Source organism: Salvelinus namaycush, chromosome 7 (assembly GCF_016432855.1).
Source record: "Salvelinus namaycush isolate Seneca chromosome 7, SaNama_1.0, whole genome shotgun sequence".
Classification (NCBI taxonomy): domain Eukaryota; kingdom Metazoa; phylum Chordata; class Actinopteri; order Salmoniformes; family Salmonidae; genus Salvelinus; species Salvelinus namaycush.
Window position 1 is genome coordinate 48730456 of NC_052313.1, and position 72089 is coordinate 48802544.

The 72089-nt window shown below is 41.3% G+C and overlaps 2 protein-coding genes across 2 annotated transcripts; both read left to right on the plus strand.

Moving 5' to 3' along the window:
- Window positions 1–7935: 7935 nt before the first annotated feature.
- LOC120051347 (gastrula zinc finger protein XlCGF57.1-like) lies at window positions 7936–16305 on the plus strand. Its single transcript, XM_038998171.1, has 2 exons — window positions 7936–8226; window positions 13125–16305. The coding sequence occupies exons 1-2, from the start codon at window positions 8146–8148 to the stop codon at window positions 14838–14840; spliced, it is 1797 nt and encodes a 598-aa protein (XP_038854099.1). The 5' UTR covers window positions 7936–8145; the 3' UTR covers window positions 14841–16305.
- Window positions 16306–18510: 2205 nt separating this feature from the next.
- Window positions 18511–37081, plus strand: LOC120051346 (zinc finger protein 436-like). The gene is made up of 2 exons (XM_038998170.1): window positions 18511–18835; window positions 33303–37081. Exons 1-2 carry the CDS (start codon window positions 18758–18760, stop codon window positions 35325–35327), a joined length of 2103 nt encoding a protein of 700 aa, XP_038854098.1. The 5' UTR covers window positions 18511–18757; the 3' UTR covers window positions 35328–37081.
- Window positions 37082–72089: the final 35008 nt, after the last annotated feature.

Here is a 72089-nt window from a genome sequence, read left to right on the forward strand (position 1 = left end):
ATGAGGATTGCATCATCAGTGCCACATCGGAGCTAATTTTTTCACCGAGTTCCCAGTTGACTTGAAAGCCCAGAAGTCAAACATCTGAGATTTTCGAGTTCTGATGGGGTTTCAAGAGAACTCGGAAACTCGGATCCTCTGAATTAAAAATTGTGTAAGTTTTTTTGCATAGAACGTCCTACAGGTTGATTTTGATACATTCCAATTCGGAAACTGGAGCTTATCTTTCTATGAGTTTCCATGTCAAAAATATCTGTGTTTCCGAGTTCCGAGTTGTCTTGAACACGGCACAACTTCCGAGTTGTCTTGAACACATCATATACGCTATGCAAGTGACACATCATTTTCCAGGAAGAAGCCTTGTAGGTTTTATTCTATTGTAGGCTTTTTGAATGGTCTTCAGCGCAAAAAATAAAATAAAAGGCATCTGGCAGAAGTAAATTAATTCACAAACACAAATATAATTTTATATATACACTATATATACAAAAGTATGTGGACACTACTTCAAATTTGTGGATTTGGCTATTTCAGCCACACCTGTTGCTGACAGGTGCATAAAATCGAGCATATAGCCATACAATTTCCATAGACAAACTTTGGCAGAATATCCTTTGTGAAGAGCTCAGTAACTTTCAACGTGGCACCGTCATAGGATGCCACCTTTCCAAGAAGTCAGTTTGTAAAATTTCTGCCCTGTTAGCTCCGCCACTGTAAGTGCTCTTATTGTGGTTTGTCGAGATCGGTGTGGAAGAACTTGACTGGCCTGCAGAGAACCCTGACCTCAACCCCATCGAACACCTTTGGGATGAATTGGAACACCGACTGAGAGCCAGGCCTAATCGCCCAACATCAGTGTTCGACCTCACTAATGCTCTTGTGGCTGAGTGGAAGCAAGTCCCCGCAGCAATGTTCCAACATCTAGTGGAAAGCCTTCCCAGAAGAGTGGAGTCTGTTATAGCAGCAAAGGGGGAACCAACTCCATATTAATGCCCATGATTTTGGAATGAGATGTTCGACAAGCAGCTGTCCACATACTTTTGGTGATGTAGTGTACACACCATATACACACTCACACACACTACATTGACACGCCCACACAAAACCCACACACATTCACTACATACATACACACACACACACACACACACATACATGCATACCGACACAACATAAACACACACACACATAAATTCACACAAACACACACACACTTTTACAGTCATTGTTTGCTGCTGCTACTCTGTTCTTTATTCTACTCTTATTATCTATCCTGATGCCTTTAAACTTTACCCTGCCTTCATATACATATCTATCTCAAATATCTCATACCACTGCACACTGATCTGGTACTGGTACTCCCTGTATATAGCTCCACGTTGTACTGGTACTTCCTGTATATAGTGTATATAGCTCCACATTGATCTTGTACTGGTACTTCCTGTATATAGCTCCATTCTTGTGTATTTTATTTAATTCCTCTTATATTACTATTTGTATTTATTTTTTGAATGATTTTTTTTTACTCTGCTTCATTGGGAAGTGCTTGTAAGCAAGCATTTCACAGTAAAGTGGCCTAACCAATCAGAGCGCTGATGTTACACCAGTTGTATTCGGCACATGTGACAAATAAGATTTGATTTGGGTGAATGGAAAGCGAATCAGCTAATTGGGCAAATTTGTTACCACTCAAGACCGTTTTGCGTGGCTCATTAGGCTGCACGATGAGTCGATTGTTGACAACTAGCATTTTAGCTAGTGTTTTTTAGACTGCATATGTCAAGGTGTAGGGCATTCAAGGAGTTGGTATGATGGGAATCATTGATGTCATCAGCTTCTCCCCTTGCTTGAGGAACAATAGAGGAGCAATAGAGAAGAAAAGAGGAAAGGCCCACCCCTCCCATGACATACCTGGACCACCTATTGATATGTGCCTTTTGTTAAGTAAATGAGGTGAAAAGGATAATGGGATGCCACTTTAAGCTGACCCATGGTGCACTGGGCTATGGCCAATCTAATGCTTGAGATAAGCCTTTTTTATATGGAAGCAGGGCTAGCTCGAGCCTTTTGGGGGCCCAAAGCGAGATTTGGTTAGAGGGCCCCCTACCTCATGGCAAAACATTTTAGTGGACCCCCTCTTGATGGTGGAGATTTAAAAAAAAAAAAAGAGTTAATTTCCTGCAATTCCACAATTCAAATGTTGCAATTTTATAAAAATGATTTATTAAACTATACTAATTTTGCCATGGGCAGAGATTTTTTTTGTTTTGCAGGTTTACACCTAATTTCCTGCAATTCTACCCATTTATCCATGGGGTGGAGAGACATTTTTTAAGTTTTAAATTTAATTTCCTACAATTCTACATATTTTGCCATGACTTATGCCATGTTTATATCACATTTGGTCCCACCTGATCTCACCTGTTTTCAATTATTGGGCTTGTTCGACATTGCAGGTGACTGCCGACTGACTGGTCTACAAATCACCTTGCACCATAAATAACTACTCCTTATTAATTGTAGATCAGTCAGCCACCATATACCCACAATGCATCATGGATTTGATGCTGTCGAACATGGCCATTGAGGACATGTATTTCCATTGTTAGAGCGGTCACTCTGCTATCTTGTCAATATAATAGATTATCTATGGTCTAACCAAACAGAGTGCTGATGTTACACCCATCACTGCTGATCCACCCACTGTTTTTGCAACGCCCACTTTCAGACACTCCTAGAAGAGTGAATTTAGAGCAGCCAAATTATTAAAGACGACGTTACACATGCCGTAGCACGAGCGTAGCCGGTTTGTCTTCTACCAAAACCATTGGGCGCGTTCGAGCGGATCACTTTTTTGTCAAGACGTTGACCAACATTGGTTACAGCCTTTCAAAGTGTGTTGTATTATGGGTATCCAAATTGTCCGACTTGTGACTACATGTTGACTGCGTGACCTTTACAACAAATCAAAGTTTATTTGTCACGTGTGCTGAATACAACAGGTGTAGACTTTACAGTGAAATGATTACTTACAGGCTTTAACCAACAGTGCAAAAAAGGTATTAGGTGGACAATAGCCACGTGATCAAAGGTCATGAACTTTTGACTGCAGTCGATTGGACATTCCTGCAGTTGCTCTTCACCAACTGCAACTTGAAGTCATGACCATAGAGATGGAAAGAGGCCTCATCGTTGTATCCGTGCCATTATGGCATCTGTGATAGCATGGGCAGCACCATTGAGGCAATCTCCAGTTTGAAGAAGTTTGGCTAATCCCTCCTGATGACCTGGTTGGACATGACTCCAACAGTTGGAAGTTGATTACATTAAAATGGTGGAAGCCCTCAATGGCGATGCCCATGCCAATATGGCCTTTTGGCCACTAGAGGCCTCTATTATTCTCTATGGTCGGAACCAAAGCATTGTGGGAGACAACCTTCTGTTCTTTTGGAAGCGAAAGGCACTACATGTTCATAAATGGTTGATGTCCCACCTATCATTGGTTATTATCAATGCATGTGTACTATTTATAGCTTAAATACATATTTATCCTTATATCCTTACAATCTAATTACATTCTGTATACATCTGGCTCTTCTTTGGACACTGTAACAAACCTCCAAACGAGCTTCAATGCCATACAACTCTTATTCCGTGGCCTCCAACTGCTCTTAAATGCTAGTAAAACTAAATGCATGCTCTTCAACCGATTGCTGCCCGCACCCGCCTGCTCGACTAGCATCACTACTCTGGACGGTTCTGACTTAGAATATGTGGACAACTACAAATACCTAGGTGTCTGGTTAGACACTAAAGTCTCCTTCCAGACTCACATTAAGCAACTCCAATCCAAAATTAAATCAAGAATTGGCTTCCTATTTCACAACAAAGCCCCCTTCACTCATGCTGCCAAACATACCCTTGAAAAACTGACTATCCTACTGATCCTTGACTCGGCGATGTCATTTACAAAATAGCCTCCAACACTCTACTCAGCAAATTGGATGAAGTCTATCACAGTGCCATCCGTTTTGTCACCAAAGCCCCATATACTACCCACCACTGCGACCTGTATGCTCTCGTTGGCTGACCCTCGCTACATATTAGTCGCCAAATCCACTGGCTCCAGGTCATCTATAAGTCTTTGCTAGGTAAAGCCCCACCTTATCTCAGCTCACTGGTCACCATAGCAACACCCACCCGTAGCACGCGCTCCAGCAGGTATATTTCACTGGTCATCCCCAAAGCCAACATTTTCTTTGGCCGCCTTTCCTTCCAGTTCTTTGCTGCCAATGACTGTGTTGGGGTAGGTTCCTTGTTCCTTGTCAATCATTGGCTTATTGGTGAAATTAGCGATCAGACAATATCTTCTTTAAGTAAATCAATCAAACCTTTATTTATGCAATTCCAGACAGAAGTTGACAAAGGAAACACAGCACGCATGCTTCAGAGTAAGTTCTGCAAAATAAAAAAGGTCAAAGTTGCTTTAATATGCTTGCAGTCAACCCCTAGTGATGCAACTGCCTACATTAACACCTTCTACTCATGAGACCAAGCCCATGCATATACAGTTATACAAACTTGCAGGAGAAAACAATAGTACAGTGTTTTCTAAGGGCTCAGCAGTAATTTCCATTCCCGTGTGGCTTACAGCGGTGTGTCTGACTTGTCTCTTATCTATTTACTCCCCTGCAGGTTTCTGTGTCTATGTATCTCTTTTAGCCTTGAGGTGCTTTCTCACAGACTCCCTGTTCTGACTGCAATAGATCACACATCTTTCAGACCGTTTCTTATAAGAGGCAGAGCCTAGAAAAAAACTGGACACTGTGTAACAAACTGCGGAACAGTATTAAACCCTATAATGCATAATCTGTTTAGTGGGGGAACCAGGGACCCTCTGCACACATCAACAACTGACACCCACGAAGCGTCGTTACCCATCGCTCCACAAAAGCCACGGCCCTTGCAGAGCAAGGGGAAACCCTACTTCAAGTCTCAGAGCAAGTGACGTAACCGATTGAAACGCTATTAGCGCATACCCGCTAACTAGCTAGCCATTTCACATCCGTTACATGGAGACATATATCTCCCTCACTAACTTTAAGCATCAGCTGTTAGAGCAGCTAACCGATCACTGCACCTGTACACAGCCCATCTGTAAATAGCCCACCCAACTCCCTCATCCCCATATTGTTATTTATGTTTGCTCTTTTGCACCTCAGTATCTCTACTTGCACATCATAATTTGCACGTCTATCACTCCAGTGTTAATGCTAAATTTGAATTATTTTGCCACTATGGCATATTTATTGCTTTACCTCCCTAATCTTACTACATTTGCACACACTGTATATAGATTTTTATATTGTGTTATTGACTGTACGTCTGTTTATTTCATGTGTAACTCTGTGTTGTTTTTATCGCACTGCTTTGCTTTATCTTGGCCAGGTCGCAGTTGTAAATGAGAACTTGTTTTCAACTGACCTACCTGGTTAAATAATGGTGAAATAAAATAAAATAGGCCTACATGTGGTGACACAGTAGACTACAACCCCACAGGTTGAAACTCCTGGACAGCAGTTGTGGGTATCCTAATTGTCCATTCCATTTTGTCCTGTCTTGATTTTAGGATATATTGTTTGTTAAAAAAAACTATTTGATTGGGCGCCATTTAAGTTACGCCATTTGATCAAAAACCAGCATGATGTAAAACGTGTCGGACTCATTATATTGTCATACATTTTATCTCAAGCCTACAGAAGGCTACAGAAAAGGCCACATTACTATTTCTACCATATGCTATATCCAGGGGTGAAATAAGAATGTATTTCTTCCCGGTACGGGACCAAGCGTGTTCACCGGCATTTGTTATGGTCCTATTCATAGAATTATATATACATTCCCTATTAATTCAATAGGATCTATGTAGGCCTAGTTTTACAGATTAAAAAAATATATGACCTTTTATTGTTGCATAAACACAACCAGTCAAGAAGTTTTCATCTGATTATCAAACAATCACTTCCAGGGCTCCTTCATAGGCTACCTGCATATTTCCAGCCTCAGAACAGTGGTGAATGGAAAGAGACTTCTGTTACACAAAACACCAAAAAGTGCAATGACAAATTTGGCTATCGTTATTAGGGCATACTTTATGCGTCTACTGGCGCGTTTTGGTGTCCGCCACTCATCTCTACCTTGGCAAAATGTCACAGTTCGTATAACCACATCGCATTTGAGTGTAGGCTACACCACCCGTTTTCAAGTCCATTAGCTCATTTTCATGTCTCTGCCATGCGGTAACCGGTAATGATAAAAAGTAATGTAATGGCCTAAAGTTTTCTTGACATGTTGCTTCAATTATTGTGAATGGCTCATGTTTTACCCTAGCTATATCTGCTACATGTTAGATTTTTTTTTTGACGGAACGTTGGTGGAGCGACGCAGCGATTCATCGCTCCAACAGAACCCTGGAGAGGAGCGCTGCTGCGCTGGGAATGTATAAGCGAAATATTTTGCTCACCTGTCTTTGACAAAGTGCGCACTGCTTATCACAGGGCGGCATCAGCGATCACATATACTGAACAAAAATATAAACGCAACATACAACAATTTCCAAGATGTTACTGCGTTACAGTTCATATAAGGAATTCAGTCAATTGAAATCAATGTATCTATGGATTTCACATGACTGGGAATACAGAAATGTATCTGTTGGTCAGATAACTTTTAAAGAAAATGGGCCTCACAATGGGCCTCAGGATCACGTCACAGTATCTCTGTGCATTCAAATTGCCATCGATGAAATGCAATTGTGTTCGTTGTCTGTAGTTTATGCCTGCACGTACCATAACCCCACTGCAACCATAGGGAAGCAAACCGCTCACCCACATGACGCCATTCACGTGGTCTGCAGTTGTGATGCCAGTTGGAGTACTGCTAAATTCTCTAAAATGACTTTGGAGGCAACTTATGGTAGAGAAATTAACATTCAATTATCTGGCAACAGCTCTGGTGGACATTCCTGCAGTCAGCATGCCAATTGCAGGCTCTCTCAAAACTTGAGACATTTGTGGCATTGTGTTGTGTGACAAAACTGCACATTTTAGAGTTGCCTTTTATACCCAGCAGAAGGTGCACCTGTGTAATGATCATGCTGAATCAGCTTCTTGATATACCACACCTGTCAGGTGGATGGATTATCTTGGCAAAAGAAAAATGCTCACTAACAGGGATGTAAACAAAATTGTGCACAAAATTCAAGAGAAATAAGCTTTTTGTGCACATGGAACATTTCTGGGATCTTTTATTTAAATTCATGAAACCAATACTTTACAAGTTGCGTTTATATTTTTGTTGTGTAAAAAGCACATATGTCACTGGTTGAGATAAATTGTTATTGTTTTGGGGCAGAATGATGTGAGGTTTTGTGTGTTGTTGGAGATGTGTCTTGGTCAGTTCAGCTCAACAAATTCTTCCCTCATCAATCTGCAGGTTGCATGAGTCTCTGGCCCTGAGGGTGGGGGATCTTGAGTAGTAGATCTGTGCCAGCACAGAGGGATAGGTCAATGAGTGACATACTTCAGTAAGGTTGGCTTCTTAGCAATGCTTATCATTGATCAACTTATCAACTGTACCTCACAGAAAATAGATGTTGTGGTGGCAGCTGCAGAGAAGTACTTGGGTGTATGAGATTTGACTTCAGAAGAGTTACAGGGTGTGTTGAGTAGTAGTGTCTGGTCTTTCCAGGCCGTTGGCATGGTGCAGGAGCCGATAGGGTTAAAGTAGTGGAATGGGGTAGTGTTTTTTTAACGAGTGTAGGGTTAGTTGGAATGGTTTACCCCACCCCCATTTTGTATCACAAAGTATAATGGAGTTATACTATAGTCCAGTTGGTGGCGATAATGCAACATATTGGAAGCCAACCGCCGTTAAACCCCACCGAAGAAAAATAAGAAACTGCTTAGCGATTTCGACGCATGCCTCGGAGCTCGATATCAAACGCAACATCACTAATCAAATGTAGCGAAAAGCTTAAATTGCTAGCAGCAAAATAAGACAAACCTGTTGTGTATAGAATAGCACAAAATACTTCGTTGGTTTTACCCGCAACCCTTCTGGTGCGATACAAAACACACAGAGAAAATGGCGGAACTTCAGAAGGAGGCAGGACTGCTTGAAACCATTCGGGAGAACCGAGATGAAGAGGAGCCGGCTAATTCAAAGGTATCATAATGGCTCTGAGACTCCGATTTTCACTTTGAAAGAACAGAGTTGCTGGATCACTTTTTTTTCTGGATCTTTAGCCCGGTAATGGCTAGAAGGAATCCAACTTTTGTAAAATGAACGTCAGATTTGACTTTTCGTAGTAGGTTAGGATAATTAACGTAACAGATTAGGGTTAGCTAAAATGCCAAAAATCATACTTTTGATGTTCATTTGACTAGTCCCTTTAGTCCGGAAAATTACAGATCCGAAGCTTCTGCGCATGTTGTATCACTTTCTACGCAGGTGTATATTTTCTATGCACAGTTAACAGGCTACTCAGGCGAATGGTGCTCGTTTAATAAAGTTAGATCAAAACTGAACGTCTGCAAGATTACATAATGATCACAGTATTCTACAGAACCGAATATAATAGGATAGAACAAAGTTACTGGTCTTACATTAACCACTCTAACCACTAGGCAGGGTAGCCTAGTGGTTAGAGCGTTGGGCTAGTAACCGAAAGGTTGCAAGTTCAAATCCCCGAGCGGACAAGGTACAAATCTGTCGTTCTGCTCCTGAACAAGGCAGTTAACCCACTGTTCCTAGGCCGTCATTGAAAATAAGAGTTTGTTCTTAACTGACTTGCCTAGTTAAATAAAAAAATAAAAAAAAAGATTAAATGTAAGTCGCTCTGGATAAGAGCGTCTGCTAAATGACTTAAATGTAAAATTAACATTACACTAAGCTATTATTTGGTTCTGTTATGTAGAATTCCTGATTTATAATGTGATCTTGCAGACATTGATTGAGCTTTGATCTAACTTTTATTAAAGGAGTACCATTCGCTTGAGTAGCCTGTTCTCTATGGGTGAAGGAGAATAATACACATGCGCAGACTAGCGGATATAGTGATTTGGAGGCCCCAGTCAGAGGCCAGTCTAAAGAAATGCGTATTGTATTCCCCTAGAGTCTAAGGTTCCAGGGCTGGATTTCTACTAAGCTAACATATGGAATTGTTTTACGATGGTCATACCAAGGATAATTTAGCTATTTGATTTAGAATTTTAGGACCCCAGTAGGTATAAAAAAAAAAGTATTTGACAAAACATTGATTTTGGCCTTACTGCTACTAGACCATAGAAATGCATTGAATAACAGATTCATACATGTAAAAACAGATATTAAAAAATGTAATCAAAAGGAAGTATGTTTTGGTGTCTGTCCTATATCTGAGAGATATAAGAAAACTCAGGAAAAAAAGTAAAATTCCATTAGAATTGCCTGTATACCTTTTTACATGGAAATGCCCTATTCTTTTCCATTCAACTTTTGGCCCGGTACTGGGTTAAATTCAGACGAGTCCTGTGACAACGTTGGGACGCTACAGAAGCTTTCGTGAAAATACCGATTTTTCAGGATATCTCTTGGTCTGACAAACTCCGCTGTATCTCGGCCTCCTTCCACCGCAGATGCGGAAGGCTGACATCGGCAGATTTGGTGGATTGAGATGCAGCCCATGTTAAAAATAGGTATCTTTAGCTTATGCCCAGCTCATGAGGCCCCTTGATGACATGAGGCCTGGGGAAATTGCCTCTTCTGCCTGATGGTAAGTCTGCCAGTGTGTACAGAATGTTATCTGCACATGTGCAGAAGCTTCTGCAAGCTCCGGATCTGTTCCTTTTCAGACTAAAGATCCCGAAAAAGTCTGATCCGCAGCCACAGCCTTAAAAGTATGCCAAACAAAAGCCATTGATTGCAAAGTTAAACAAACCATACAACTCCATGCACATCACAAGGATTACTTTCAACAATTTCCACAGAAAATTTGACAAAAACACATTTACTCAAAGACAGTGCAGATCTAAAATATCTTCTCCGAATTAAGATCAAAAAATTTCTGCAGAAAGAATTGGTTGTTGGCTATGATATTACGCCTGGAGTTTCATTTATTTTATTTTGTTTATTGAATTACAGTAAGTAATTAACATCCGGTAACATAATGATGGTAACAGAATGACATCATGGGTCCCTGATCTGTACTATACAGAAATCCATAATTATGAATGTCATTTTCTTCATGTTGATGTATCCTGAATAGACACAAAGGTAGAAAAATGTAATATCTTCCTTTGTATGTTTGGGTATTATGCCTATTCTACAGACTGGCTATTATTCTAATGAGGTCGCCAAACAAGACCACATTTCGTTTGTCCGGACCTAACCTAATATGTACCAATCACAGATGTCTGTTTCACAAGTTTGGACATCACTGTACAGCACAGTAGAGTACACTTCAGTATATCATAAACATACAGTACAGTGTCGGTCGTTCCTCAGTGGGTGAGAGGGCTGGTTACAGTAAATGGAAAGAGGGGGCTTATGGGTAGGTGTCAGTAAGAGCCAGGAGAGGTGACATTAACTGGAGAGAGAGAGAAGAGACTGGGAAAGAGAGGGCGGGTTTGTCCAGACGGTTTTCACACTTGCACCATATGACAGAAAGTGAATGAAAAACAGTATTCTGGTGGAAGGCAGGACAGTAGCAGGTGACCTAACTGTGGTTTGTGACTACTATAAATTCCCATTGCAGCCAGTTAAGTTGCAGTCATTCTGTTATAATTTTGGGGTCATTCTGTGCCTTAATTTAAAACAAATATAGGCTCTTAGCTTTCATTTGACACCAAATTCAATGTGCTCCTGTGAAATTAACATGCTAGTGCACATGGGGCTTCAATATTATATAGCAATCAATATGCTATATCATGGGGATCTCTAGGCCTAATGACAAACAAATCATCATTATCATGTTGGTACTGCTAGGTATTTCAAATTAGAACTACCTTAGGTAAATTTTTCTGAAGATAACTTATCTAGGAATTGTAGTTACCAAACAATACTCCTTACTATTTAAAGAGAATTTCCCCTCTCTGATGCAAAAACTCAAGACAAACATACAATTTTGGAGAACTCTCCCAATTTCTCTGCTCGGAAGAATTAATGCCATTTAAAATGGTCTTCCTCCCACAACTGCTCTACCTATACCAGAACATCCCAGTATTCATACCTAAATCCTTTCATAAACAACTGGACTCAATTATCAATCCTTTCATCTGGGATTATAAAACACACAGGATAGGTAAAAAACACCTCTGCAAATCCAAAATGGAAGGAGGATTGTCTCTCCCAAATTTTATATTTTATTACTGGGCCGCTAACCTCCGCGCTGTTACGTTTTTGCTGGATGACGCACGTCCGTCACCCAGCTGGCTTAGTATGGAGCGGGAGGAGTGTCACCCCTTCTCTATTGGTGCTGTGATTTTTGTCGCCTGTCAATCTGGAGAGGTCACTTTATCGTAACAATCCTATTATACATAGCACAGTCCGAATCTGGAAGCAAATTAAAACCCACTTTGAGCTTAGACCAATGTCATTCATGCTCCCTGTTGCCAGGAACCCCTCCTTTGCCCCCTCTAACCTTGATAACACCTTTGAGCAATGGGGAGAGTTGGGGATAAGTACCATAGGGGATTTATATATAGAAGGGACCTTTGCTTCCTTTGAGTTGCTGAGGGAAACTTATAATCTTCCCAGAAGTAACTTTTTCAGATACCTACAAATCAGAGACTATGTTAGAAAACACCTCCCAACATTTGGGAACGCTAAGCCTTCCATGTTTGACGGATGCATAAAAACATCCCCCACCTCAGACAAACTGATATCTCGTTTATATGATGCTTTTCAATCGGTTAGCACACCTTCTACAGATGCCATTAAGGCAAAATGGGAGGAAGAACTAGGGACTGACATTTCGGTGGCAGACTGGGAAGATAGCTTGGAGTATATCCACACCTGCTCCATTAACTCCAGACATCGTCTCATACAATTCAAGGTATTACACAGATTACACTATTCCAAAACCAAACTGCATAGGATATTTCCTGATACATCCCCTATGTGTGATAAATGTCAGGCTGCACAGGGTACACTACTCCACTGCTTTGCCCTATGCTCTAGCTTGTATGGTTACTGGTGTGGAATTTTTAGGATCCTCTCTGAAGTTCTGGAGACTTCAATTGACCCAGACCCGCTTCTGATAATCCTGGGAGTGTCTGATTCCCTAAACGGATTAACCAACCCTCAAAAACAACTCATCTCTTACAGTCTCATTTCGGCAAAAAAAATAATCTTGTTGTTTTGGAAAAAGAAGGAAGCGCCCACTACCAAATTATGGCTCAGCGAATTGGCAAACACTGTACACTTAGAAAGGATTAGATATATTCTGAACAATAAATTATCAACATTTGATCAAATCTGGCAGCCTTTCCTCTCTTACTTGGACCAGTCGGCGCTGTGAATTTGTACTTTTTAACGCACTCTCAATAGTAATATTTTAATCCACCTTTGGGCAGCATGTGCTGGCACCGCCACCCGAGCAGTCGGGAGGGGAATAAGGGGAAGGGATAAAGGGGGGGAAGAAGTGGGGGAGGGATAAAGGGGGGGAATAAGTGGGGGGTGACACCTACCCTCTTTCTTTCTACCTGTCCTTGTTCTGTATGTCTTGTTTTGTAATATTTGTTTTGTACCCAGAACTCTGGGTCTTTTTGTTTCTGTCTGCTCTTTTATGTTTAGATAAAAATTGTATACCTGCCTTTTATATCTATACACCATTCCTGTGTGTGTTCAATAAAAAATATTTGAACGAAATTAGAACTACCTTCTACTGTAAAAATGTATAGACTTAATTTATTTGTTTAGCTATTTAATTTTTGTTTAGCTATTTATTGTATATGCTATCTATTCTAATTTAGATTTTAATCATAATGAAACGTAGGCTATATTATCTATTACAAAATTATGTTGTTTTAGAGAACAGAGATGATAGGCCTACTAGTAATTATGCTATTTAAATGTATTTCCAGGCAGAGGACATGGACACCTCAGAAGACCTGCAAGATGACAACCTGATCGAGCGGGAACACTTCCACAGTTCTAATAATGAGCAGCAAGATGGACATTTGGTAGTTAGGAGTAATGTAATATTAGAACGAACAAAATTCAACCAAAGACGACAAGAAGCAGGAGAGACAGCTGATGATTTTATTTCTGCACTTCATTGTTTGTCACAACATTGCGGTTATGGAGCTCTGCTCAGTGAGAAAATAAGAAACAGGCTTGTCATGGGCTTACATGACAAAAAACTTGCCGAGCAATTACAAATGGACCCAGAAATAACACTGGATGAAGCTGTCACACGCATTCGTCAAAAGCAACAGGACCTGCCAGAGAATAACTTCAAAGCTACCAGTAATGCGGCAAATGTAGAGAGTGTGCTTTCACATAGCAAACATCAATGCCCAGCCAATACCCAGTGCCAATCAGAGAAGAATCAAAACTCAGAAAGACCACAACAACCCCAAACAACGCAGGAGAAAGGAGAGGAGCCCCAAGATACTGATGACTTCATTGAGGGTTTCAGACCTGGAGGAGAGAAGTCTCACTACTGCGCCTACTGCGGTCAGAACTTTCAAAAAGTAAGGGATCTTATAAGACACCATCGAACACATACAGGAGTGAAAGAAATGTTCTGCCCTGATTGTGGGAAAGGCTTTACCCGCTCTGATAATCTGAAAAGGCATCAGAGGACACATAAGAAAGGGGGTGATTGTCTTTACTGTGATAAAAGCTTTTCTGAACCGGGAGAACTAAAAATACACATGGAAGTACATAGTCAAGAAAGGCCATACCTTTGCCCTGACTGTGGGAAGCAATTCAAACAGTTATGGGTGTTGAAAAATCACCAGCGAAAACATACAGAGAAGATCTCACCACAGGAAAGGCATCACTACTGCTCCGACTGTGGAAAGAGCTTTACACGAAGGCATAGTCTTAGAAGACATCAGCAAGAAACGCATACAGATGAAAAGCCGTACCACTGCTCTAATTGCAACAAAAGTTTTGCGGGACGTGAGAGACTTAAGAAACATCAACTAACACACAAGGAAAAGAAACATAAACATTACCGCTGTTCAAGGTGTGATAAAAGATTTCCTGACATGGCAAAACTAAGATCACACCTTCCAGTACATTCTGTAGACCTGGCACTCCACTGCTCGGACTGTGGAAAGTGTTTCTTAAACAAGACAAAGTTTGAAAGACACCTAAGAATACACACTGCAAGTGGAAAAAAGCCATTCCTCTGCACTGACTGCGGGGATGGTTTTACAACTTTACGTCGGTTGGAAGAGCACCAGCGAATACACACCGGAGAGAAACCGTACCACTGCACTGAATGCGGGAAGCGTTTTGCACGTGAATGGACATTAAAGAGTCACAAGCAAGTGCACAAGTTAAAACACTCTGGAGAAAGAGCAGCCTATCCTTGCTCTGAATGTGGAAAGTCCTTCTCCCGTTCACGTGATGTGATGACTCATGTGAGAAGGGTGCATAACAAAGAGAGACCTTTCCAGTGCTTCTGCTGTGAAAAACGTTTCTTCCAAAAGAACTTCCTTACAGTACACATGAGAATTCACACTGGAGAGAAACCCTACCAGTGCTCAGATTGTGGACAAAGCTTCTCCCAAATTGGTGACCGAAAACGCCACCAGAAGAGGCAACACTCTAAAGAGGAGACTTGACCTCTATACAACAGTGTGGAAGGCTCCCTAATTTGGGAAAAAGTCAATGACTCTGCCCTCCTCGTGAACTGGAAACCGATGAGTGGTCGCCATATGTAGGAGATTGCCTCCTTTGTCAGAGGAACATCAGGGAAGAATCTCAATTGCATAGTCCTCGCATCCCCTCGCCTCCTTCTCAAAACCCATTGGAGGAGAAGGTCATAGGGGAGGGACCTCTGGCTTTCTCATCCAATGGGTTTTGAGAAGGAGTCGAGGAGAGGGAACGCGAGGAGTACTCAATTGACATTCTCCCCCTGTGTATCCTACAGGCTCCCGATCACAAAACTAATATTTTATCTATAAATTGTCTGGAACAACCAGCTAAACTTGTTTTTACCACTTTACATATATTTTGGGATTCTTCCTCTGTAAGCATCATTTGCTTGATGACGTGCAAGTGGAGTAGGATAGTAATTTCATACATGCTATGGTTTGTTTTCACATTTCCTTTCACTGATTACTTTTGACCTTTTTCAAAAGGAGGTGAGGAGAGTTTGCGAAACTAATTGAGAATCTCCCACAGAGACCCTCAATAAGAAAGGACTACAACAGTAAAACAAACATACAATATTGTCATAGCATCAGTCTTTATTGTTGTTTTTTTTGGTCAACTTTGTCAAACAATTATTTGAATATTTTGTATCAAAAGTAAACTCTTTTTATTAATTTTTATTTGATCACCCTTGTAGTTTCCACCCGGCAAATTTGTATTTGTTAATCCAAAATGATTTGTTGTGGGTGCAGCATGTAATAACCGCAGTCTGCAGATATACATTATTGAGGCGTTTGGGTAGCCAGGCAATCCATATCAAAGATGATCTATTATATTGACAAGAAAACTGAGTTGACTGTTCTAACAATGATTGAGGCAGGTGAGATCAGGTGGGACCATTCCAATGAGACAGGGGGGTCACCATTGAGACCAGGGTCTCATTCTCAAGGGAGCCCTGTGAACATGAACACACAATTCAGTACAACATAAAGCAAAATAATAACATCAACACAATACAACAAATACAACAAGATTAATCAAAACAAACACTGATCACAATTGATCTAAACTGTCCAATGGTGACCAGCGAGTCCAGCTTCAAGGTGGCCTGAAGGCTAATCCGCCCTATGGGACTCCCAATCACGGCCGGTTGTGATACAGCCTGGAATCGAACCAGGGTCTGTAATGACGCCTCTTGCACTGAGATGCAGTGCCTTAGACCGCTGCGCCATTCGGGAGCCCTCTGCTGCATAAATAATGTAATAGGCCAGGAAGATATGTATACTGTAGCTAAGAAAGTAATACTAAGTGTATGTTTTGTAGTAAGCTGTTAGTAGCCCATGTGCCTCAGCCTAATAATTTGGTCTTTTTTCACATCTTGATTTCGCCTACTGTTCTGATTTGGTGATGCACATGTAGCCTATAACCTGTTTTTGCGAAATGTAATCATTGAATATTGTAAGAGCTTTCATTGTCTGCTTATATAGCCCCTTTATTTATCCTACGGCTCTGACTTGATGTACAGGGAGAACACTGTAAGAACGGCCCATGTTCTGAATTCTGTCGCTGTACATTTCAAAAGTGCTGAACAAATAGTTACATTGACAACGTCCGTCTTAGCTCGCTCATTAACGTCTTAATCGAAATTACGGATTGCCTCTTATCCGCTTGTCTTCCCCTTATGCCATAGTTTCTACATCTCAATTGTCAGTAGAAACCACATTTGTTGAAGCAAGTCAGCCATATCACCTATGTTTTTTTAAAGGCAGTAAATGAGACTGAATATTAGTTTTTATATTTAAGTATTTCTAGACAAACAATATAAACCACCATAGACATCCTTGTATCCACAGCCTTGTCCATGTGTGAGTGGGTGCATGTTCCAGCCCTGTGTTTATCAGACAGGGGCAGGCTATAGAAAGTGAAACATATGTAGCTACAATCCTTAATTAAAACATTAACAAGGGGCTCACTCCGCTATTATTTTACTTATACTGTGGTGTTATAGTTAAGTAATTACATTTAGCTTTTTCAGAGGATGCGTAACAATCAATGGAAGACCCTGAGCAGAAAAAGTCAGCCAGACGACATGAAGGAGTGCAGAGATGCACAGCCATCTGCAGATGGCCAAAAAGGGACATCTTGTACACCATTGAAACAAGCAAAACTACAACCAGGAGGACCACACACCTCACAAAGCCGGCTTAATCACCTTGTATTTGACTTCATAGAGGATGTGCAACCCTTTTCACTAGTAGAGGTGCCTTCATTCCGCAAGCTAGTAGAAGGAATCAGTGGGGGAGAAAGGTCATGTGTAGAAAGTCCTTCCTAGCTCGCTCATAAATGTATTAATCGAAATTACGGATAGCCTCTTATCCGCTCGTCATTCCCTTATGCCATACTTTCTACATCTCAATTATCAGTAGAAACCACATTTGTTTAATAACCTCTACAGGAACGGTATCCACCCCACGGGACGGTGAAGCTAACGTAGGCTAATGTGATTAGCATGACGTTGTAAGTAACATGACAATTTCCCAGGTTATAGATATATCTGATATGGGCAGAAAGCTTAAATTCTTGTTAATCTAACGGCACTGTCCAATTTACAGTAGCTATTACAGTAGAATAATACCATGCTATTGTTTGAGGAGAGTGCACAATTATGAACTTAAAAATATGTTAATAAACCAATTAGGCACATTTTGGCAGTCTTGCGACAACATTTTGAACAGATATGCAATGCTTCATTGGATTAGTCTAAAACTTTGCACATACACTGCTGCCATCTAGTGTCCAAAATCTAAATTGCGCCTGGGTTGTAATAATACATTATGGCCTTTCTCTTGCGTTTCAAAGATGATGATACAAAAAAAAATATTTTTATTTTTATTATCTTTTACCAGATCTAATGTGTTATTCTCCTACATTAATTTCACATTTCCACAAAGTTCAAAGTGTTTCCTTTCAAATGGTATCAGGAATATCCATATCCTTGCTTCAGGTCCTGAGCTACAGGCAGTTAGATTTGGGTATGTCATTTTAGGCAGGGGGGGGAGTGTCGGATCCTTCTATATATATATATATATTTTACAATTATTTAACTAGGCAAGTCAGTTAAGAACAAATTATATCAGCAATGTTTTTTAAAAAGGCGGCAAATGAGGCTGAATGAACTGTTTCGCTGTCAGACAAGGCTCCGCTGATAGACAGGTGTAGTGGTGATAATGATTCACTCCATGGTGCTGAAAAGAAAGCTCTGCTGTTGGGACAGATTTATGTAGGCCCTAACAGTTTGTGGGCACCTTTTGTCACCGTTATAATGCAATGAATGTATTGCTTGGTGTTGTGTAGTGGCTTTGGTGGCATGCATCAAAAACATTTTTGGGGGGTTTGCCTCACCAAAATGTACAAGCTAAAATAAACACCGTCTCTCATTGACTTCTCTAAACCCAACAAACCCCGGCCTTGTCAGCCTCGTTTGCTTCACAAGCTTTACTGGAAGTCTCGCGATGTTTCGCATCTGGTTTTAGAAAATCAATACTCTGCATTCAGACGTAAAGTGAAACGTATGCAAGCATTTTACGACACTTTGTTCTCAGTCGGTAGTTAGGCTTGCTGCGTTTTCTTGTTCTTTTTTAACCGTAACACGTTCTGACGTGAGAGAGGAATACCAGACAGTGGATAGACGTGCAGCAGCACAACAACGGTCGTGTGAGAATTTTTTTCTCCCACTTTGAATCAATTCTAACCAAAAGCTTCAATTTGCTACCTGCAAAAGCAGACAAAAATATTGTGTATAGAATAGAACAGCAGACTTGGTTGGTTTGCAGCCTCTGGTTTTACCCGCAACCCTTCTGTTTGGATACAAAACACACCATAGAAAATGGCGGAACTTGAGAACGCAGGACTGCCCCAAACAATGCAGGAGACCCGAGATGAAGAGGAGCCGGGCAATTCAAAGGTAACATAATGACGCTGAGACTCCAATTTTTCACTTCAAAAGTATGCCAAACAAAAACCATCGATTGCAAAGTTAAACAAACCATACAACTCTTTGCACAATAACTACTTTTAACAATTTCCACTGAAGATTTTACAAAAACACATTTACTCGGAACACTACAGATAACGTTTGTTAACAGAATGACAGTATAATCTCCATCAGTTTGTGACCACGTTTTCTAATATATATATATATATATATATTTCGCTTATTGAACTACAGTAAGTGAATTGGATTAACACCCAGTAACATAATGATGGTAACAGAATGACATCCCTGATCTGTACTATACAGAAATCCATAATTATGAATGTCATTCTCTTCATGTTGATGCATCCTGAGTACACAAAAGGTAGAAAAATTTAATTTCTTCCTTTGCATGTTTGGATATTCTACACACTGGCTATTATTCTGAGTTCCGTCCCCAAACAAGACCACGTTTGGTTGGTCTGGACTTATCATAAACATCTATGTTTCACAAGTTTGGACATTAAAGTACAGTACAGTAGTGTAGAGTACAGTATAGTTCAGGAGAGTACACCGTAAATTATACTGAACTTTAGTGTACTAAACTCTACTGTACAGTACTCTATTGTACCCGACTATACTCTGCCCTACTTTTATTTTACTGTACTGTCCAAACCTGTGAAACAGACATCTGATTAGTTCAGATTTGGACTGACCAAATCTCAAGTCCAGGGTCTGTTGGTGCTCAGTGGGTGAGGATGCTGATTACAGTAAATGGAAAGAGAGGGGGGTAATCTGTAGGTGTCAGTAAATGCAGGGGTAGTTAACATTATCTGGAGAGAGAGACAGGGAGAGGGAGGGGTTGTCCAGACATCACAATCTTGCTTTGACAACTACCTGACAGAAAGAGAAAGTAGGTCTAGCTTTACTTCTGTGAGCTTAGAAAATATCTTAAAGATATGTGGGTTTTTGGTGACAGACTTACTTGCATTTACAGAAGGCAAATCATTTCTGCAAAACTACATTTAAATGTTGATATTAGTTGGCAGGTGTCTTTACACATGATTGTGTTTTTATGTATTTCTAATACATTTGATGACTTTCTGCTAGATGTTTTCTAAGACCCTTTTTCCATCTGTTTGACCAGTGTCTGAACAAACAGAGTAGAAACTAAAATGGACAACTAGAAAAAGCTCAAACCAAGTTTATTCCACTCTCTGGGTGCTTTAGCTGCAGATGCAACATACAGGTCACACAAGCATATATTTATACCTTCCGACTAGGCAAGTCTTCTCCTTGCATGTCGTAAGATAAACAATCCTTCTCTGTTAGGCAGAAACACAGTAGATTCCTCTTACTGGTATTGTCATGGCTTGCCTATGATCCTCATGGGTGTGGAAGTGTGTGTATGTGAGATAGGACTGTAATCAGGTGGTCTTTGGGGTGGGCCCCCGTGGCCCCCCTCCCAGCCAGTGTCTTCTCTCTTCAACTTTTGAACTTATCTCGAGTGGAGTTCCACATCCCCCATGGTCCTAGTTCCAAAGCAACTGACCTGCCTTATCAGGAACTGAAACAAGACTGTTTGTCTTTGCCTCCTTGCTCAGGAATATTCATATTCAGCAACAAGTTTGAACAGAATATTAACTTTCTGAATATGAACTTTCTGCACTTCCCCTTTTCACACTGTAACTTTCCATACACAACGTTCCTATTCACACTTCATTGACTCCCAACATATTCGAATCCAAGTTCGAATCCAACAGTCTCTCCTTTTTGAATAGTATCTCCATACTGTTTAACATTTTATATAAACGTTGACATTACTTATAAATGAACATAAAATAAAACATTCTTATTCCCACATTTGTTTTATATGTTCACACCTCAGATTTATGGCCTCTGGTTATATAATCTGATTTCATGGCATAAAGCCCTGGCCTCAAAATTCTAATCACACTCTTACTTCCCCCCTATCTGCCACTACCCCTCCTATTGGAGGTTTTGATTTCTCTTCTTCCTTTGGGTTCCTAAGAGAGTGATGGCAAAAGACCTGAAAAGAAAACACACAATGAGCTGCATTAGTAATGCATTAAGCTATGCATAATCATATATGGCAAAAACCGACGTTAGATTACATGACGTTTCCCACTCTCCCATAGCCTGGGCCTATACCTTCGGGAAACTGTTCTGCTTGGGACTACAAAAATGAAGGCTTTATACACCTCCTCATGCTTGTACCCAGACATTCCCCTCAAGCTACAGGTTTACAGGAGGTGTTCCCATGCCTGGCTGTTTGGAATGGTGGAAAGATAAGTGGTGTTGGGAGAGTGTCCAACTGTACAAAACTCTGAGTGACATGTTTCTTAATCACACCCTGCAGGAGATGCGTTGCTACTAACACAGATAACTTCCCTTCTTGTGAGGTGGCTTCCTGTATGCAGGGATCTGTGGCTAGTCTTCAAAAATTTGCCTTCCTCGATGAAACCCTCACTAAAAGTTGATAATAGCGTCTGAAATGACAACATTATCCCTGCTACTACAGTGGTTGCTCCACTAAAAGTTTTGCGATTATGCTGCGGTACTTTGTGGTAATTTGTGGTTTAGTACGGTACCCTGCATCACCACTTCATTGCTCCAGACCAGCGCAAGGGGGAGTTAGAGCACTGATTATGCTTTTGGGTCCTACTGTGTCTGACAATGCATGGGTGACATAAACCTAAATAGAAACTGATAATTGTGCACGACTAAAACTGTTGTTACACTAAGGTTTTATTTTGTTAGGATTATTTTGCTCTTACTGTAGGGCACTCCCGACCGGTCATGTTGTACAATACCTGAGTGGCGCAACGGTCTAAGACACTGCATAGCAGTGCAAGCTGTGTTGCTACAGATGTTGGTTCAATACCCGTGCCGGCCTCAACTGGGAGACCCATGAGATGACTGAAGGTTTTTGGTTTTTCTCCCTCTAAAAAACATAAATAAATCATTCTAAATAACAAACTGGCTTTATTTAAAAATGAGTAACAATGTCTCACCCCATGTTCAAGAATAGCCTTTTTCTAACTCATTTTACGTTATTTGAAAACAAAATAATCTCAAATCAAATTTTTTAAACAAAGCGATTATTAATTTAGAATGATATAAAAGACCCTCGGATATTCTCACAGATATTATTAACCCTGTTATTAGCATGTGAACGTTTATTGGTCATGGTTCCCAAGTGGAGCAAAATGGGATGGCCTTGCAGTTCTCCAGCTGTATCAACTGAATTACAGAAATATTGGAACAAAGTTGTCTAATGAAGGTAAACAAATTGTTGCTTTCTGGAAAATACTCTTAACTTTTTTGGTATAGGGGGCAGTATTTTCACGTCCAGATGAAAAGCGTGCCCAAAGTAAACTGCCTGTTTCTCAGGCCCAGAAGCTAGGATATGCATATAATTGGTAGATTTAGATAGAAAACACTCAAAAGTTTCTAAAACTGTTAAAATCATGTCTGTGAGTATAACAGAACTGATATGGCAGGCGAACCCCGAGTACAAACCATCCCCCATTTCTTTTTTCTTCAGCTTTCCACTGTTTTCAATGCCTTGAACTTGAATTATAAGCCCAAGTCCTCACAAATTGCAGTTCCTAGGGCTTCCACTAGATGTCAACAGTCTTTAGAAAGAGTTTCAGGCTGGTTTTTAGAAAAATGACCTAGAAATTTGAGTTTTTCTAGGTGTCTCCCATTTTGGCTTTAGTGATTCCAAGCACGTGGAGGAAAGCGTGTTCTTTGTTGTTTATCTCCGGTAAATACAATAACGATTCTCCGTCTGAAATTTTATTGTTTATTTGCGTATTAGGATACCTAAGGATTGATTATAAACGTTGTTTTACTTTTTTGTTAAAGTTTATGGGATTCATTTTGTATGCATTTTGACGGAGGGAAACTGAGTGGATTATTGATTGATGCGCGCCAGCTAAACTGAGTTTTTATGGATATAAAAAAGAACATTATCGAACAAAAGGACCATTTGTGATGTTTATGGGACATTTTGGAGTGCCAACAGAAGAAGATCTTCAAAGGTAAGGCATGAATTATATCATTATTTCTGAGTTTTGTGTCGCGCCTGGCGGGTTGAAATATGATTGTCATGTGTTTGTTTGATGGGGTGCTGTCCTCAGATAATCGCATGGTATGCTTACGCCGTAAAGCCTTTTTGAAATCTGACACCTTGGCTGGATTAACAAGAAGTTAAGAACAAATTATTATTTACAAGGACAGCCTACTCCTTCCTCCCCGTCGGGGAATTGAACCCCGGTCTCCCGCGTGCCCGCACAACACAGGGATTCTTTAGCTAAATAGCCCAGTACTGTAGCCTACTCCCGACCATCACGTTGTACAGCGCCATATTTTCCGTTCCATCCTAACGGAAACCCAGAGGGTATTAATCAACTGATTTCAGCAAAATTTCTTAAAATCACTCCCATATACTTACATTTTTTAAAATTGTATTCTCTAGTAAAGCCACTATTGAAGACTATCAAATGCTTCTCAAAGATGGTGGTCAAACTAGTACTAACTAGTAATAATGGTACCAGTGGTTGGCACTTAAATAACGTGCCATAGTATTATGTGGCACCACGCAAGCTTTGATGCAGTACGCTGCAACTTTTAAAGGACGAACCCCTGTACCACCATGTGAAGAGAGATGAACACAGGCGCATACACACACACACACACACACACGATAACATGAGCGCTATACACACATGTGCACATGGATTTTGTATTTTAGAGTAGTGGCCTGAGGGCACACACTTAATGTGTTATGAAATCTGTTGTGAATGTAATGTTTTTAAAATGGTATAACACACTTAATTTTGCTGGACCCCATAATAAATACAAATGGTCCTGGTATGCATGACATTCAACTTATCCTCATAGTAGTCTCAATATTGTGCTCAGTTAGTTGTCTTTCCTTTACTGTGAGCTCTCCCCTGTACCACTACACAAAGAGGAGTGGTATCATTCCCCAGAGACTTTATTACCTACTAACTTAATCTATGAGCCATGCAGATCTTTGCCATTGTCACATTCAATTATTCTTTCCCAATAACATTAATGCCTTGGTTTTTGGGGACTCCATAGAATGCACTGATATCGGTCCTGACAGAATATGCCACTAACACCTGACCCGTGACTCCCCCATCATATCATTTGCGCTGATTAAATTCTATCTCTGTCACTAGTTCAGCCCCTAAACAAGTTTATAAGTATGCCTTCATCTGCTCATATACCTCTTCCCCCTGACGCTTGACCATGAGAATAGTTTGGTTCCCATATTCATTCCTCGTGGTCTGCTGGTGTCTAAAACTTCCCTGACCACTTCACTCCTTTAGGGCATCACTGGTGAATATAACCTATTCTTACGCGATGGCAATTCCCAAATCAAAGTCAAATCAAATGTTATTGGTCACATACACATGGTTAGCAGATGTTATTTCGAGTGTAGTGAAATGCTTGTGCAGTGTAGCAATATCAACAAGTAATCTAACAATTCCACAACAACCACCTAATACACACAAATGTAAGTAAAGGGATGGAATAAGAATATGTACATAAATATATGGATGTGCAATGACTGAGCGGCATAGGCAAGATGGTATAGAATACAGTATATACATATGGGATGAGTAATGCAAGATATGTAAACATCATTATTAAAGTTGCGTTAATAAAGTGACTAGTGATCCATTTGTTAGAGTGGCCAATGATTTCAAGTCTATGTAGGCAGCAGCCTCTCTGTTAGTGATGGCTGTTTAACAGTCTGATGGCCTTGAGATAGAAGCTGTTTTTCAGTCTCTCGGGCACAGCTTTGATGCACCTGTTCTGACCTCGCCTTCTGGATGGTAGCGGGGTGAACAGGCAGTAGCCCGGGTGGTTGTAGGCTGTGATTTATCTTTTGGGCCTTGCTGTGACATTGGGTGCTGTAGGTGTCCTGGAGGCAGGTCATTTTACCCCGGTGATCCCTCTGGAGAGCCCTGCGGTTGTGGGCGGTGCAGTTGCCGTACTAGGCGCTGATACAGCCCGACAGGATGCTCTCATTTGTGCATCTGTAAAAGTTTGTGGGATTTAGGTGACAAGTCAAATATCTTCAGCCTCCTGAGGTTGAAGAGGCGATGTTGCGCCTTCTTCACCACACTCTGTGTGGGTGGATCATTTCAGTTTGTCCGTGATGTGTACGCCTAGGAACTTATAACTTTCCACCTTCTCCACTACTGTCCCGTCAATGTGGATAGGGGGGGTGCTCCCTCCGCTCTTTCCTGAAGTCCACGATCATCTCCTTTGTTTTGTTGACGTTGAGTGAGAGGTTGTTTTCCTGACACCACCGCCCACAACCGCAGGGCTCTCCAGAGGGATCACCGGGGCAATCTCTCTGTGGGTATAACAGAACTGATATGGCAGGCGAAAACCTGAGGAAAATCCATCCAGGAAGTGGGATATTTTTGATGTGTGTAGTTTTCAATTGAATGCCTATAGAGTATCTAATTGGTTAGGACCCAGATTGCAGTTCCTATGGCTTCCACTAGATGTCAATAGTCTTTAGACATTGTTTCAGGCTTGTTTTCTGAAAAATGAGGAAGAATGAGACCATTCTTCCAGTGGACTAGAATGAAGCAGAGCTCCTTTGCGTGTGTGACCGATTGCGCGCCCTTCGTTCTTTTTCCTTTCTATTGAATACGCTATTGTTTGGTTGAAATATTATCGATTATTTAGACAGCAGACAACCTGAGGATTAATTATAAACATCGTTTGACATGTTTCGACGAACTTTACCAGTACTATTAGGATGTATTCATCTGCATGTTGTGACCGCCATTGAGCCAGTGGATTACTGAACAAAACGCGCCAACAAAACAGAGTTTGTGGGACATAAAGAGGAACTTTATCGAACAAAACTAACATTTATTGTGTAACAGGGACTCTTGTGACTGCAACCAGATGAAGCTCATCAAAAGTAGGTATTTAATTTTATCGCTATTTCTGACTTTCGTGACTCCTCTACTTGGCTTGAAAATGTTTGTATGCTTTTGTAAGCGGGGCACTGTCATCAGATAATCGCATGGTATGCTTTCGCCGTTAAGCCTTTTTGAAATCTGACACAGCGGCTGGATTAACAAGAAGTTCATCTTTAAGCCGATGTATAACACTTGTATCTTTTTATGAATGTTTATTATGAGTATATCTGTATTTTGAATTTGGCGCTCTGCAATTTCACCGGATGTTGTCGAGGTGGGTCGCTAGCGGAACGCCTGCGCCAGAGAGGTTAAACTGTTTGGGATAGGGGACAGCATTTTCATGTTTGGATGAAAAGCGTGCCCAAAGGAAACTGCCTGCTACTCAGTCCCAGTTGCTAATATATGCATATTGTGAGTAGATTTGGACAGTAAACATTCTGAAGTTTCTAAAACTGTTTGAATGATGTCTGTGAGTATAACAGAACTCATATGGCAGGCGAAAACCTGAGAAAAATCCAACCAGGAAGTGGGGAATCTGAGGTTTGTAGTTTTTCAACTCTTGGCCTATCGAATACACAGTGTCTATCGGGTCATATTGCACTTCCCAAGGCTTCCACTAGATGTCAACACACTTTAGAACCTTGTTTGATGCTTCTACTGTGAAGTGGGGGCGAATGAGAGGGGATTGAGTAAGGTCTCTCCCAGAGTGCCATGAGCTGACTATGCGCGTTCACGTGAGAGTTAGCTTGAGTTCCATTGCATTTCTGAAGACAAAGGAATTCTCCGGTTGGAACATTATTGAAGATTTATGTTAAAAACATCCTAAAGATTGATTCTATACTTCGTTTGACATGTTTCTACGGACTGTAACGGAACTTTTTGACTTTTCGTCTGCACCTAGTGATCGTGTGTCATGAATTTGGATTACTGGGCTAAATGCGCGAACAAAAAGGAGGTATTTGGACATAAAGATTAACTTTATCGAACAAATCAAACATTTATTATGGAACTGGGATTCCTGGGGAGTGCATTCTGATGAAGATCATCAAAGGTAAGTGAATATTTATAATGCTATTTCTGACTTCTGTTGACTCCAACATGGCGGATATCTGTTTGGCTTGATTTGTTGTCTGAGCGCCGTACTCAGATTATTGCATGGTTTGCTTTTTCCGTAAAGTTTTTTTGAAATCTGACACAGGGGTTGCATTAAGGAGAAGTATATCTTTAATTCTGTGAATAACACTTGTATCTTTTATCAATGTTTATTATGAGTATTTCTGTAAATTGATGTGGCTCTGTGCAAATTCACGGGATGTTTTGGAGGCAAAGCCAAATGTAAACTGAGGTTTTTGGATATAAATATGAACTTGATCGAACAAAACATACATGTATTGTGTAACATGTTGTCCCGGGAGTGTCATCTGATGAAGAATATCAAAGGTTAGTGATTAATTTTATCTCTATTTCTGCTTTTGTGACTCCTCTCTTTGGTTGGAAAATCGCTGTATGCTTTCTGTGACTAGTTGCTGACCTAACATAATGATATGTTCTGCTTTCGCCGAAAAGCTTTTTTGAAATCGGACACTGTGGTTGGATTAACGAGAAGTTTATCTTTAAAATGGTGTCTAATACTTGTATGTTTGAGAAATTTGAATGATGAGATTTCTGTTGATTTGAATTTGGCGGCCTGCAATTTCATTGGCTGTTGGCGAGGGGTTCCCAGACAGGTTAAAGAGCAGTGATACTATCAAGAGCAGTGTGCGGGTTTCTTCTTTTTTTCAAATTTTATTCAACTGTTACCATGCACCTACAAAAAGGAGAGCTCAGATGTGCGAATGCCTTTTTGAATTTAGAATATGACGGAATAAAATGTCTCACAAAATTGAAAAGCCCTAGTGTTTTCCTGAGTGTGCTATGAGTGTTTGGTCGGTCCAGAGAATTCATTGTCTCTACTCGATCGCGTGTAATGTGCTTTGTGCCTTTTGAAATCGAAACCCCCAGATATGTTACCTCCTGTTTTGCCAATTGGGCTTTCTTATATGATGCTTTGTGACCCTGCTCTGCCAAACAGTTTACTATTGTTGTAAGGTCTTGCATATGAGTTTCTTTGTCTTTTGACGCCAACAACAAATAATCTATGTACAGTACCAGACGGAACCCTCAAATGTACACTATTTTTTTTTTAAAGATTTTTTGTTGTTGTTGCTGTGTGTTACAAAGTTGGGCTGTTTGTAAATCCCATTGGTGCCCTTGCCCACATAAACTGCTCCCTCTGACATCAAAATCCGGACCAGTGTCGTGACTCCTACACAGCCAACTGCACTGACCAAAATCAGTTTTTCATGTCAAGCACGTTGTACTAGGGCTGGGCGGTATACCGTATTTTACTATATACCAGTATTGATGCACAGATCGATTTGGGTTTTTACTTTACCTTCTATAACGGTATTTGAATGTTTTGGTTTGTTAAATTTGATACACCGTGTCCATTTTTATAGTTTACTCCCCTACTTGATTCATCCCTCTCCGCTCTCTCTCTCTCTCTCCATGCTGCTTTCCACCCAGACCTAGTCCCACCCTGTTACTCAAGGAGAACATTTGTTGTTGCTTGAACACAAGACACTTTCGTTCAGTCTGCATGGTCAATGCAGCACATGCAACAATGTTGATGACAACAACGTTGTTTCCACTGATCTTAATATAAATCCACAAGAGGTCTATAATTACAATATCAGTTTGTGTTTCTTACATCTGCAAACAGCTAGTTAGTATTTTCTTAGCAAGTTAAGCTAAATCGTGTCAGCCACTAATGCTAATCTCTAGTTAGCTGGCTAACTAGCTAATAAAAGTACAACCGTAGCTAGCTAATACAGCCTGTTACCAGTGCTGGTGGAGGCCTAAATCAGCATGTTGTTTATGCAACATTATCTTATAAATCAAAGAGGAATAGGCAAAGCATGAATATGTTGGCTATATGAATAAAGATTTGAATGTAGCCAAAGATTATAGGGTCCCCAAGCAAACACGGAACATCACTTTGGTTCCTACCCTGTCACAAGAACTCGCCCATGGCATTTTCATTCGTTGTCATGTCAAACAACACTGTATTCAAAGTGCCCACTATAATTTATATTTTAACTATATAATTATAATAAACGTTCTATTTCCATGATTCCAAAAGTTCACCCAAGTGTTTATCTAAATCGCAATTGCAACATTTGGTTAAAAATAAGGCCTAGTATTTTTGCCCATATCGTGGCAGTGTGGAAATGATCTCACATGAGTGCAGGAAATGCAGAAATTGATGGAAATGCAGGAAATTATTTTAGGTTGATGTTGAATTGAACAGTAAAACAACCTGAATGGAGAAAGACCCATTTGAAATCATTTAGAATATATGTGTTGCCATCCTAGGGTCACGTACTACTCATAAAGCAAGTTTAGCACTTTTATTAATCAAAAACATAAAATACCATCCAATACCGTCAAAGGTTTCTAAAGTGCCATGGTATTTTGGCCATATCACCCAGCACTACGCTGTACCATTCTGAGTCTGAGGGAATAGATGCCAAAAGGTCTGCCAAATCTGCTACTACTGTTGTGATTTTCACTGCATGTTTGTTTATGCTGTGAAAACTCACTTTAAAATGCAATTTTAGTCCTTTCTTTACTGGAAATAAAGGGCTGTTGCATCTGGCTGGTCCTCGTACCGCTATTTCTTATCTAACTAGGCAAGTCAGTTAAGGACAAATTCTTATTTACAATGACGGCTATGCCTCGCTCTAGTAATATTGCCACCGATTTCTCAGCCTCCGGTTTAATAGGATATTGCTTTATCGGTGGCAGTGGATGTACCTCCACCACAACAGGCTTGCAGCCTTCAATCAGACCGAAATCTAATAGGGGATGATCCTGAAACAACTATTGCTCTGCTTTCACCGTCTGTACCAATTTTAATTTGGTATCTTTTGAGAATCCACTCCCCTAGCTTTTCGCAGAGATTATCCAACCCCAACATTGGTTCCACACCCGTTGCCATGTAAAATTAGCATGGTATTGTTACTGATCCTATGATATAGGACATGGATAATAGTTGTATCGCTTTCGATTCCGCCTCTTACCCCGCTGAATGTGCTACTTTTTCCCCCCCGTCGCAAATTTAGCTAATTTCTCATCGTGAGGAATCAGTGATATTTGAGCGCCGGTATCTACTAGGAAGTTGTGTGAGACGTGGCCTCCTACATCTCCTTCCACATAGAAACCGTTATCTTGCTGAACCACAATTGACTGCACAGAGGCCAGATATACAGTACCAGTCAAAAGTTTGGACACCTACTCATTACAGTTTATTTTTTAAACATTTTTTTCCCTATTTGCTACATTGTAGAATAATAGTGGTGTGTCAACTTTTGACTGGTACTTTATATAACAAAATATTCCTAACTGCTGTTAAGAATCCCTCAGTTTTGTCATTCGTGGACGCTGGGTCACTCATTCTACCCTGTTTCCTCAAGAAACTGATATATTCGTGTCCCTCCTTTACTGGGTCTGGTGCTTCTTTCATAATACTACGCATTTGGCTCACGCTCAGTGGCTGATGGTGATGCTGAATTTGGATCTGTACTTGGGGCTGCGCGTCAGCTGGGATAGGATTATCCTTCCCTGGTAATATTTGTCTCGTATAATACTTAACCCGAGGTCGCATGCGTTCGTACTGGACACACATCTCTATGATTACCCGGATCATGCTGATCCACTATCCAGGACTACTATGTCCGGGCTCGTAATGTGCCCGTCCTCCGCGTCTTGCAACCCATACCGCTATTTTTCCCCTTTAAGAGAGGGGTATAACGGTGGCACACTAGATGTACCTGTTTCACTTTGTAGCCTGGGGCGAACGGTGGAGGAGTGGCAATGGCATATACAAGTATGTTGATACTATTGAAGCGAAACCATGACTTGTTTTATTTGCTTTTGTCTATCCTCAAGGGCTCCCTCCAATTCCTGATTTTTTTTTTTTTTTTTTTTTTTTTTTTTTTTACTCTATTCTAACGCATTAGCCAATTCCTGCTTCTGTTCATCTAATCTGTGCGCCCGCCCTTCGGATATGCCTAGTTTTTTTTTATTGCTCCATTTTACCTGGCAGGTTTTTATTTTCGACCTTTTTTCCATTTTTATCCTTTGCTGATAACGTGCCATGGTTAGGATACCTGTGTATTGTGGTCTGAACCGTTCTTTGATGTCAGTGTTCCACAATACGATGGCATCCATACACTCTTGGCTGGATTTAAACTGTCCATCGACGGGATGTGTACCAGTTTTGCCTGATTTTTGGCTAACTTTCCTCACCACTTATTTGATTCTTGGTGCTGTTAGTATGCCTTTTTCAACTCTTCTAATGCTTTGGTAACATTCTCCCTTTCCGCCCCTCCTGCTCCGGGAGTCTCCTGGCCTCCGGACACCATATCAGGTATTATTGGCTCCGCGCCACCCACAACGGTGTTTAGATTTCTGTACCCACGGTTCTAAAACCCACCTTCTATTAATGACTTTCCCAAGGCAGTGATGCCCACTCCCCCGGAGAGTAGTAACAGTGTAGGCGCTTAATTATTTGTCACTCGTCCTAACAGTTTTGGTGCTGGACGACACTGTGTTGTATGTCCAATTCACCACAGACTATTGTGGATGACTCACCATGGAGGGGGCCGCCCTCCAGAATTTACAGGCAACCTTCTATCACCATCCACATTCCCACTCACTGACAATGTTTCATCTTTAAGCACAGATATCTGCTATTCTCCACCGTGTGCACTTCGTGCTTTTCTCCTCCTACATGGACTACTTCTCTACATCTTACTGTACTAGTATACAAGAATGACAATTTATCCATACACACACTTTATGGCCACCACGGCTGGGGCTTTCACCCCCCCTGGGACCTTCGTCCCACTTACGGATCTCTCAGGGAACCAACCCCACCCGGGACCTATCCTACACGGAATCTACCCTTCACCGTGGGGTCGCCCACGGATCTCGCAGGGACCCAACTCCACTCTGGACCTATCCTCGCAGAACATACCCTACCCCTATGACTGTTCGTAACACAATGGGACTACTGAAGAAAGGTTTCCTAGGCCCGTATCCTATAATATGTGTTCAGCCTACGACTCTCATCTCCACAAGATGTCAGAATGAGTGGAAACAGGTGTAGGAACTGTGCCTACCTTGTTGTTGGTGTCGGCTCCTGCTCCACTGAATCGGACTCTCCAGTTCGACTGTAAATCGCGGTGAATCACTAGCAACATCAACTGTTAAATTCTGAAACTCAAATGGATGACTAGAAAAAGCTCAAACCAAGTTTATTCCACCCTCTGGGTGCTTTAGCTGCAGACACAACATACAGGTCACACAAGCATATATGTATACCTTCGGACTAGGCAAGTCATCTCCTTGCATGTCTAAGATAAACAATTTTTCTATTTTAGGCAGAAACACAGTAGGCTCCTCTTACTGGTATTGGCATTGCCTGCCTAATTCTATGATCCTCATGGAAGTGAGGTGTGTGTGTGTGTGGGGACTGTAATCAGGTGGTCTTCGGGGTGGGCCCCCATGGCCCCCCTCCCAGCCAGTGTCTTCTCTCTTCAACTGTTGACCTTATCTCGAGTGGAGTTCCACATCCCCCATGGTCCTAGTTCCAAAGCAACTGACCTGCCTTATCAGGAACTGAAACAAGACTGTTTGTCTTTGCCTCCTTGCTCAGGAATATTCATATTCAGCAACAAGTTTGAACAGAATATTAACTTTCTGAATATGAACTTTCTGCACTTCCCCTTTTCACACTGTAACTTTCCATACACAACGTTCCTATTCACACTTCATTGACTCCCAACATATAAATGTCTTATACATGTAAAGTAATAAATACATTCTAGTATGGTAATAAGTATATTCCAAGCTAGAATCCAACACCAAAAATCAAAGCCTTTCCTTATTCCAAATTTTTTGGATGGAAAATGGTTGAACATTTGATATGCCTTAATTTCTGAACTATAGGCTCTTAACTTTCATTTGACACTTCATATGCTAGTGATCAATGGGCTTTTTACATAGAAAGGTCCACTACTACTACTGTCAATGAACCTTCTCTAGCCTAGATCACAAGCCAATGCAATCAATATGCTATATCATGGTGATCTCTAAGCCCAATGACAAACAACAAATCAGCATTGTCATGTTGATACTGCTAGCTATTTCAAATGATTAGACCTAGCTTCTACTCTAAAGATGTATAGACATAAGTCATTTGTTTAGCTATTTATTGTATATGCTATATATTCCAATTTGGACTTTAACCATAATGAAACATAGATAATATAGCCTATTACAAAATGTTGTTTTAGAGAACAGTGACTATAGGCCTAATAGTAATTATGCTATTTTAAATGTATTTCCAGGCAGAGGAGATGGACACCTCAGAAGACCTGCAAGATGACAACCTGATTGAGCGGGAACACTTCCACAGTTCTAATAATGAGCAGCAAGATGGACATTTGGCAGTTAAGAGAAATGTAATATTAGAACGAACAAAATTCAACCAAAGACAACAAGAAGCAGGAGAGACAGCTGATGATTTTATCTCTGCACTTCATTGTTTGTCAGAACATTGTGGTTATGGAGCTCTGCTCAGTGAGATGATAAGAGACAGACTAGTCATGGGCTTACGTGACAAAAGACTGTCCGAGCAATTACAAATGGACCCAGAAATAACACTGGATGAAGCTGTCACATGCATTCGTCAAACTGAACTTTTGGAAAAGGAACAGGACCTGCCAGAGAATAACTTCAAAGCTGCCAGCAGTGCGGCAAATGTAGACAGTGTGCTTTCACATAGCAAACATCAATGCCCAGCCAATGTCCAGTGCCAATCGGAGAATAATCGAAACTCAGAAAGACCACAACAACCCCAACCAACGCAGGAGAATGGAGAGGAGCCCCAAGATACTGGTGGCACTGATGAGTGGATTGAGGGTTTCAGTCCTGGAGGAGAGAAGCCTCACTACTGCTCCGACTGCAGTAAGAGCTTTAGAAAAGTGAGGGATCTTATAAGACACCAGCGAACACATACAGGAGAGAAGCCTCACCACTGCCCTGATTGTGAACAAAGTTTTGCTCGATTAGATCGTCTTAAGTCACACCAACTAACACATACAGGAGTGAAGGCTCACCAATGCCCTGATTGTGACAAAAGTTATTCTCAATCGTATCATTTGAAAAGACACCACCAGCGGAAGCATATGAAAGAGAAATACTTCCACTGCAATCATTGTGAGGAACTTTTCTCCAGACCTAAAGATCTAAAAACACACATGTATGTACATGCTGGAGAAAAGGCATACCTTCAGCAAGAAACTCATACAGGTAAGAAGCCTTACCACTGCTCCGAAATAAACCAGTGCTCCGACTGTGGGAAGAGCTTTCGACAAGTGGGGGATCTTAAAAGACACCAACGAACGCATACTGGAGAGAAGCCTTACCACTGCCCTGATTGCGACAGAGGTTTCGGTCGATTAGATCGTCTTAAGTCACACCAGCTAACACATACAGGAGTGAAGGCTCACCAATGCCCTGACTGTGACAAAAGTTATTCTCAATCGTATCATTTGAAAAGACACCACCAGCGGAAGCATATGAAAGGGACATACTTCCACTGCAATGTTTGTGAGGAACTTTTCTCCAAACCAGAAGATCTAAAAACACACATGTATGTACATGCTGGAGAAAATGCATACCTTCCACAAGACACTCATGCAGGAAAGAAACCTTACCACTGTTCAAGGTGTGATAAAAGATTTCCTGACATGGCAAAACTAAGATCACACCTTCCAGTACATACTGGAGACCTTGCACTCCACTGTTCTGACTGTGGAAAGTGTTTCCTAAACAAGGCAAAGTTTGAAAGACATCAAAGAACACACACTGGAAGTGTACTATACCTTTGCACTGACTGTGGGGAGGGTTTTACAAATATGCAACAGTTGGAAAGGCACCAGCGAATGCACACTGGAGAGAAACCATACCACTGCACTGATTGTGGGAAGAGTTTTGCTCTTGAAAAAACATTTAAGTGTCACAAGCAAGCACACAAGTTCAAACTCTCTGGAGAAAGAGCAGCCTATCCTTGCTCAGAATGTGGAAATACTTTTTCTCGTTCATGTGACGTGATGACTCATGTGAGACGGGTGCATAATAAAGAGAGACCTTTCCAGTGCTCCTGCTGTGGAAAAAGATTTTTCCAAAAGAACTCTCTTACAATACACATGAGAAGTCACACTGGAGAGAAACCGTACCACTGTTCAGACTGTGGACAAAGCTTCTCCCAAATTAACGACAGAAAACGTCACCAGAAGAGGCAACACTCTGGAGAGGAGACGACCTCTATTCTGCAGTCTGAAAAGAAAAGTCACAGAGACACTCAATAAGAAAGGACTACTACAACAAAGACACAAAAATGCAATATAGTAACAGTATCACTGTGTTATTGCAGATTTTTTTTTTTTTTTTACTTTTGTCAAACACATTTTTTTTTTAAATTAATAGTCAACTTTATTTTTTAAATCACTGTTTTTAAAATTTCTTATCACTCTCCTAGTTTACACCCTGCATAAATGGTATTTATCAATCCTCCCCTGTACCTAAAGCATTCCATAAGGCCAAACAACCAAATGGGTAATTATTTGCCCAGTTGAACTACCCAAAATACTATAAACAAAGATTACAACTGTTGTAAATATGGGCTATTAGAACTAAGGTGAATATCAGCAATGTGATCATCAGAGTATAAATAATTTACAAGCCAAGATGTATTGAATAATTTGGGAAATCAAATCTAAAAACAACAATTTGTCAGTATTCAAACTGGAGAACAGTTATTAGATGTCCATGTTATTCAGGTTGGCATGTACTCTCTTATTTCTTACCTCTGAAAGAGCGGTCAGATGATAACGGTAGCTACTGCCAGTAAAAAAAAAAAAAAAATCCCCCCAATTTTTTAAGTGTCTTTAATCCTAAAAGCCTTTTCCACATCTCTTGCATGAGTATGGTCTGACTCCTGTGTGCACTTGCATGTTGGCTGCGACATGAATGGCTTGGCTGAATCTTCTCCCGCTGACATCACAGCTGAAAGGCTTCTCTCATGGACTCGCCTTTTGAGATCACTGATGAGTTGAAAGTCTCCCACAGCCACTCCGCTTGTGTGGTTTTCTCACCTGTATTGATCAGCTCATGTATTTTAAGAGATTAATTTGTAATAAGTCTCTTTCCACAACAGTCCTAAGCATTGGGCTTCACTCCAGTGTGTAATTTCTGGTGATATTCAGAAGTAGCTTTATGGAGAAGTTTTTCCGCATGTGAAACAAATGTATATGTTTTTCCTGTGTGAATTCATCCATGTGTTTTTAGAGAACTGATGGAGCTGAAGCCCTTCAAACATATCTCACAGCTGAAAGGTTTTGGTTTTCTCATTCCTTGAGTGTGTTAACCATTACATGTGTGTGAGAGCTTGTGTATTCTCAGTTGATAATTGTAATAAATTCTTTACACATACAGTGGGGTCTGTAATAATAACTGTATAAAATAAATAACTCAAATACTGAGCTATATTCTATGCAAAAAAAGTGTGAAATGATTTTATACTAATACAATTGCTTAGAGAAAGATTTTGTTTAACAAGTAATACTTTCTCTCAAAGGTAGGGGTCAACATTTTTTACACCCCTAAACATACTTAAAAATAAAGTAGTTAAAATGTTGTATTTGGCCCCATATTCCAAGCACGCAATGATCAAAACTTGTGACTCTACAAACTTGTAGGATAGATTTGCAGTTTGTTTTATGACATTTTTTATGTAACCTTTATTTAACTAGGCAAGTCAGTTAAGAACAAATTCTTATTTACAATGACGGCCTACCAAAAGGCAAAAGGCCTCCTGCTAGGACGGTGGCTGGGATAAAAAAATATAAATATTGGACAAAATGCACATCACAACGAGAGACAACACTACATAAAGAGAGACCTAAGACGACAACATAGCAAGGCAACAACGTTTTAGTTGTTTCAGATTATTTTGTGTCCAATAGAATTGAATGGTAAATGATGTAATGACAATCACGGATGACAAAGGGAAAACCAGCCACGTCTCGGACAGGTCTCGCTTCCGGACAAGCTAAACACCACCTTTGCCCGCTTTGAGGATAACACAGTGCCACCGATGCGGCCCGCTACCAAGGACTGCGGGCTCTCCTTCTCTGTGGCTGACATGAGTAAGACATTTAAGTGTGTTAACCCTCGCAAGGCTGCCGGCTCAAAGTTCTTTGTTTCTGGCCATTTTGAGCCTCTAATCGAACCCACAAATGCTGATGCTTCAGATACTCAACTAGTCTAAAGAAGGCCAGTTTTATTGCTTCTTTAATCAGAACAACAGTTTTCAGCTGTGCTAACACAATTGCAAAAGTGTTTTCTAATGATAAATTAGCCTTTCTAAAATGATAAACTTGGATTAGCTAACACAATGTGCCATTGGAACACAGGAGTGATGGTTGCTGATAATGGGACTCTGTACGCCTATGTAGATATTCTATTCAAAATCAGCCGTTTCCAGCTACAATAGTCATTTACAACATTAACAATGTCTACACTGTATTTCTGACTAATTTGTTGTGTTTAATCGGCAAAAAATTTGCTTTTCTTTCAAAAACAAGGACATTTCTAAGTGGCCCCAAACGTTTGAACGGTAGTGTATATACTGTGTTCTATTCTAATGTATTTTAGTCAATGCCACTCCGACATTGCTCAATCTAATATTTATATATTTCTTAATTCCATTCTTTTACTTTTAGATTTGTGTGCATTGTTGTGAATTGTTAGATATTACTGCACTGTTGGAGCTAGGAACTCAAGCATTTCGCTACACCCGCAATAACATCTGCTAAATATGTGACCAATAAAATTTGTTTTGATGATTACGGATAATCCTGAATGAATTGTGAATAATTATGAGTTATAGGGTCAAAGATCATACGCCCCAAGACATGCTAACCTCCCCTGTTATTGGTAATGGTGAGAGGTTAGCATGTCACACCTCACAACAGTACAGCCTCTTATTTGTGTGAATTTGATGGTGTCTTGCAAGGCTTTCCTTAAAGCTGAAATTAGCTCCACAAGTCTCACGTTAATTGCGTCTCCCGTGTGAACTATCTGGTGCTCATTCAACTTGGCTGGCTGCAGAAATGTCTTGCCACACTGGGAGCATCAGTGTGTGCGTTCTGTACATTTGGCATCTGTATGTACAGCTCTAATATGTGTTTTCAGGTTGAGATGTACTGAAATTCTTTCCACACATCCCACTGGGCAAAGACCAGTGGAGGCTCCTCAGAGGAAGAAGGGGAGGACCATCCTCAGTGAATTTAATAAAAATGTATTTTGGGAAACATAAGTTGTCCTTTTTAGATAAAACTAAACTAAATATATTCACATCACCAATTAATTAAAACACACTGTTTTCCAATGGAAGATCTACAGTAGCCTCAGCAGCACTCTGTAGGGTAGCACCATGGTGTAGGCGGAGGACAGCTCATTTCTATCCTCCTCTGGGAACATTGACTTTAATACATAACCTAGGAGGCTCATGGTTCTCACCCCCTTCCATAGACTTACACAGTAATTATGACAATATCCAGAGGACATCCTCCATGCTCTTGCAGCATGAACCGACATGTTGTCCCCTCAAAGGATCAGAGAACAAATCTAGTGCTGAAAGCATAAGATACAGCTAGCTAGCACTGCAGTGCATAACTTGTGGTGAGTAGTTGACTCAGAGTGAGAAAGAAAATAGTTCAACAGTTTTGAACAAATTAATTTCTTCCAAAATCAAGGAGAAGCGAGAGAACTATTATTTTATTTTTTTTATTTTTTATTTAGCTTTATTTAACCAGGTAGGCTAGTTGAGAACAAGTTCTCATTTGCAACTGCGACCTGGCCAAGATAAAGCATAGAAGTGTGAACAGACAACAACACAGAGTTACACATGGAGTAAACAATAAACAAGTCAATAACATAGTAGGGAAAAAAAGAGAATCTATATACAATGTGTGCAAAAGGCATGAGGAGGTAGGCAATAAATAGGCCATAGGAGCGAATAATTACAATTTAGCAGATTAACACTGGGGTGATAAATCATCAGATGATCATGTGCAAATAGAGATACTGGTGTGCAAAAGAGCAGAAAAGTAAATAAATGAAAACAGTATGGGGATGAGGTAGGTAAATTGGGTGGGCTATAAACCGATGGACTATGTACAGCTGCAGCGATCGGTTAGCTGCTCAGATAGCAGATGTTTAAAGTTGTTGAGGGAGATAAAAGTCTCCAACTTCAGAGATTTTTGCAATTCGTTCCAGTCGCAGGCAGCAGAGAACTGGAAGGAAAGGTGGCCAAATGAGGTTTTGGCTTTAGGGATGATCAGTGAGATACACCTGCTGGAGCGCGTACTACGGGTGGGTGTTGCCATCGTGACCAGTGAACTGAGATAAGGCGGCGCTTTACCTAGCATAGCCTTGTAGATGACCTGGAGCCAGTGGGTCTGACGACGAACATGCAGCGAGGGCCAGCCGACTAGAGCATACAGGTCGCAGTGGTGGGTGGTATAAGGTGCTTTAGTAACAAAACGGATGGCACTGTGATAAACTGCATCCAGTTTGCTGAGTAGAGTATTGGAAGCTATTTTGTAGATGACATCGCCGAAGTCGAGGATCGGTAGGATAGTCAGTTTTACTAGGGTAAGTTTGGCGGCGTGAGTGAAGGAGGCTTTGTTAACTATATTTGGTTGTACTTTTTTTTTTAAACTTTCACTTTCACTAACAAATGCAGCCAGCTAGTTCAGCCTACTCAAACAGAGGGGGATGCTATGTTACCTAGCCATAGCCAGCTATCAAACACTGGAACTCTTCCAAGTCAAGGTAAACTTTTGGTTTTATTAATTTATTCCCACGGGCCCGCCGGTGTAACTGCTAAACTGCTTTCTGACTGTACACTGTACTGCATCATTGTAGCGGGTTTACTAATGTGTTAGTTCTAGTTGACTATGATGTGACAAAGATGTAGGCTGTGTGTAACGTTCATGATATGGTTTGGCTTGGAAAGTTTTTTTTCGCCTGGTCACGACAGCTTGTGTGTTGTGCAAGGAAGTCCACGAGAAGGGAAAATGTGAGAGGAGAGCATGTAGATAGTTGCAAGAAGCAATTCAATCAACAACGAGCAAAGTGATCATGCTGTTTTTATTTGGCTGCTATGAAAGTGAACTGTTTCTTTGTGATCAGGGGTGTATTCATTCCGCAGATTCTGTTAAAAAGTTTCTAAAATGGAAGCAAATTAAACATCGATAAACATACCTGAATTTGTCCAACTGAATCTCTCATTTGAAACTGTTGTACTAATGATTACACCCTAGATCAGCTAGATGCAGGCAAGAGTGCAAGGCGGTATTGAATGTGTTACTCACTGTCTGTCACCTTGATTACACAAAATTATCTCTACCAGTTGTACCTACGTTGGCAACTTTAAATCATAGACTAGGTTGTAACAACCTCATGATGGGTACAGGGAAAATTCAAGTACCATGTAGTAGCCTAAAACTATCAATGTTACACTGAACTGGGTGAATGGAATATGAATGAGAGTCATCCAATATGCTGTAATAGAAGTAAGGCCATGCTCATAATACATTTATCATCCTCCCTCATCTTAAACGGCACCGACCGCCACTGGCACAGACTTCAATATCTGGTTTTGATTTACATTTAGTTGAGTTGTCAACTAATGTAAATTCAATATGAAATCAACAAAACATTTCACCATGTCATTGGATTTAGGTTAAAAACCAGCAGTATACCACCCTGCATCCCACTGCTGGCTTGCTTCTGAAGCTAAGCAGGGTTGGTCCTGGTCAGTCCCTGGATGGCAGACCAGATGCTGCTGGAAGTGGTGTTGGAGGGACAGTAGGAGGCACTCTTTCCTCTGGTCTAAATAAATATCCCAATGCCCCAGGGCAGTGATTGGGGGCACTTCCCTGTGTAGGGTGCTGTCTTTCGGATGGGATGTTAAACGGGTGTCCTGACTCTCTGAGGTCATTAAAGATCCCATGGCACTTATCGTAAGAGTAGGGGTGTTAACCCTGGTGTCCTGGCTAAATTCCCAAGCTGTCCCTCATACGATCATGGCCACTACAGCTGGTGTACCTTAAGAATGTACTTTGGCAAGAAACCCTGTCCACAGGTGAGGCAGTTTCAGGGTTGATGGCTGACCCATTCTATTTTTATGGGTGGTTGACCCAGGTAAAAACCAGGGAGTAGCTTGGTGTAGGTTCCTTGGGAAAGTTAGACCCACACAGACGCTAAACGGGTGTCCCATGGCGCTTTTCATAGAGTAGGTGTGGTAACCCCGGTGTCCTGGCTAAATTCCCAATCTGGCCCTCATACCATCATGGCCACCTAATCACCCCCAGCTTCCAATTCCCCCTTCCTCTCTCCTGTAACTATTCCCTGTTTTATTTAGACAGGTGGGGAAGGAAGTAGGGGAGTCTGAAGAACTGTTTTATATACAAAATGTAGCCAATGCTGGCCCCTTCTGGTAGTCAGAGACTCCCAGCCAACAGAACTATACAAAATGCCTTGATATGTATGAAAATTGTCCCCAGTGATAAAACACAGTGCTGAGTCATTGACTGAGTCTAAAGGTTTTAAAACGGAGGCTGCCGCATGCATGTAGAATATATCACCATAATCAAGTACTGGGAGAAGCGTTGCTTGAACAATCTTCCTTCTACTTTCCAAAGTGAGGCAGGATGTATTTCTATAAAAGAAACCAATATTAATTATCAGCATTTTTTCCTCCGTTTTTCAATGTGTGTTTGAAAAGAGAGTTTATCGTCAATCAAAAACCCAAGTACTTATAATGGGGAACTTGCTCAATTTGGGCTCCCTTTAAATAAATCAGATTTGACCTTTCAGACACAAGTCACATGATTTGTATCTGATTTCAAACCACCTACATAGGTGGTTTCACCTCACAAAAAAATTGGATTTGAGTCACTTCAAACTGCCAATGTGAACAAGGCTTGAGTCGTTTGAGGAATGCCATGTGCATCCACATATAAATTCATTTGTAATAGACTAACGAATGATCAAATAAGCCTCACGTAATTCAGCACTCTTAGACCTCCATACAAAAAAAGGCTTTCGCGGACATATTTAGGACGGAGTAAATCCTCTCGCTTTGCCTCTTTCTCTCTGTCCATACTCCGCATTCAGACGTAAAGTGAAAAGTATGCAAGCATTTTATGACATTTCGATGTGCATGTGATTTGTATCCGGTCATGTAAAATTGTAATTCTAGAGTGGCTATGACTGCAGAAAATAGTCAGCCAGATTTGAGAACTATCAGTAGTTTAGCTAGCTAACCAGTTAAGCTTGTTTTATTTGTTTTAAAAACCTCAACACACTGCGTCTGGGTTCTGTGAACGCTGCGTGTAACACATCCGGTGTCAGGATAAATAAAAAGCAAGGTCTGCTAACTTTCTTTAATTATGTTTAATTACCGCAAACAATGAATGGCAAATGCAATTTTCGTATATACGGGTTCGCTGTATCACCACGCAGGGTTAACAGGGAACTGCAGGAAGTACGTAAACAGCTGTTCTTATACCGTGATGACCGTAGTTCCAACGCGTCTGTTGGCCTATCACGGTAGAGGCTGGGCGCGGTTTAGACTTTGCCCCCCTCGGATTTGTCCAAGCCCCTTGGCGCGTTCCTTTTGTCCACATCTGGTTGCTGGGTAGATTAGATCCGTCTTGTGTCTGTCGATTCTACACTGAAACAGTTCCTAATATGGTATTGTCCAGTATTCTAACCTCTTGGTTGGCCTAGAGAGATGCACCCCTCTCCAGACTGTCCACAGCTTTTATGGCCTGTGTTGGTCAGTCCTTACACCTACACACACACCCCCCTCTGTATTGTTTGTGTGTGTGTGTAACAAAACAATATTCATCTTCAACCAATATGCTAACAGGCTATAGTGCATAAACAATTCCCCCCTTTTTACACCCTCATGGGGTGTAACCAACTTATATATCCATATACTGGGTTGTCGTTGAAACCTTCAACCTAGGAGGATATTTATTTCCATGAAATGTATCATTTTTATGCAAAACAAAAAACATCGGTGGGGTTTTAGATTCCCCTTTTTACACCCCCCAGGGTGTCATCACAACAACATGATTACGGACAGAATATATATTTTAACAAATTAAACCCTCTGGTCTCTCCCTCTATACATCTTGTACCAGGTGGGCTCCTTGCCACCCGGGAACTTCAAACCTTCACAACAGGGAGGACTAATGTAATGACCTGGATAAAAAGTATATTGTTTCTTTTATTATTATTAATTTTTCTTTTTCTTATACAACCACTTCACCCACAGCAAACCAAGGGTCATCCTCAGTCAGACCCATCTTTCTCCTGTAGTTTGACTCAGTATCAGCATCTTCATCCGGAGCATCAAACCAGCAGCCTTCGCTACATCTGTAACAGATTTCTTTAGACAAGGTATGATGCAAGCAGCACAACACATTAACATAAGAAATACAACTACTAGGGTCAGAAATCCAGTAACCATCAATGCAGTGCACTTACCAAACCAACCATCCAGCCAGGGGAACAGTCCATCCTCCTCCACACCTGCAAAACCCTTTATCTCCACAGATAACTTTTCCAACCCGCTCAGAGCTTTTGAATTGCTCCCATCCGGACTGGTATTGTTAGGAATAAACGTACAACACTGTTTTCCAAACATCTTACAAACACCCCTCTGGTTGGCCAGAATCATGTCTAGTGCTAGCCTATTTTGTCTAGCGGTTTGAGAGGTGGCATCAATCAAGTTCAATCAAGTTTATTTTATATAGCCCTTCGTACATCAGCTAATATCTCGAAGTGCTGTACAGAAACCCAGTCTAAAACCCCAAACAGCAAGCAATGCAGGTGTAGAAGCACGGTGGCTAGGAAAAACTCCCTAGAAAGGCCAAAACCTAGGAAGAAACCTAGAGAGGAACCAGGCTATGAGGGGTGGCCAGTCCTCTTCTGGCTGTGCCGGGTGGAGATTATAACAGAACATGGCCAAGATGTTCAAAATGTTCATAAATGACAAGCATGGTCAAATAATAATCAGGAATAAATGTCAGTTGGCTTTTCATAGCCGATCATTAAGAGTTGAAAACAGCAGGTCTGGGACAGGTAGGGGTTCCATAACTGCAGGCAGAACAGTTAACTGGGACAGCAGCAAGGCCAGGTGGACTGGGGACAGCAAAGAGTCATCATGCCCAGTAGTCCTGACGTATGGTCCTAGGGCTCAGGTCCTCCGAGAGAGAGAAAGAAAGAGAGAACAAGAGAATTAGAGAGAGCATACTTAAATTCACACAGGACACTGGATAAGACAGGAGAAGTACTCCAGATATAACCAACTGGCCCTAGCCCCCCGACACAAACTACTGCAGCATAAATACTTGAGGCTGAGACAGGGGGGGTCAGGAGACACTGTGGCCCCATCCGAAGATACCCCCGGACAGGGCCAAACAGGAAGGATATAACCCCACCCACTTTGCCAAAGCACAGCCCCCGCACCACTAGAGGGATATCTTCAACCACCAACTTACAATCCTGAGACAAGGCCGAGTATAGCCCACAAAGATCTCCACCACAGCACAAACCAAGGGGGGGCGCCAACCCAGACAGGAAGATCACGTCAGTAACTCAACCCACTCAAGTGACGCACCCCTCCTAGGGACGGCATTAAAGAGCACCAGTAAGCCAGTGACTCAGCCCCTGTAATAGGGTTAGAGGCAGAGAATCCCAGTGGAGAGAGGGGAACCGGCCAGGCAGAGACAGCAAGGGCGGTTCGTTGCTCCAGAGCCTTTCCGTTCACCTTCACACTCCTGGGCCAGACTACACTCAATCATATGACCTACTGAAGAGATAAGTCTTCAGTAAAGACTTAAAGGTTGAGACCGAGTCTGCGTCTCTCACATGGGTAGGCAGACCATTCCATAAAAATGGAGATCTATAGGAGAAAGCCCTGCCTCCAGCTGTTTGCTTAGAAATTCTAGGGACAATTAGGAGGCCTGCGTCTTGTGACCGTAGCGTACGTGTAGGTATGTACGGCAGGACCAACTCGGAAAGATAGGTAGGAGCAAGCCCATGTAACGCTTTATAGGTTAACAGTAAAACCTTGTAATCAGCCCTTGCCTTAACAGGAAGCCAGTGTAGGGAAGCTAGCACTGGAGTAATATGATCAAAATTCTTGGTTCTAGTCAGGATTCTAGCAGCCGTATTTAGCACTAACTGAAGTTTATTTAGTGCTTTATCCGGGTAGCCGGAAAGTAGAGCATTGCAGTAGTCTAGCCTGGAAGTAACAAATGCATGGATTAATTTTTCTGCATCATTTTTGGACAGAAAATTTCTGATTTTTGCAATGTTACGTAGATGGAAAAAAGCTGTCCTTGAAACAGTCTTGATATGTTCGTCAAAAGAGAGATCAGGGTCAAGAGTAACGCCGAGGTCCTTGACAGTTTTATTTGAGACGACTTTACAACCATCAAGATGAATTGTCAGATTTAACAGAAGATCTCTTTGTTTCTTGGGACCTAGAACAAGCATCTCTGTTTTGTCCGAGTTTAAAAGTAGAAAGTTTTCAGCCATCCACTTCCTTATGTCTGAAACACAGGCTTCTAGCGAGGGCAATTTTGGGGCTTCACCATGTTTCATTGAAATGTACAGCTGTGTGTCATCCGCATAGCAGTGAAAGTTAACATTATGTTTTCGAATAACATCCCCAAGAGGTAAAATATATAGTGAAAACAATAGTGGTCCTAAAACGGAACCTTGAGGAACACCGAAATGTACAGTTGATTTGTCAGAGGACAAACCATTCACAGAGACAAACTGATATCTTTCCGACAGGTAAGATCTAAACCAGGCCAGAACTTGTCCGTGTAGACCAATTTGGGTTTCCAGTCTCTCCAAAAGAATGTGGTGATCGATGGTGTCAAAGGCAGCACTAAGGTCTAGTAGCACGAGGACAGATGCAGAGCCTCGGTCTGACGCCATTAAAAGGTCATTTACCACCTTCACAAGTGCAGTCTCAGTGCTATGATGGGGTCTAAAACCAGACTGAAGCATTTCGTATACATTGTTTGTCTTCAGGAAGGCAGTGAGTTGCTGCGCAACAGCTTTTTCTAACATTTTTGAGAGGAATGGAAGATTCGATATAGGCCGATAGTTTTTTATATTTTCTGGGTCAAGGTTTGGCTTTTTCAAGAGAGGCTTTATTACTGCCACTTTTAGTGAGTTTGGTACACATCCGGTGGATAGAGAGCCGTTTATTATGTTCAACATAGGAGGGCCAAGCACAGGAAGCAGCTCTTTCAGTAGTTTAGTAGGAATAGGATCCAGTATGCAGCTTGAAGGTTTAGAGGCCATGATTATTTTCATTATTGTGTCAAGAGATATAGTACTAAAACACTTAAGTGTCTCTCCCGATCCCAGGCCCTGGCAGAGCTGTGCAGATCCAGGACAGCTAAGCCCTGGAGGAATACGCAGATTTAAAGAGGAGTCCGTAATTTGCTTTCTAATGATCATGATCTTTTCCTCAAAGAAGTTCATGAATTTATTACTGCTGAAGTGAAAGCCATCCTCTCTTGGGGAATGCTGCTTTTTAGTTAACTTTGCAACAGTATCAAAAATAAATTTTGGATTGTTCTTATTTTCCTCAATTAAGTTGGAAAAGTAGGATGATCGAGCAGCAGTGAGGGCTCTTCGATACTGCACTGTACTGTCTTTCCAAGCTAGTCGGAAGACTTCCAGTTTGGTGTGGCGCCATTTCCGTTCCAATTTTCTGGAAGCTTGCTTCAGAGCTCAGGTATTTTCTGTATACCAGGGAGCTAGTTTCTTATGACAAATGTTTTTCGTTTTTAGGGGTGCAACTGCATCTAGGGAGGTTAAACTGCATCTAGCAAGGTTAAATTGAGTTCCTCAGTTAGGTGGTTAACTGATTTTTGTCCTCTGACGTCCTTGGGTAGGCAGAAGGAGTCTGGAAGGGCATCAAGGAATTTTTGTGTTGTCTGAGAATTTATAGCACGACTTTTGATGCTCCTTGGTTGGAGTCTGAGCAGATTATTTGTTGCGATTTCAAACGTAATAAAATGGTGGTCCGATAGTCCAGGATTTTGAGGAAAAACATTAAGATCTACAACATTTATTCCATGGGACAAAACTAGGTCCAGAGTATGACTGTGGCAGTGAGTAGGTCCAGAGACATGTTGGACAAAACCCACTGAGTCGATGATGGCTCCGAAAGCCTTTTGGAGTGGGTCTGTGGACTTTTCCATATGAATATTAAAATCACCAAAAATTAGAATATTATCTGCTATGACCACAAGGTCCGATAGGAATTCAGGGAACTCAGAGAAGAACGCTGTATATGGCCCAGGAGGCCTGTAAACAGTAGCTATAAAAAGTGATTGAGTAGGCTGCATAGATTTCATGACTAGAAGCTCAAAAGACGAAAACGTCATTTTCTTTTTTGTAAATTGAAATTTGCTATTGTAAATGTTAGCAACACCTCCGCCTTTGCGGGATGCACGGGGGATATGGTCACTAGTGTAACCAGGAGGTGAGGCCTCATTTAACACAGTAAATTCATCAGGCTTAAGCTATGTTTCAGTCAGGCCAATCACATCAAGATTGTGATCATTGATTAGTTCATTGACTATGACTGCCTTTGAAGTGAGGGATCTAACATTAAGTAACCCTATTTTGAGATGTGAGGTATCACGATCTCTTTCAATAATGGCAGGAATGGAGGAGGTCTTTATCCTAATGAGATTGCTAAGGCGAACACCGCCATGTTTAGTTTTGCCCAACCTAGGTCGAGGCACAGACACAGTCTCAATGGGGATGGCTGAGCTGACTACACTGACTATGCTAGTGGCAGACTCCACTAAGCTGGCAGGTTGGCTAACAGCCTGCTGCCTGGCCTGCACCCTATTTCATTGTGGAGTTAGAGCCCTGTCTATGTTGGTAGATAAGATGAGAGCACCCCTCCAGCTAGGATGGAGTCCGTCACTCCTCAGCAGGTCAGGCTTGGTCCTGTTTGTGGGTGAGTCTCAGAAAGAGGGCCAATTATCTACAAATTCTATCTTTTTGGGAGGGGCAGAAAACAGTTTTCAACCAGCGATTGAGTTGTGAGACTGCTGTAGAGCTCATCACTCCCCCTAACTGGGAGGGGGCCAGAGACAATTACTCGATGCCGACACATCTTTCTAGCTGATTTACACGCTGAAGCTATGTTGCGCTTGGTGACCTCTGACTGTTTCATCCTAACATCGTTGGTGCCGACGTGGATAACAATATCTCTATACTCTCTACACTCGCCAGTTTTAGCTTTAGCCAGCACCATCTTCAGATTAGCCTTAACGTCGGTAGCCCTGCCCCCTGGTAAACAGTGTATGATCGCTGGGTGATTCGTTTTAAGTCTAATACTGCGGGTAATGGAGTCGCCAATGACTAGGGTTTTCAATTTGTCAGAGCTAATGGTGGGAGCCTTCGGCGTCTCAGACCCCGTAACGGGAGGAGTAGAGACAAGAGAAGACTCGGCCTCAGACTCCGACTCGCTACTTAACGGGGAAAACCGGTTGAAAGTTTCTGTCGGCTGAATGAGCGACACCAGTTGAGCATTCCTACAGCATTTCCCTCCAGAAGCCATGAGAAAGTTGTCCGGCTGCGGGGACTGTGCGGGGGGATTTATACTAACGTTACTATCTGTACTTACTGGTGGCACAGACGCTGTGTTTCTGCCTTTCCTACACTGAAATTACCCTTGCCTAACGAATGCGTCTGAAGCTGGGCTTGTAGCACAGCTATCCTCGCTGTAAGGCGATCGTTCTCCTGTATATTATAAGTACAGCTAAAAGATAAGTAAGTACAGATAAGTACAATTAAAAGACATCATGTTAATGTTACTACTTAGCTTCGGCTGTTGAAGGTGCTGACGAACCATGTCCAGATAAAGCGTCCGGAGTGAAAAAGTTGAATGAGGGAAAAAAGTTGTGTTGGGAAAAACTAAAAATATAAACGGTAATTAAAAAGTAAAAAGAAAAAAACGTAAAGTTGTCAGCTAGCAAAGTAAGGTTGGCAACAAAACGCACAGCATCCAATTGTTCAGCCATCCCTATAAGTGCGGTGTGGTTAACTCATTGTTGATTATAGTAAATATAATTGATCCAGGCAGTTTGCTTAGCATCAACAATAGCTGGGCCAATAATGGGCAACAAATGCCACAGACCATCATTTCTGTTTAACGCCTAGAATTCGTGGGGGACCCCTACAGGGAACCCCAACAGGTTGGTGTGGATGTTATCTGTACCCTCGGACCAAGGAGCATCACGTTTCTGCAGTCTCCTGGGTTGGTCCCGAGCCTCTGTGTCATGTGTAGCTCCCAGGAGTTGGTTAGCTGTAACCTCAATAATAGTCAATGGTGTTATCAGACTGGCCAAAGCACATGTGCCCTGCCAGTCTCCTTTCAAAATGGAGGTCAACCGCCTGACAGGTCCACGCATCCACCATACATCAGCAACACCTCTAGTTTGGTTCAGCCCTTCAACGGGCCAGGTGGCATTAATAGTGACATTAGTGATGCAGTAGGGAGCCTCCCATAGTCTATACCCCTACCTGTACCAGTGATACAGCTGTAATTTCCCCCATATGCCTTAACTCCCCACGGTACCTTCTGGGGGGGACTTCTGGGAACACAAGACTCAGCGCTTTACACAGGGTCGAATTTAGCTTGTTATGGTAAAACCCCTCCATTATGCACATCCAACCTCCCCACTGCTTAGGGCAAATGGGTGAGTAGCCAGAACAGGTCTAGCATGTCCACAGATCACACAGTCTTTTCTATTAAGTGTTCTGGCAGTGTATCTCCTATAGGCTAGCCACATGTTCTCCCTACCCTCATATCCAGTTTCAGTCCCCAATTGGTCACTGTCTGCGATATCCCTTACATTTATTACCTGTACCGGATTGGAGAGCTTAGGTGATGATGTGGCACACGGTCTTGAAGTGGTGGAGGAGTTCGACTGAACCTGGCCTTGGCCTGTTGGAACTGGTGGTGGTTTTGGCAGTACTGTGACGGTAACCATCCCCATCGTATCCGCCCCGTTTCTTTGCAATCCCAGGGTATAGGTACCTGCATCGGAGAGCTTAATAGACTTGATGGTTAGTAGGATTTCATCACCTTTACAAACATCAGTCTGCCCCTCACTCCTTCCCCAGATAATGGGAAACCTGTCTACTTTTGTCGGGTTCCCTATGCTGTACGGGTAACCCCTCCTCCATTCCCAATAAGCACACCCATGCCCATTACACAGGTACACTGGCACACTCCTATACACAGGTGTTAAAACCAAACATTTTGGCTCAATTCTCCTGGTTCCACAAATATCTCAATTTCTTCCCTGCTTATCCAGATTAAGTGATCCTTCATGCTTGGTTAATACAAAATCGTCATCGTCTAAACTATGGGTCAGGTTTCCCTCTTTAGCCTTCTCGGGGGCTCATGGTGTATCAGGAATATGGCTCCCACCAATCAGACAGCACAGAACAACCAATACTCCTCTAAAGCCCCACCCTCTCCCAGAGAACACATCATCAGCCAGTGGCCAAGCCACCCTTCCACTTCTATGAACGCTCACAGCGGGGAAAGGTCGGGTATAAGGAAATCTTCGGTAGAGAGTTGGCCCCCAGTACCCTGTTGGTTCTGGTTCTGCTCCTACCCCTGTGATTGTTCAGCAGTGTCAGTGTGTCCTACCCTCCTGCATTGTGTGATATGAACCCAGGTAGTTTTTTCAGTTATTCTCACTGCGAATGCAGTCTCCAGGAGTGCTTGGTATGACTCCTCCCACCATGGCTGCTTCCAGTCCTTTTTCTTTAGTGATTGGACCCAGACCCAGTCCCCTGGCCCATTCATGTGGGTAATCTCCTCCTGTAGTTCTCCTGTAGAGCATAAAATCTTGGACATACGGGTTTGGTTAATTAACAGTTTTTTAATGTGTTCTGCTAGAACCTCTGTCATTCTATCTGTTCTATCTGATTAGCTAGAATGTCATCCATTATTATCCTAGTCAACCATCTCCAGAAATTTTTAACTAATAGGCCACACCACAACGTGTCCTATTCCATCCCCCTTTTGATACATGGCTCCGCCCTTGTATCAATACTGGCACAAATCTAACAATTCTGTCAAGTGTCTTATCTACTTTAAGAGTTATCAGTGCCGCCCCTTAGTTCCTGAAACCAACCAAGTCTTCATTGTGTTTTTAAGCCCATATGCTTAAAATGTCCAATGGCACCCTCTAGTGACTTTTCACCTTCACTACTATCTATCAAATTAATATCATCATTTTGTTCTATCAAATTACCTTAAACTCAGACGCCAAGGCCCTTATATTCTCCATTTTAAGTGGCTTTTCAAGGAGGTTGATCAGACAACCCTAAAAAGTCACTTTGGAAATCATACCCCCACTTTTATGTGTGTATCCCTTTAAGATATTTTTTCGCTGGGAAATTTAGAAATCCCCCTCTAACCCAAACGTTTACTACAAACAAAACCTAGTAGTTATAACTGTCCCTTTAACATTAGCTATCATAAACTTTTACGATTAAACTATTCTGACCTTCCTATTTTTATAGTAAAATACAGTCCAGTAAACGCCAACAATCCGTGATGGCCACCTAGCATTTTTGTTGCTAGTTTTTAGCATCTTTTTAGACTACCCTGACGATATTCAGCTACTTTTAAAATTCTAAATTGGAACTTTTAACAACTTCTGAAAAGTGGCTCAAAGCTATAATGCACGCATTTTCTCTCTAAATGACACAAACCATTTTCTCTGTCCCTTCTCAGTCACAACATCATTGCTTCGATAAACCAAAACCAATTTATCACCATTGTATCACTAATGTTGGATCTTGAATAGAATTTACAACATCAATCAACATCTCTTAATCAAAATTATACTGCCCGAAGTACAGTAAATAGTGTACCTGAACGGTCAAACCCATTTGCATAACGTTATTGTGTATCCCAAATACTGTCGCAGTTTTACGTAAAAGTTTTATCGTAAAAGTAAAATCAACTTTTCAACTTTCTCCACTCCCAACTTTTTAAAACCCCATGTACCTCGCAAAATTTATATTGCAAGAATGTATTTTAGTCTCTCGGTTACAAAGGCTGAGATACTAACCCGAGTCTCCCGCGCCGCAGTCAAAAAAGCTTCTCCGTCATAGCCAACCCTATCTGCGCCTCCCCATCTTGCCTTCTCCATAGCATCTGCAAGTTAACCCCTTCGTAACTCTCCCTCTCTTTTTCTGGCTTCAGACAACCACACTCTAGCCGTGTCTAGTCTCTCTACCTTCTGCTGTATCAACTTTATCATTAATTGTAATCTTTCTACATCCATACTCTCAAACTCGTACATTCCTCTCCACCCTGGGCATTAGATTCACCCAAACATTCCACCGGGTTCCCCGTCGACTGGGAGCCCCTCCTTCCACTCTCTATCACTCCTCTCCTTACCATTATCCCTCTCTAGAACAGATTTCAACTTCCTCAAAAACCTTTCTATTTCTGGAGACATTATATATCCCGTGCGTATACTCGCGTATGTGTGTAAATTAATTTAAATGATCAACCTAATGTTATATCTTTATTTTAAATTATCAACCTAAATCTACCTTTTTAATACACTCAATTCTGCAATGTGGATCCCCTAGGAATATACAGTCTCCATCTGAAATATTCTACGTACTTTCATTCGCGCGGTAAAATTATTCCATACAAACTTTGTGTCCCCAAACACTTTAAAACCCGCAGGTCATTCAAACCTGGTATAAGTACGCCGACTTAACTCAATGTACTACATTTATTCTATAAACTTATCTTATTTCCAATATAACTGGCCCCTGGCCACTATTATATTGCCGTTTATTTGCATTCTCACCTCATATGTAGGCCCCAACCTACTTCATACACACTTGGCTCAGCCTAGTACATTTTCATTCGTTATTGTATGATATTACTCTCAATTATACTTGTAAGCCCCAACTTACGTCATACATTCAGTACATTTTTATTTACACATTGCTTCTTTGAACGATTTTGATCAAATAAAATTGCATTTGCCATTACCTGGTCCACGGCATTTTAGACTATTCGTATATTGGATATAAGGAATTTGGTAACTTACATCGAACAAGCGTCTCACAAAATAAATTTGGATAATGCCAATGTGCAGAACTTTAGTATTTAATACAATAGGTATCAGCTTACCTTTTTAAAAATGTTTTATAGACCGGTCTTTGTGAGTAACGCCGTCCGACGACAGTAACTGTAAATTAGCTGGCTCGTCAATGTACAGTGAGTTCCTTAAACCCGGATGACGTCGGGGTCACCATGTGAACGCTGCGTGTAACACATCCGGTGTCAGGATAAATAAAAAGCAAGGTCTGCTAACTTTCTTTAATTATGTTTAATTACCGCAAACAATGAATGGCAAATGCAATTTTCGTATATACGGGTTCGCTGTATCACCACGCAGGGTTAACAGGGAACTGCAGGAAGTACGTAAACAGCTGTTCTTATACCGTGATGACCGTAGTTCCAACGCGTCTGTTGGCCTATCACAGTAGAGGCTGGGCGCGGTTTAGACTTTGCCCCCCTCGGATTTGTCCAAGCCCCTTGGAGCGTTCCTTTTGTCCACATCTGGTTGCTGGGTAGATTAGATCCGTCTTGTGTCTGTCGATTCTACACTGAAACAGTTCCTAATATGGTATTGTCCAGTATTCTAACCTCTTGGTTGGTCTAGAGAGATGCACCCCTCCCCTCTCCAGACTGTCCACAGCTTTTATGGCCTGTGTTGGTCAGTCCTTACACCTACACACACCCCCCTCTGTATTGTTTGTGTGTGTGTGTAACAAAACAATATTCATCTTCAACCAATATGCTAACAGGCTATAGTGCATAAACATAAATCCTAACAGTTCGAATAGCTAATCATACAGTGGGATAGCTGTGCCACAGCAACAAGGATCGTGTGAGATGGGCTTTAAATATATAACATTATTTAACTTTGAATAAAATCTAAGTGAAAGACGAGCAGACAAACGGATGTGTATACAATAGCACAGCAGCCTTCGTTGGTTTTCAGCTTCTGGTTTAACCCGCACCCCTTTCGTTTGGGATACAAAACACAGAGAAAATGGCGGAATTTGAGGACCAAGCACTGCCCCAAACAATGCAGTAGAACCGAGATGAAGAGGAGCCCCAAGATACTGATGACTACGCCAATCAAGATGCAAGACAACGCACGTTTCGAGGAAAAGCTAATTGAAGAGGTAAGAAGGTACAAAATGAAGACTACTTCTACGAGGAACGTTAAGGCTGCTGCACACTGGTATTGTTAGGGAGTCGACTCAAATAATCGATTATTCGACTCCTAGCATGTCGACTCCAATTTCTGCGTGTCAAGCTTTGATTCCGACTATTTTACTTATTCTACTATGAGAACACAATTTCTTTGTATCTTTCACAGCAAATAAATAAAGAGCTGGTGGAGAGAGAGATGGGAGGGGCATAAGTAGGCATGTTGGCCACCAGGCAGTCAGAACTGTAATCAAAAGAAGTAGGCTATCGCAATGCTGTATTTCGCTGAGCTATTCAACATGCTACAGACCGAAGACCCAAACACACACTAGAGAGAGGATCGGGGCAGGCAGAGAGACAGCCAGACCCGTGGATATAGGCTATATCTTGGTAAAATGTATCTATCAATGCCTCGTAAATTCACCTAAAGTATATATTAGGCTATCAATGAGTACGGCTAAGCTATTCTTCATAGTGCCAGTGAATTGAAGTTGAACATTACCAAATGCATCAGTTTAATTAGGTCTAAATGTGCAATAAAAAGTATTGCCTAAAGCTTATGTAATGAAACCCTGGCTGGTGGTTGATGCCCTATGTCAGGGATCTCCAACCCTGGAGAGTTACCTTCCTGTAGGTTTTCGCTCCAACCCCAGGTGTAATTAACCTGACTTCAGTTTATCAACCAGCTATACTGAACTAAAATATAAAAAGCAACGTGCAACAATTTCAAAGATTTTGCAGAGTTAGTTCATATAAGGAATTTAGTCAATTGAAATAAATAAATTAGACCCTAATCTATGGATTTTACCGGGGCACAGCCACAGGTGAGCCTGGGAGGGCATAGGCCCAATCACTTGGGAGCCAGGCCCAGTCAATGATAATTAGTTCTCCCCCACAAAAGGGCTTTATTACAGACAAAATACTCCTCAACACCCCGCTCCCCCTACCCTCAGACATTCCCGCAGGTGAAGAAGCCGGATGTGGAGGTCTTGGGCTGACGTGGTTACACGTGGTCTGCGGTTGTTAGATTACTTGTGGAATTGTTAGATTACTTGTTACATATTACTGCACTGTCAGAACTAGCTACACTCGCATTAACATCTGCTCACCATGTGTATGTGACCAATAAAATGTGATTTGATTTGAGGCTGGTTGGACGTACTGCAAAATTTTCTAAAATGACGTTGTAGGTGGCTTATGGTAGAGAAATGAACATTGAATTCTCTAACAGCTCTGGTGGACATTCCTGCAGTCATCATTTCACTCTCTGTGGGTCTAACCCCAAGAAGTTCTGGAAAATGGTTAAAGACCTGGATAATAAACCCTCTTCCTCACAGCTGCCCATGTCCCTTAATATTGATGATGTGGTTGTTACTGACAAGAAGTACATGGCTGAGCTCTTTAATCACCACTTCATTAAGTCAGGATTCCTATTTGACTCAGCCATGCCTCCTTGCCCGTCCAACATTTCCCCATCTCCCACCTTTAAACTTTTTTATATTTCACCTTTATTTAACCAGGTAGGCCAGTTGAGATGTGACTATCCCCGATGCTTCTCCTTCTTTTTCCCCCGCTACAAAGTTTCTCCCTGCAGGCAGTCACTGAGTCCGAGGTGCTAAAGGAGCTCCTGAAACTTAAACCCAAAAAAACATCTGGGTCAGATGGTTTAGACCCTTCTTTAAGGTTGCTGCCCCTATCATCGCCAAGCCTATCTCTGACCTTTTTAACTGGTCTCTCCTTTTTGTGGAGGTTCCCATTGCTTGGAATACAGCCACGGTTCATACTTTATTTAAAGGGGGAGATCAAGCTGATCCTAACTGTTATAGGCCTATTTTTATTTTGCCCTGTTTATCAAATGTGTTGGAAAAACTTGTCTATAATCTACTGACTGGCTTTCTTGATGTCTATAGTATTCTTACTGGTATGCAATCTGGTTTCTGCTCAGGTTATGAATGTGTCACTGCAACCTTAAAGGTCCTCAATGATGTCACCATTGCCTTTGATTCTAAGCAATGTTGTGCTGCTATTTTTATTGACTTGGCCAAAGCTTTTGACACGGTAGACCATTCCATTCTTGTGGGCCGGCTAAGGAGTATTGGTGTCTCTGAGGGGTCTTTGGCCTGGTTTGCTAACTACCTCTCTCAAAGAGTACAGTGTATAAAGTCAGAACATCTGTTGTTTCAGCCACTGCCTGTCACCAAGGGAGTACCCCAAGGCTCGGTCCTAGGCGCCACGCTCTTCTCAATTTACATCAACAACATAGCTCAGGCAGTAGGAAACTCTCTCATTCATGTATATGCAGATGATACAGTCTTATACTCAGCTGGCCCCTCCCCAGATGTTGTGTTAAATGCTCTACAACAAAGCTTTCTTAGTGTCCAACAAGCTTTCTCTACCCTTAACCTTGTTCTGAACACCTCCAAAACAAAGGTCATGGGGTTTGGTAAGAAGAATGCCCTTCTCCCCACAGGTGTGATTACTACCTCTGAGTGGTTAGAGCTTGAGGTTGTCACTGGAACGAGCTGCAACAAACACTCAAACTGGACAGTTTTATCTCAATCTCTTCCTTCAAAGACAAACATGGACACTCTTTCTGACAATTGTGGCTGCTTTGCGTGATGTATTGTTGTCTGTGCACAATAATGTTTGTACCATGTTTTGTGCTGCTACCATATTGTTGTCATGTTGTGTTACTACCATGCTGTGTTATGTGTTGCTGCCTTGCTATGTTGTTGTCTTAGGTCTCTTTTTATGTGGTGTTGTCTTTTTTGTCATGATGTGTTTTTTCTATATTTCTATATTTATTTGTAAAAAAATATATATATATGCCAGCCCCCGTCCCCGCAGGAGGCCTTTTGGTAGGCCGTCATTGTAAATAAGAATTTGTTCTTAACTGACTTGCCTAGTTAAATAAAACGAAAAAAAAAAAAAAATCATGACAATTGTACACGCCCTCAATTTGAGACATCTGTGGAAATGTGTTATGCTACAAAACTGCACATTTTAGTGGCCTTTTATTGTCCCCAACACAAGGTGGACCTGTGTAATAATCATGCTGTTTAATCAGCTTTTTGATATGCCACACCTGTCAGGTGGATGACAGAGATGTAAACACATTTTAGTTCAGCTCATGAAACATGGGACCATCACATTACATGTTGCTTTTTATATTTGTGTTCAGTGTAATTATTGAATCAGATGTGCTAGATTAGGGTTGGAGTGAAAACCTACAGGATGGTAGCTCTCTACAAACAGGGTTGGAGAGCCCTGTCCTAGGCAATAGATCGCAAAGCAGCATCCCCGCTAAACTTTTTGGAAATGGCAAGTTCACTTTCTCATCCATAAACACAGTCAAGTGCGAATACGGTTCAGCAGCTCAAATCAGCAGAATGTATGGCATTGTTATTAGGAAGGAGGATGTCTGCCATCGATGGATCACTAAAATAATAATTATGACCACACTTCCGCAATAAAAATTGTGTAGGGAGACCTATAGATTTGGCAGCCGAGCACAAGTTATCAGTGTAGCCTATTATCGTCGAGACATGACGTTGAAATATCTTCACGCCTACGATAAAAACCTCCAGGCTTCCGTCGTAAGTCAATTAAATAAATAAATATATAAGAATTACAGGGGCCAGTTTGGAAAAACTAATCCTGTGTGAATCGTCCTCTGGAATAATACACATGCTTGGATAATAATTACAAAACCAACATCTCTAATAATACCTGTCTGAATAGGGCTATAACACGGTGCAACGGTTTGAGTGTGTCAAGAACTGCAACACTGCTGGACATCCAGCCAACGACAGAGCAGTGGTCGAAAATGGGTAATTGATGAAAGAGGACAAACGAGCCTGATACGGATGCATGCAGAGCAACCGAAAGGCTACATTTAGTCAACTGGCAGTCCAGTAGCCATAAAAGAATGCACAACTCAAAGGTACGTTGACACGAATGGGGTATGGTAGCCGACAACCTTAGTTCCACTTCTTTCAGTAAAAAAACATTGGGCCCCTTGATTAAAACACATTGGGACCCTTGATAAAAAATAGAGCTATGTTTGAATGCCACAGGATATCTGAACATCATTGCCAACCAGGTGCATCCCTTCATAGCAGCATTGTATCCATCTGCAAATAGATTTTTTTCCTGTGGGATAATGCCCCATGCCACAAGGCTAGGATTGTCCAGGAATGGTTCCACGAACATGAGTGATTCAAGCTTACTGCAATGGCCTGCCCGGTCACCAGATCTCAATCCAATTGAGCATCTGTGGGATGAGATGGAATGAGCTATTCGGAGTAGAGATCCACTACCAGCCATCTTGACACAACTGTGGGAAGCATTGGAGTCAACACGGGCCATCATCCCTGTAGAAAACTTTCGGCAACTTGTAGAGTCCATGTCCCGATGAATTAAGGCGTGCAACTCAATATTAGGATGGCGTTCCTAATGTTTTGTACCCTCTGTGTGTATGTATATGATGGTGTATAAACATTATGGAAAGTATTTGAATAGATAAGGTGTTTACAGCAGTAGTTATAGAAGATGAGCCTTGACTAGAATACGCATGCTATTGATTTCAGTAGAACAAGCTAATCATTTCCAGTTTAGAGTAGCCGCTTGGTAAATGTTATGTGTGTCATTTATAAGGTACTAATTTATCAAAATATTAGCAACCAAGAGGGTGCACAATGTCAAAACTCTTGGTTGCATCGAAGCTAGCAAAATATAAGTAATCTGAACACGAGTGTGACATGTATGTGGAGGGAGTAATTTTTATGTTTGGTCTTTAAAATATCACAACTTATTTCCGCATGATTTTTTATGTTTATAACCGGTGTTTTGACACTGGGCTATACATCTAAAATCGATGACAACCGGAAGTGGCAACAGTATCATTTTCAACTTATGTTTTAGGAATATAAATGATACTTTCAACATTATTTTCAATATGATTCTACTTAATGATGTAAAACCTACTGAATGAGCCCCAAAACGTGCTTTGATTTATGATAACTGAAATCGTGAAAATACATTTGTCACCTTATACTGTCAATGAACTTTCTCTAACCTAGATCACTAGGGATCTCTAGGCCTAATGACAAACAAATCAGTATTATCATGTTGATACTGCTAGGTATTTCAAATGATTAGACATAGCTTCTACTCTAAAGATGTGTAAACCTACGTTATTTGTTTAGCTATTTATTGTATATGCTATCAATTCTAATTTGGACTTTAACTGTATCGAAAAGTAGGCTATTTTATGTATTACAAAAGGAATGTAGTTTTAGAGAACAGATGATTGGCGTACTAGTAATTATGCAATTTCAAATGTATTTCCAGGCAGAGGAGATGGACATCCCAGAATACCTGCAAGATGACAACCTGATTGAGCGGGAACACTTCCACAGTTCTAATAATGAACAGCAAGATGGACATTTGGCAGTTAGGAGGAATGTAATATTAGAACGAACAAAATTCAACCAAAGATGACAAGAAGCAGGAGAGACAGCTGATGATTTTATCACTGCACTTCATTGTTTGTCACAACATTGTGGTTATGGAGCTCTGCTCAGTGAGATGATAAGAGACAGACTAGTCATGGGCTTACTTGACACAAGACTGTCCGAGCAATTGCAAATGGACCCAGAAATAACACTGGATAAAGCTGTCACATGCATTCATCAAACTGAACTTGTGAAAAAGCAACAGGACCTGCCGGAGAATAACTTCAAAGCTGCCAGTAATGCGGCAACTCTAGACAGTGTGCTTTCACATAGCAAACAGCAATGCCCAACCAATACCCAGTGCCAAACAGAAAAGAAGAAGCAAAACTCAGGAAGACCACATAAACCCCAAACAACACAGGAGAATGGAGAAGAGCCCCTAGATACTGATGACTCTGATGAGTGGATTGAGGGTTTCAGTCCTGGAGGAGAGAAGCCACACTACTGCTCCGACTGCAGTAAGAGCTTTAGAAAAGTGAGGGATCTTATAAGACACCAGCGATCACATACTGGAGAGAAGCCTCACCACTGCCCTGCTTGCGACAGAAGTTTTGCTCAATTAGATAAGCTTAAATTACACAAAAAAATACATATGAAAGAGAAACATGTCACACGGACGGAAGAAACTAAACTGAAGGTAGACCGTGTACACACACAGCAAAGTACCGCCAGCAGAGCCAGGCAGAAGAGTAAAATGCGAGCGGGAAAAATAGGCCAATCACCGCCAGGAAAATAATTGTCTTGCAAAAGTTCAATTAGAAAGAGTCAACACTCAGAAAAACTGCAACAACCCCAAACAACGCAGGAGAATGAAGAGGATTTTGAAGATACTCCTGATGACTGGACCGAGAGTTTCAGTACTGTAGAGAAGCCATACATCTGCTCCGACTGCGGTAAGAGCTTCAAACAAGAGAATCGTCTTATAAGACATCAGCGAACACATACAGGAGAGAAGCCTTACGACTGCCCTGACTGAAAAAAGGTTTGCTCGATTAGATAATCTTAAATTACACCAAAAAACACATATGAAGGAGGAATGTAATTTCCGCTGCTCTGACTGTGTGAAAAGCTTTGTCCGATTGAAGCAGCTTAAACATCAGCTAACACACAAACATTTTGAAAGACACAAAACACATTTGAACAAAATAAAACAATTTCTCTGCACAATTTGCGGGAAGGAGTGTCGCAACATGAAAATACACATGCGAATACACACTGGAGAGACACCGTATCACTGCACTGAGTGTGGGAAGAGTTTTCCATATACAAAATCATACCAAAGACATATACTAACACATAATACCTCTGGAGAAAGAGCAACCTATCCTTGTTTGGAATGTGGAAAGTATTTTACTCGCAGAGATGGCATGTTGAGACACGTGAGGAGGATTCATACTGGAGAGAGAAATCATCAGTGCAGAGACTGTGGAAAGCGATTCTTTCGAAAAGAGACACTGAAGAGACACATGCTAGTTCACACTGGAGAGAAGCCATACCAATGCTCTATCTGTGGTCAACCCTTCTCCCAAGATGGAGACAGAAAACGCCACGAGAAGAGGCACTACTCTGGTGTCTCAGATTTCCTCGATCTATAATGCAGAAGTGGTGGAGGTACAGTAGCCTAGCGGTTAAGATCATTGGGCCAGTAACCGAAAGGTTGCTGGTTCAAATCCCCAAACTTACTAGGTGAAGAATTTGTCAGTGCCCTTGAGTAATGCACTTAGTCCTAATTGCTCCTGTAAGTCACCTTGAATAAGAGTGTCTGCTAAATGACTAAAATGTAATGTAAAATGTGTTTGGCATTGCAGGAAGTGGGAACCTACCTAATCACTGTGATTTGATCATCTATTAATATGTTAACTACAATGTTGGTGGCCTGGAATTGCCACCACAGACTGTTGAAGTGACTCACAGACAGACTGTTGCTGATACAAGACTGAGTATTACTGTCTTCATAGCAGTATTTATTATTTTCAAAAGTTGGTTTTAAATCAAGGGTAGGAACCGGTTCAGGGAACCGGACTTAAAATATGGAAAATTACTATATTATTTGAGGAACACTAACCCGAAAACGAAAGTGATCTATACTGTTCCGGAACAGAACAATTATTTTAAAAGCATGGGAACCAGTTAATATCATTATTTAACGTTTTCCAGTCCCACAAAAATTGCAAACAAAGCGCATATGCAAAGCCCTCACTCTGTCACTCAGAAACTTATTCCAGCGTCTGCCTGCCAGCATGGAAATCTTTGCCAGTGGGTGTGCGTGTGTTTTGGATACCTGCCCCTCCCCTCTGAAGCATAGGTTACTGTAGCCTACTAATGACGTTACAAGCGTAATTCAGAAAATAGGGACAGCTGTTTAATTGAATTATGTATTGACTTATTAAATTGGTCGGGAACACTGGAGGAAAAAAGTTATTTTCAGAACAAAACGATTGGAAAAGAATTTCAGTTCCAACCCATGTTTTTAAATATATATATTTTTAAAAGTTATTTCAATATTTTGTTTTAACAAAGCATATTAAAGTATACTACCAATAGCAGTCATTGTTGAACGATGGTAATTCCCCATTGGTGGTTCAGTTAGTTCATATTGTAATAATGTTTATATTGTTTTGATTATCAAGTGGGCCATAAGCTAGTTTAAAAACATGTCAATGAAAGGTTCACAGCTACAACCTTCAGTGAGTTTATACATTTGTCTGAAATTTGCTGAATTCAGGGTGTCATCAGGCAACCCAATACCATTGTTAGGCTTTTAAACGTCAATAGATGGGGGAGATGTTCACATTTTGTGTTTTTATTAAGGAGCCACTGAACACACCGATTGGCACGTTTGTTTTTCTGTTGTGCATTACAACATTTTGATTTTAGTCTTGGACGTGCGTTTCCTGACTGATTCCACGTTTGTTTAATGTTTGTCTCCCATGATACACTGTAGACGCAGAAACCTATTTCACTTCCTCAAAATCCCCAGAATGAATTGAAGTTAACTCCAGAAATCTGTAATTCATTTAGACATTTTTGCAGAGGATATTTGCTCAATTTTCTCAATTTTACATCTAATTAAGGTGTTTGGTGCAGTATTTCTCAAGTTAAATGTGCGATGATTTGTCTTATGAAAACAAAGTTGGAGATGCTTGGCAGGTCTGTCTCCCGGTCTATGCTATTGGTTAGAGAGTAATCACCCCATGTTAGTGGGCAAATGGACATCCTCAAATCAAAACCCAACCTTCAATTACCCGTTGTGATGCACGGATGTTCCAAACTCCGTTTTAGACAAGACTGACTTTATTACCAAAACGATCTTATTTGCACTTTTTAGTCAGTTTTGACAGTAGAATAACTGTTTCTGACTAATATTGATGCCACACAGACTGTTTTCAAAGGAATTAGTTACTATTTAAAGGCAGTCGCTCTTTAATGAACATCTACCGTATCTAGTGTCTGTTAAAAAAGCCTAACTAATTATGGTACATTTTCTAAATTTGACATACTATGAAGTTTTTTTCTCGCATACTCAAAATGCCTACTATTTAGAACGCAAGTATAGGTATTCGGACACTTCCTGAATCTTAAGTGGAAAGCCGACCGGGGTACTGCAGGCTGGTGGTAGCAACTAAATTAACCTCAATTTCTTTTGTGCGATTTTTAAATAATCTGTTCAAGGACATAACGTTACATCTGATATAATAGAAGCAATTTTGGTACCATGATTACCATTTTCCCGTTCACTATAATGGGGGATCCTGCTTTCTGGAAACAACAGCCTGCAGTAATGCCGTCGGCCTTGAACTTCCTGAGCAGGGTGCAATTGCAGCCTGCAATTAGGGGCGTTCGAACCCCTTTTCATACTTCTATTGGTAAATTAAGTTACGGGAGGCCGGGGCGCTCCAGTACAATAGATGGCGTTAATGCACAATAACGTTGGATGCAGCCGCCGATATCAGAAGAAGGGGAGGGGGCGATAAAGGTAGCCAGCTAACAATACACCCGTAGACAGTGTCCTTCGCCCCACGCCTGTCGGGCACCATTTTCCTGCAGTTCTGTTAACGACAGCGAGGGCAGATGTTCAGCAGGCGGGAGCAAATGGATACTCAAGGGTGGCGTTCATGAAGGAACCAATGGGATGCTCGGGGGGGCTTTTGGACTTTCTATACTCGGCGTTCACACAAAGTGAAAACGTCTGCAAGCACTTTACGACATTTCAACGTGCATGAGATTTGCATATCCGATAATGTTGATTTTACCTTGGTCACCACCACACAGTTGCGCACACACACCATAGAACTATTTTTGTGCATAGGATAGACTCGTGGTTCTGAAAGGTAAGAACAAATAAACAATGTAAGCTATGCAATAGGAATATCTACACAGGAAAGTGGCATAGCATCTATACAAGGATATTCACATAACAGCATACATACAGTATTTACAGCAGTATGTATATAAACATCTCGCAGAGAGCAAGAGAACTAATTACTTCGACAGGTGAGATTTGTGGCACACTCTGGTGGAGCTCTGATCTGTGTCTGGTGCCATCAGTAATACATTTTACTGTGCATGTGGGAGCGCTGAGGACAGTCTGAAACTTCTGGAATCTCTGGCCATTGCTTAAAACCTTTTACGGCTAGGGGTTCAGCTAGCAGAACATTCCACAACATCAGGTGAAATTGCAGTTCGCGAAATTCAAAATAAATTATTAGAAATATTTAACTTTCATACAATCACAAGTGCAATACACCAAAATACAGCTTAACTTCTTGTTAATCCAGCCACCGTGTCAGATTTCAAAAAGGCTTTACGGGGAAAGCAAACCATGCGATTATCTGAGGACAGCACCCCATCAAACAAACACATGACAATCATATTTCAACCCGCCAGGCGCGACACAAAACTCAGAAATAACAATATAATTCATGCCAAAAGATCTTCTTCTTTTGGCACTCCAATATTTCCATAAACATCACAAATGGTCCTTTTGTTCGATTCATTCCGTCGTCATATCCCCAAAATGTCCATTTATTTGGCGCGTTTGATTCAGAAAAACACCGGTTCCAACTCGCCCAACATGACTACACATTATCTAATAAGTTACCTGTAATCTTGGTCCAAACATTTCAAACAACTTTCCTAATCCAACTTTAGGTATTTTAAAACGTAAATAATCGATCAAATTTAAGACGGAATAAACTGTATTCAATTGAGGAAAAAATGAAAGTGGAGGTGGCGCGCCCCAAACACAACAGTACACTAGACTCGACACTCAGTCTGAACAGCCATACTTCTTCATTACTCAAAAGAAAAACATCAACCAATTTCTAAAGACTGTTGACATCTAGTGGAAGCCCTAGGAACTGCAACCAGATGCCTCAGAAAAAATATTTCCTGGATGGTTTGTCCTCGGGGTTTCACCTGCCAAATAAGTTCTGTTATATTCACAGACATAATTTTAACAGTTTTAGAAACTTTAGAGTGTTTTCTATCAAAATCTACCAATTATATGCATATCCTAGCTTCTGGGCCTGAGTAGCAGGCAGTTTACTTTGGGCACGCTTTTCATCCGGATGTGAAAATACCGCCCCCTATCCCAAACAGGTTCAGTAGTGTGAACTATGAAAACGCAGCAGTAAAGTGCGCATACAGGCTATAGGAATTAACCATCTCTTAACAACATCTACTGCAAAACACATGCAATCAATGAAATATAGGCACTTATAAATGACATGGAGTATCTGAAGTGTACATAAGCTGCAGCAGTACTATACAGCTACAAATGTAACAATGTAATTACACAGAAGGTTGGTGGCAACTTAATTGTAGAGGACGGGCTTTTGGTAATGGCTGGAGTGGAATGGTATCAAATAAGTCAAACACCCGAGCTGTGTTCGAATACCCATACTAACATACTGTACACTACATACTTAATGAGTATATACAGTGGGGCAAAAAAGTATTTAGTCAGCCACCAATTGTGCAAGTTCTCCCACTTAAAAAGATGAGAGAGGCCTGTAATTTTCATCATAGGTACACTTCAACTATGACAGACAAAATGAGAAAAAGAAATCCAGAAAATCACATTGTAGGATTTTTAATGAATTTATTTGCAAATTATGGTGGAAAATAAGTATTTGGTCACCTAAAAACAAGCAAGATTTCTGTCTCTCACAGACCTGTAACTTCTTCTTTAAGAGGCTCCTCTGTCCTCCACTCGTTACCTGTATTAATGGCAGCTGTTTGAACTTGTTATCAGTATAAAAGACACCTGTCCACAACCTCAGTCACACTCCAAACTCCACTATGGCCAAGACCAAAGAGCTGTCAAAGGACACCAGAAACAAAATTGTAGACCTGCACCAGGCTGGGAAGACTGAATCTGCAATAGGTAAGCAGCTTGGTTTGAAGAAATAAACTGTGGGAGCAATTATTAGGAAATGGAAGACATACAAGACCACTGATAATCTCCCTCGATCTGGGGCTCCACGCAAGATCTCACCCCGTGGGGTCAAAATGATCACAAGAACGGTGAGCAAAAATCCCAGAACCACACGGGGGGACCTAGTGAATGACCTGCAGAGAGCTGGGACCAAAGTAACAAAGCCTACCATCAGTAACACACTACGCCGCCAGGGACTCAAATCCTGCAGTGCCAGACGTGTCCCCCTGCTTAAGCCAGTACATGTCCAGGCCCGTCTGAAGTTTGCTAGAGAGCATTTGGATGATCCAGAAGAAGATTGGGAGAATGTCATATGGTCAGATGAAACCAAAATAGAACTTTTTGGTAAAAACTCAACTCGTCGTGTTTGGAGGACAAAGAATGCTGAGTTGCATCCAAAGAACACCATACCTACTGTGAAGCATGGGGAAGGAAACATCATGCTTTGGGGCTGTTTTTCTGCAAAGGGACCAGGACGACTGATCCGTGTAAAGGACAGAATGAATGGGGCCATGTATCGTGAGATTTTGAGTGAAAACCTCCTTCCATCAGCAAGGGCATTGAAGATGAAACGTGGCTGGGTCTTTCAGCATGACAATGATCCCAAACACACCGCCCGGGCAACGAAGGAGTGGCTTCGTAAGAAGCATTTCAAGGTCCTGGAGTGGCCTAGCCAGTCTCCAGATCTCAACCCCATAGAAAATCTTTGGAGGGAGTTGAAAGTCCGTGTTGCCCAGCAACAGCCCCAAAACATCACTGCTCTAGAGGAGATCTGCATGGAGGAATGGGCCAAAATACCAGCAACAGTGTGTGAAAACCTTGTGAAGACTTACAGAAAACGTTTGACCTCTGTCATTGCCAACAAAGGGTATATAACAAAGTATTGAGATAAACTTTTGTTATTGACCAAATACTTATTTTCCACCATAATTTGCAAATAAATTCATTAAAAATCCTACAATGTGATTTTCTGGATTTTTTTTCTCATTTTGTCTGTCATAGTTGAAGTGTACCTATGATGAAAATTACAGGCCTCTCTCATCTTTTTAAGTGGGAGAACTTGCACAATTGGTGGCTGACTAAATACTTTTTTGCCCCACTGTACTACATACTATATACTATTAGTTAATTTTAGTATACTGTAAAGGAACGGTATCGTTTCAGTTGAGCGTACTAGAACTTTGCCTGTCTACCGGAAGTTGATGCTGTTGCTATGCAACCTCTTGCTAGCTTGTTAGCATAACAAATGATTAGCTAACATTTTACGAATCGGAGTAGATAGCCAGAATGGACAATGTCCATTGAAACGCACGACGACTATACCACTTAGCTAAGAATGATGTGAATAATCAAGTCAATAAACGTTGGGTAGTTAGTTAGATAGCAGATAGTTAATAATACTGCCTAGCAAGCCCGATGTATTAGTAGCCAACTAACGTTAGGTTGCTAGCTAACATACCTACTGCTGTAATCCTATGCGATTCGTAAGGATAGTGTAGCTAACAAATTGTCAGCCCAAATAATGTGCAACGTAACTTATTTGAAAAGTCATTACTTTATTACATTGCTCAACATTTTTTTTTTCTTCTTCCCATAATTAGTTAAAGCAATGAATTTGTATCTGCTTTCGTCAGACTTCGGCTGCATATTTTCCACCATTTTCTTCAAATCTGAAAACTTTGTGAAGCCACTCCCATTTTCGAAAGAATTGCATTATGGGCCCTAAAAGCACGGAAATAATGTCCACTGCATGTATACTTCATATTTTGGCGTATTTAGCACGACATCCGGGCATACTAAATATATCCATACTATGACCAATAAGCATACTAAACTCAGCAAAAAAAGAAACGTCCTCTCACTGTTAAGTGTTTATGTGTAAATATTTGTATGAACATATCAAGATTCAACAACTGAGACAACTGAACAAGTTCCACAGACACGTGACTAACAGAAATGGAATAATGTGTCCCTGAACAAAGGGGGGGTCAAAATCGAAAGTAACAGTCAGTATCTGGTGTGGCCACCAGCTGCATTAAGTACTGCAGTGCATCTCCTCATGGACTGCACCAGATTTGCCAGTTCTTGCTGTGAGATGTTACCCTACTCTTCCACCAAGGCACCTGTAAGTTCACGGACATTTCTGGGGGGAATGGCCCTAGCCCTCACCCTCCGATCCAACAGGTCCCAGACGTGCTCAATGGGATTGAGATCCGGGCTCTTCGCTGGCCATGGCACAACACTGACATTCCTGTCTTGCAGGAAATCACGTACAGAATGAGCAGTATGGCTGGTGGCATTGTCATGCTGGAGGGTCATGTCAGGATGGGCCTGCAGGAAGGGTACCACATGAGGGAGGAGGATGTCTTCCCTGTAACGCACAGCATTGAGATTGCCTGCAATGACAACAAGCTCAGTCCGATGATGCTGTGACACACCGCCCCAGACCATGACGGACCCTCCACCTCCAAGTCGATCCCGCTCCAGAGTATAGGCCTCGGTGTAACGCTCATTCCTTCGATGATAAACTCGAATCCGACCATCACCCCATGTGAGACAAAACCGCGACTCGTCAGTGAAGAGCACTTTTTACCAGTCCTCTGGTCCAGCAACGGTGGGTTTGTGCCCATAGGCGACGTTGTTGCCGGTGATGTCTGGTGAGGACCTGCTTTACAACAGGCCTACAAGCCCTCAGTCCAGCCTCTCTCAGCCTATTGAGGACAGGCTTAGCACTGATGGAGGGATTGTGCGTTCCTGGTGTAACTCGGGCAGTTGTTGTTGCCATCCTGTACCTGTCCCGCAGGTGTGATGTTTGGATGTACCGATCCTGTGCAGGTGTTGTTACACGTGGTCTGCCACTGCGAGGGCGATCAGCTGTCTGTCCTGTCTCCCTGTAGCGCTGTCTTAGGCGTCTCACAGTACGGACATTGCAATTTATTGCCCTGGCCACATCTGCAGTCCTCATGCCTCCTTGCAGCATGCCTAAGGCACGTTCACGCAGATGAGCAGGGACCCTGGGCATCTTTCTTTTGGTGTTTTTCAGAGCCAGTAGAAAGGCCTCTTTAGTGTCCTAAGTTTTCATAACTGTGACCTTAATTGCCTACCGTCTGTAAGCTGTTAGTGTCTTAACGACCGTTCCACAGGTGCATGTTCAATAATTGTTTATGGTTCATTGAACAAGCATGGGAAACAGTGTTTATTAAACCCTTTACAATGAAGATCTGTGAAGTTATTTGGATTTTTACGATTTATCTTTGAAAGACAGGGTCCTGAAAAAGGGACATTTCTTTTTTTGCTGAGTTTAGTTAATGTACTAGCAAGTTTTATGTATTAATAGCCAAGTAACGTTATACTACCGGTACATACTGCTGCAATGATATGCTGTGTGGTTCATAAGGATAGCGTAACTAACAAATTGTCAGCCAACATAATGTATAACGTAACCTATTTGAAAAGCAGCATTTTTTTTTTGCAATGGGTAAAGTCTACTTAACTTAGTCCACTCTATTTATAACAGATGCTATTTTTTGGAACAGAAAAGAGTATTGAGATCAAATATTTAATTGATGAGAACATTTGCAGAATGTCGGCCAAAATCCATCTTGTTCCATCTTCTCCCACTGCCCGGCAGTGGGCTTCCACTCACTACCATAAATGTCAGGGGAATGCTAAAAAAAAACATTAGCCAAATCAACAACTGAAAATCATTTAGCCGACGTTGGCACAGCAGATAGAATGGTAATGGGGTTCGGCACAACAGCAGTCCTTGCATAAACTGCATCGTTAACACCAATCATCTGAGGCTTGTCGGACAGGAAGAATGAAGGTATTACAGGGAGTCTGGACAATGCACAATAGCATCTCTTTCTACATCTGTCTTGCTACCGAAACATGTGGCATCTAAATAAATGCAACAAACTGTTCTTTAGTCAATTTAACACTGAGTGCAAAATTTGTGGAGGCATATCAGTTCCCAGCTTGGATTGGAATTTGTGACTTGCAAGCAGTAATAGATCTCTGCATGCAGGCAGCCTGCTTGCTCGAGTGCATCAGTGAACATTCCATACAGCAGTTGGAACAGATCGCAGGTAGTCTACACAACAAAACAGCTGGAAAACAAAGACAGTTTCTCAAAATGTACACAAAAAATTAAGAAAAGATTTGACTGCTGTGGTAGTCCCTGTTCTCCTGCAATCTTGTTTTACATTTGTAAGTAAAGCAGCGGCATGTTGGGGAGAAGAACATCAAGGAAAGATATTCTAAACAGATATCAAAATGGATTATGGTCATTGTAGTTAATTACCACGTTTGAGTTAGACTAGGTTGGATATTTGCTTAATAAAAACTACAACTCAGCGTCCCACAGTTCCTGACTTGATTTCTGACTTGAATAATTTGATTTCTTTAGAGAAACAGTGCGTTGGGCTCACATACACAAAAAAAGTAAATGTGTGTAGTGTATATCCATTAGGTGGCTTGGTGAGCCAGAGTAGCTTACAGAGCAAGAGGGGACGAAGCACTATGTTTTTACTCTAGCTAGCGACGATATTTGAACTTCTGGATCCGGTGTTATATGCCCTTTTTTTTATACAACGGGTGGCTCTAATCCTGAATGCTGATAGGTTAAAACCACATTCCAGCCAGTGTCTATTCCACAAAATGATTATCTTCACTGCAGATCTGACCATCACATGACTCTTCAAGAGGACCACTACGCTCCAGATCGCCTTCTGTGCTCAGAGGTCCTTGATGACGATCTACCCCATCACACCACTCCTATTAATCATTAATCAACTAAAACAATGGGCCTTTATATACTGTGTCCCAGTATTTATATGCATGTAATGTCTGTGAGTGAATTATGAAACAATTACTGTATGCAGATGTGCAAAAAATGGTGATGTAGATTTGTTCTTGCCATTGTTTGATCTATTTTAAATAAGAATATGTTGCAGATTATGGTTGCTATGGAAACAGATAGAAATGTAACGAACAATGTTGTCAATATCCAAATATCATCTGCAATACTTTTTACAGTACACTCTTAGAAAAAAAGGTGTCATCTGGAACCTAAAGGGGTTATTTGGCTGTCCCCATAGGAGAACCCTTTGAAGAACCATTTTTGGTTCCAGGTAGAATCCTTTCCACAGAGATTTCTACATGGAACACAAAAGGGTTGTACGTGGAACCGAAAAGGGTTCTCTTATGAGGACAGCCGAAGAACCCTTTTGGAACCCTTTTTTCTAAGAATGTTGATAATAGGTGGTAGTCAGGTGGTCATTACCAGATTATGATGATGTCTTAACTATGACCAGTAAACTACATAATATAGTGGTCAGAATTATGACCAGCTGGTCAAATAGGTCACAATTATCACAAACTGGTGGTCGTAAAAAATAAAACGTAATTTTCAACCAGAATAAGACATAGTAAAAAACATCATACTGAGGTCTTTTTAACCAGTTTTTACCCACTGGGATCGTTCTCCCCTGTTTTCTCTTCTGCACACTTTTTGGGTTGCCACTAGTTACCACAGCCACAAAGTCAAAATTGTCTAGAGTAAAAATTCATAAAACAAAAATTTACTTTTTGGTCCTAATTTAAGGTTAGGGTTAGGCAAAAGGTTATACGTGTGGTTAAGGTTAGGTTTAAAATCAGATTTTAAAAATATAAATGTTTTAAGTAGGCGGGGTTTAGACATCATTTTGAC

What these genes read in the sequence shown, in the direction of transcription:
- LOC120051347 (XM_038998171.1), top strand. Translation starts at nt 8,146, where the DNA reads ATGGCGGAACTTCAGAAGGAGGCAGGACTGCTTGAAACCATTCGGGAG. An exon ending in AGGAGCCGGCTAATTCAAAG is followed by an intron (nt 8,227 to 13,124) that starts GTATCATAATGG and finishes ATGTATTTCCAG; the next exon opens with GCAGAGGACATGGACACCTC.
- LOC120051346 (XM_038998170.1), top strand. Translation starts at nt 18,758, where the DNA reads ATGGCGGAACTTGAGAACGCAGGACTGCCCCAAACAATGCAGGAGACC. An exon ending in AGGAGCCGGGCAATTCAAAG is followed by an intron (nt 18,836 to 33,302) that starts GTAACATAATGA and finishes ATGTATTTCCAG; the next exon opens with GCAGAGGAGATGGACACCTC.